Source organism: Talpa europaea, assembly GCF_964194135.1.
Source record: "Talpa europaea genome assembly, chromosome: 1".
In the NCBI taxonomy this organism is placed as follows: Eukaryota; Metazoa; Chordata; class Mammalia; order Eulipotyphla; family Talpidae; genus Talpa; species Talpa europaea.
The window spans coordinates 123,206,851-123,278,939 of NC_140073.1; the positions used below are offsets into that span (position 1 = coordinate 123,206,851).

The 72,089-nt window shown below is 38.2% G+C and overlaps 1 protein-coding gene across 3 annotated transcripts; it reads left to right on the forward strand.

Annotated features, from left to right (window-relative positions):
* Positions 1–11,575: 11,575 nt before the first annotated feature.
* On the forward strand, positions 11,576–48,690 carry NAB1 (NGFI-A binding protein 1; the record flags this gene model as incomplete). 3 transcript variants are annotated; one of them, XM_084253207.1, is made up of 7 exons in its annotated part: positions 11,576–12,406; positions 22,490–22,623; positions 25,018–25,069; positions 42,692–42,781; positions 44,377–44,539; positions 45,985–46,101; positions 48,422–48,690. In XM_084253207.1, 7 exons carry the CDS (start codon positions 11,591–11,593, stop codon positions 48,508–48,510), a joined length of 1,461 nt encoding a protein of 486 aa, XP_084109333.1. In that variant the 3' UTR covers positions 48,511–48,690. The 3 variants fall into 3 exon arrangements, with proteins under 3 accessions (XP_084109333.1, XP_084109334.1, XP_084109335.1); XM_084253208.1 differs by having other exon boundaries at positions 11,591–12,406; positions 44,380–44,539; XM_084253209.1 differs by lacking the exon at positions 42,692–42,781 and having other exon boundaries at positions 11,591–12,406.
* Positions 48,691–72,089: the final 23,399 nt, after the last annotated feature.

The window sequence follows — 72,089 nt, forward strand, 5'->3', positions numbered from 1 at the left end:
TTTACTCTCTAAATGTGACCAGAAACCGAGAGATTTCAGTATTTAACCCTGAAAATAAAGTTACAAGGAAAAAAAAAAAATCTGCCCAGAAACATTACCTTTCCAGCATCATGTTCAGTGCTGGCCAGACATATACAACTCAGAAAGAGCATCTGATGGCATTTCTTCCAACCCTGGAGACAATTTCACTGCAAGGCTCAATAGTTCAGGTGAGACACTCATTTTTGGACTGTGAATGAACTGTATGGAAGGAAATAATTTCCTCTAGCTGTTCAGAAGCAAGTGTTTACAAAACACATCAGGACTCCAGAGAGGTACCAAAAGAGAAAAAATTTGCAGACTTCATGGTCCAAAGATTTGCAAATCTCTCTTTGTAAGAAACTCTATTTTACTAGGGCAACTTAAGTAAACTTTGTCTTTAGCAGAAAACGGCCCACAACTGCAGAACCTTGAAGTTAGGTTAAGAGAAACTTTCTGCAGTGATTTCTTGAGTTGAAAAATTCCAGGAAGTAAGCATGTGTAGTCATGTAAAATATCACAGCTACTCCAGCTAGAACCTTTCACTGACATTGGAGAAAGAGATTTAATTATACATATTCCATCGCGGCATTACTCACCCCTATAACATGTATTTTGAAAAAGGAACAAAAAATGTTCAGTACTTTAATAAAGTCTTTTTCTTTCAATGTTATCATCCCATCCACTGCTGCAATATAAAGATCTGGAATAAAGAATTTCCCATCTGAAAGAATGCCTTGTATTCCCATCAGCAAAGTAGGCACACTCTGGGAAACCAGCCAGGGTGTGGGGATGGCCTCCTATAAAACTGCCTTTTTATATGCACATTAGAACGGGATTCTACCTGTACCTGCAGTTGTTATATATGTACCGAATCCTCCCTACCCTTCAAGAACACAACGCCAAAACGAGGGCATTCTTTCATTTCCCCCATTTTTTGCCAAGAAAGGAATAACAAACTCGAAAACAAATTCCCAATTTTTTGGCAACCATCTACATTTTTGGAGGTTTTTAAAATATTTTCTTTGGTTAGAAAGTTTGTGCAAACCAAAGTCTAAAATTCTATAGCTTGCCTTGGGAACTCTATTTTCAAACACACCCCAAGACAGCCCTGGCGCCGGCCGAGTTCTACAGCATGGAAATAGAAAAGATTAACCAGCACCACGACGGGCACAGGCTCGGGAGGCTGCAGAGGGCTGCGCTGAAGTCACCCGGCCGGCAAGCCCGTGGCTCCCGCCGCACTCGGGCCCGGTCGGTGCCCAGTCCCCCCGCCCCCCAAGTCTGCGGCGCAGAAGGGGCCAGGTGGGCGAGGCGGGGCTTCTCTTTGAACTCCCCGTTCCCCTTCCAGCGCCGCGCACCTGCCGCCCGCGCCCCCTCCAAGTTCCCGCTGGACGCCCCGCCGGGCGAGGGGCGCCCCTGGGCCGGCAGCCGCGAGCCGGGGGGGCGGTGGGGGCGAGCCGGGCGCGCTATTTTCTTTCCAAGTCAGCCTCCCTGAGGATGTTGGATTTGGCGGAGTCTGCTCTTTGAAATACTATCTTGGGCACCTCACACGTTTAAAAGAATTTTTTTTTTTTTTAATTGCAAGCCTCCCCGGAGCACCCGGCAGCTGGAGAGCAGGCCCGAGGCCGCGTCCCCTCCCTCCCGCCGCCCCCGCTTCCCGGCTCCCCGCCCCCGCCCCCCGCCCGGCGCGGACTCGCGGGCGCCGCCCCCTCCCGCGCGCCCACTTGGTTCCTCCCAGCTGCCGTGTGAATGGGCCGCCCTCCGGGTTCCGCGGAGGGGGCGGCGGGAAGAGGCCGAGCCCGGGCCCCGGCGATCGCCGCCCCCGCCCCCGCCCCGCGCGGCCCACGCCGGGATCTGCGTCACTCGGCCGCGCGTGGGCGGGAGCCGGAGCGGCGAATGTAGCAAGAGCGGAATCTCCCAATGTGACAGCGCGCGGGGGGTGGAGGCGGCGGAGGCGGGCGGCGGGCGGCGGGCGGGGGAGGGGGAGGGCGCGCGGGGCGGGCGGGGGCGGAGGCGGAGGGAGGACGCGGGGGGGACGCGCCGCCGCCGCTGCCCGCGCGCCGGAGCCCGAGGAGCCGCGGCGGCCACCGCGGCCGAGCGAGCGCCGTCGGGGCTGGCGGGCGGGAAGGAGCGGCGGGGCCCGGCTCGGGGGGGACCGGAGAGCGCGCGCCCACCACCTTCCCTTCCCCCCTCGATGGGCGCGGGGGCGTCCCGGCCGCCGCAGCCGCCTGAGGAGGGAGCGCCCGGGGCCGGCGTTCCGGAGTTGGGGCTGAGCCGTCCTCGAGGGAGAGCGCGCCAAGACCGCTGCCGCCGCGGGCCCGGTACGTACCGAGTCGCGGTCCGCCCGGCGCGGGGCGCGCGCGTGTCCCCGCGGCCGCGGGAGAACTTGGGGCGGCGGAGCGGCCGGGGCGCGGGCCCCGGGGCAGCGGGCCTCGGGCGGCCGCCGCCGGAAGGAGAAGGCGGCGCTGGGCGCGTGTGGGCGACTCCCGGAGAAACTGGGTGCGCGGGGCAGCGAGCCGAGGGCGAGCGCCGCAGCGGGCCGCCCTGGAGCGTTTCCCCGCCGGGGAGCGAGGGGGGGTGGGGTCCGGGGTCCCCGCTCCGGCCCGAGCCGGGGTCGGGGCGCGGTGGCGCGCGGTGCGGTGCGTCGGGGGTGCGCGCGCCGGCCCCGGAGTTTTGCAGCCGCCTTCCCCGGCGGCGGAATCTTTGTTTACTTTAGGAAAGTATTGCACTTAAAGGTTTAGTTCTTGTCCTGGGTATTTTTCACCTTCCGAGCCTAGTTTTTCTTTTTTGAAAGCGGAAGGAGAGTTTTGCTTGGAAGTAGCTTGCAGAAACTTGGCACCGAGGGGCAGGGGAGCAAGAGAGACTCATTGTGCTCGAGAAGGCCGAGTGTGGAATTTGCAAACACATGTGGGACATACAAGCCTGGGATGCAGAGGTGTGTGACCTTATTGGTGTAGAAACATCGCGAATGCTATCAAATGTTGGTGGGCTGCAGCCTCAGGGTTCACAAGGCTTAAGATGTGAAGCGACAGTTACAGTAAGTGCAAATGTTGTCAGAGCTTGGGAAAGGATAATTGCGTTGGAGTATGTACTTGCAGGTTCCGAAGACCAAATTTTGCAGCAGGTCATCAGGAGCAGCTCTTAAGTATGCACCACTCGGTGAGATCCAGGCTGCATGGAAAATTTGGGGGTAGCTGTCGATTTAAAATTTTATCCCTAAGAGTTCATTTGGTTTGCCAGTGACATGTCTGCAAACTTCGGAGTGCAAAGATCAGACGCAGAGGGAAAACCTCAAATCTTGTTTAAAAATATTTTGGCAGTTTTAATAGATATTGGATTGCGAGGAAGAGAGGAACAGAATTTAAAATAGATTAGTCACGTAGGAAATGCTTAGCTGTTTTGTTAGAAAAGTGTGCACGCAGTTACCTGCTTGGATTTTTTACCTTTTTGAAAAATTTCTCCTGTAAAACATACCAAATAAAGACATGTCATTTATGTGTGGATTTTAAGATGGAATGTTGGGGGAGAGAATGCACAGGATTTACTTTTTCTAGTCTGGGTGGAGGCTGGTATCTTCCTGAAGACTTAAAAGAGCTGCTTCTAATCTAAGTGCCACTAAAAGTGTCTCTTGGGTTTTCAAGGGTATCCAGGCTTCCTCCATTTTTTGATTTTTATCTGAGTCATTTAATACTGTCATATTCAGTTTTTGAAATCACGATGCCTTTAGAGGTATTGAAATTAAAATAAGGGTTCTTTTGAATTTATAGATGTGTGTGGCAAGGTCTGACTTTATTTCTGTTTGGATTTTAGATATTGGAAAATTAGATCTTGAGAGAATAATTTCAAGAAACCATTGGACGGTTTCTCATTTTAATTTTTATTATTTTTAGTATCTTGCACAAAAGTTAATATGCCATCCCAGTATTAGAAGAATTTTGTTTTTCTTGGCCCTGGTGATTTCCTGTTGCTTGTACATGTATTAATAATAAGAAAAACATTGAGACATTATAGATCTTTATTTTATTGCATCCTGCCTGCTGATTGTATATGTTATTAAAATAACATATTTTTAGGAATACTGTAGTTGACATAAGGAAATTTAGTGAGTTTAATAAATTGATATATCTAGTAACTAGTTGACATCTTACTTCAGAATTATTAATAAAGTAGACTAATCCTAGCTAAATAAATAAAAATTTTATTTTTTTGTGAGTAGTAAATAACATCCACTACTTTATAGGAAAGTTAATAGATTACCATTCTCTTTGTTATTTAGATAATCAGTTAAAGCATTAGATTTTTTTTTAATTACACTTTAAAATCTTAACTGGTTTATTAAATTTTGGAGGGGGATGAAGTAGAATTTTTGAAAGAAGAAATTAGATGTATTACACAGTGGGGGAGACTTGAAAAATTTATTGTATGAACTTTAAATTTTCATAGTAGAAAGATGATGGAAACAGAAATATGTCAGGATTTTTGGTTTGTTGATCTACACTCTGTTCAAAGATTTAGGCCTCATCTATTAGGTTATTACTAGGATAATTGTTTTTGTTTATGCTATTCCTGTGCATTATTGGAAATGAAAGCTCTATAAAATTTACCTTTCTATGTAAAATTGTGTTCTGGATACAATAGGACCATAATATATTTTACCTTACTTTAATGAAATGAACATTTTACAATGTTTTGAGCAGTTTAAGATTTTGCTAAATTATTGACCTGTGTATTCCTATTTCATTGTGGAGTCTGTTAAACATGCTAAGGAATAAATGATATACTCAGGCATAACACAAGGTTGTTACCCCTGTGCTTTGGATTTAGTTTATCTTACCTGCTTCTTTTATTCTTTGTAGTACAATGAAGTATAGTTCAGTTATTATATTAAATGCAAATTTCCTTTTTGATCTGACATTTTCAATAAGTAGTACAATAGTTGAATATACTCTCTTAAACTTAATAATGGAACAAGTGGGAAATTAGAGAAGTTGATGCTGGGAAAAAATAGTAATCCTCATCTTGTCAGAATTCGCACAGCTAAAACATACCATTAAGCTTTCAAATAGTTTGTCATTTCTCAAAACGTTGTGTTTGGAGTTTGCACATTAATATTCACATTATGTTAATTTGATAATTTTAAAAGAAATTTCTGAAAGAAGATAAGTTAAATTTATATATACTGCATGCTCAGAAGGCACTTACTGTTTGTTAAATGAGTTTGTTGGTTGATTGAAGGATTTCCAGCCATATAACATGAAATGCTGGTATTTAGCTCTTGGTATTATAGCTAGTGCATAGTTATTAATTAATTGCAAAATAAATCTGATTTACATTTTTCTGATTTTGATAAATTGAATAAACACATTAAATACTTTCATTAAATTTTTAAGGGATCTGAAATTTTTTTTCCAACTTCATTTTAGAATTCAGAAAAGCATCAATATAAGTTTCCCAAATTACCATTAATTCATTAGAAGCTAATGTTTAATTCATGCTATGACAGTAGTAAGATCCAAAAAAAAATTTTCACTTAAGATATAGCACTGAATGCTTATTAATAAAGGTGCTTAGATAAATTGTTTGATACTTCAAATGCATAAACAGGAATTAGTACCTAGGCCATTCCCTGCAATTTTAAGTAACCCATTGATGTAAGTGAAATTTAATAAGTTTCAGGAATAGGACAAAAGTGACAAAATTAATTTTCTAGGCTTATTAAGGCTTTTGCTATGCCAAATTATGGCTTTTTTATTAGTCTTTTTCCAGTTTTAATCTGTAGTATATCCATCATTCTCCCCTGGCCTCTGTACCTTAAAGCTATACTTTCCCAAAACTTGGCAGTACTTCAGAGGCTTTAAATGTAGTCTCTGCCCTCAGATTTCCTGTTTCCTTCCTTGTCATTTCCCATCCTTGTCTTTCATTCCTTTAGTATACACATGATCTCATACAGATAGCAGAAGGAAAATAATCTGGTGGAACTAATTCACCTTAATCTGTAAATGACTTTTGAGCTCTTATGCCCTTTCAAGTTTTTTCACATATCTTACAAGTATCTAAGAGGTTGCTGTTAATGTAGATAATTTTAAAAAGTAAAAATTTCAGGCTTTGTTGGGAGGAAGGAATTTATAGTCCTCTGCAATCATAAGTCAGATTTTATGGGGATTTTGCTCTTGGTTTCTCCCTACTTCTGAAAGTCTTCTCTTTGAGATGCCATGGACATAAAATATGTATATGCATATATAAATATATAGCTTAAGTATATATGTATGTGCATATGTAAGTTTATATTATGTATGTCATGTAAAGGAAAATTCAAAAGTAGTGATTATGAGTCCATTTGAGTGTAGTGATAATTTACAAGATTAATACTTGTTATTGGGAGATAACTGATAACTTTTATTAACACAGAAGAAAAGAGCTAGGATCTTTCAAGACTGAAATTGATTTCTTAAATACTAGTGTTGGGTCTGATGCTAACACATGATGTATGTTTTACTAATTATGTGTAGTTCCTATATTTGGGGGAGCATTTTTTTAATCTCTTGGAAAAATAGCATGTTGGGACTCCAACATAAAGCCTTATAAGTATTGAGAGTGAGAAAATAAAAAGGATTTGTAGGTAAAGTAGCAGGATGTGCTGTTATTAGGTTGGTAATTCACTGGGACACCAATTTATACAGTCTTCCATCTGGAATATGAAAGGAGGCTTCTGATAGATTTTGATTCAAATGATGGTTTTCATGCAGCTGTAGCCTTGATAGAGATGTTTCTATCTTGAACTCTGCTAGGAATAGAGAGGGACAAAAGATAAATGAGACTTAGTCTCTATCTTTACGGAGCTTATCACCTAGTGGTACCCTGTTCCACAGAACCAGGTGAGGCTGCTTCTCTGTTCCATTTATGTACACTTCACTTAGTTTCTGTCACAATTTAAGTGCTTACTTTTCTTTCTCTTCTTTCTTAACTGATTCTTCCTGAAAGACCCCCTTTCCTCTCTCTTCAGGACTAGCTCAGTAACTGACATATTTGAATAAATGAAGAAAAAAATGAGTGCGCAAGAAACAGAATTTTGGCCAGCTGAGAAGGGAGAAGACCCCTACTATATGGGGTGTGGAGAATGCTTTGTGGAAAACACTTGGAGGTTACCTGGAACAAGGGCAGGGAAGCAGGATGCACATTTGAGAAATGCTCAGTGTATCTATTTGCTATGAGCATAGGAGTGTATTAGGGACCAGAGAGAAGGCTCAAAAGGTAGTCTTGGGCCTGGGATACCTATTTGAGTATAGTATTGTGCAATGGGGAAATTTGCACAACTGAGTTAAGAGCTATCTCTGTACTTAAGGAAGATAAAGTTGGCATTGTAATGTGGGATATATTGAAGGCGAGGAAGCTGGAGCAAGAACAGTGAAAACTAGAGTTAGGTGTTTTTGAGGCAGAGTAAGAAAAGGGGCGGTAGTGTGACCCAAGGGCATGCTGATTTGAGGAAGAAAAATGGAATTCCTTATATTTATGAGCTCAGGGAACTGCAAGAATAGGGCGTGTAATTAACAGAAGCAAGAGTTGGGAATAGATTTGTTTCTGTAAAAGAAAGGAGGAAAATGAGATATATTACATATTTGCTTTTAGACTTAATGCATTTGAAGATTTTGACAGCCTGCAAGTGGTAGTTGAATGTGCATACCAGAAACTACTTGTGGTGATAGTTCTCAAACTTTGCAGGTATAACGATAATTTTTTTAATTAAAAAAAGAAGCAAATTTTCATTGATAATTTCATTTTTTGTATTTGTTAATTGAGACTGCATATGACAAATAACTATAATGAATCGAATTATACTTTGAAACGTTTAAATGAATTTTTGTTTTTTAAATCACAAAGTGTTTATTTACCTTTATTTGCAAAGTAAACGTGTGAGAGGCATCTTTTTTACTCAGTAGCCCATGAACCATCAAATCACTGGTTCAAGTTACAAGTAGAGCTGTCCCAACTGCTGTAAGTGATAATTGAAGTCTGGAAGTCGATGAGATTATTAAGGGAGAAAATGGAAAGTCAATAGAAAAAAGATCTAATAAACTTTGGAGAATTCTTCCACTTAAAATATACTTAGGGAAGACAATATCATAATGGCATACCAACATCAGATGAAGAGCATGTCAAGGTGTGATGTCAAGCTGCCAAGAGATTGGAAAGAGACAGTGACAAATCAGTTATTTATTAGTTGGGATGGAGTTGTGGGGCCAGAAGCAGACTGAAACTTCCTGGAATGGGTTGAGGCAGGTTTGAAGGAATGATTCTTTTAAAGCATTCCTGACCCTAAGTCCCCACATTCCCAACTTCGAGAATGTCAGGGAAATAGGTTTTTCATAGCCGTAATAAGTGCTTTCTGCAGTAGAAAGAGCAGGAGTTGACCATTAAAAGTTTTCCTGACCAACTAGCTCCTATTTCACTTAGCATATTTTGATCTGGAAGATGACTGATCCTATATCCCACTGAGAGTCAAAGCGAGGTTTTTGGGTTTTTTTTTTTTAAAAGTTTCTGACACAACTTATTACCATTTTATCAGTAAATAACAACAGATGGCCTTAAACTCATCCTTTAATTCCTTTTCCTCTTTAACTGACCAGACTGAGGAACATTTAAGTTGGTGCAAGTTGAGTTTGCTATACAAAAGCCTTTACTGTAGCTTTTGAATACAGTAAGAATGAGTAACTGGTTTTTCTTAACTGGAATTCATAAAAAGGTCAGACTCAGCGTGTTTGTTCCAGCATGTCTTGAAAAGGCCAGGTAACAGTTTTCAGTTGAGTAGATATACTGTACTATTAGCTGCCTGTGTATAATGTTGTGTAAGGGTCCTTGTTATATTTATTTCAGATTGAGAGAGGCAGATAGAAGCTTACTCTTGACTTATTTGACCTTCATGTTGAAGCATGAATGGGATTCAGAGTTAGTAAAAACAGAAAATCTCATCTTATAAAAATTTTCTTTTAAATCAAATCAAGTTAATATATGAAGTGGTGAGTGTTCAAATTATCACCCCAGGCTTTTGTAGAAAATGGAAACACTCTTAAAGCAAAAGCTTAGGGAGAAAACTCCTTTCCCAGCAGTAAGTGCCAGTCTTTAGAAAGCCCCCCGGGACTCTAAATAGTTCACTTATTTATCTTGCATCTGTTATCTTGGCTTTGAAAATGTACGGTCCTGTCATTCCTATGGAGATATTCATAACTACTTCTTTTTACTGGTACTGAAGGGCTTTCTCTTAGGAAGTAGGGGGTTTCCTTTCTTTTTGGGTAAAGATGAGGAAGGATAAAAGTTGAAATATTTTTCTAAAATCATTGCCTTATCTTGGAAGACTAAAACCTAAGTTTGTGTCTTTAGCTTTTTTTTTAAGGTTTTCCTTTTATATTTGTCTAGCATTTTTTAAAATTGCTCATGAAAAGATTAAGAGCTCTTCCATATTTTTTCTTGTGATCTTTCCTCTCTTCATAATTTGGGGAGTACGTATTGGTGAGATAATTGATAACATCATACATCTTGCAAAGTTAAAATTATTTATAAAAAGGATTGCGTGCATTCATATATGTATGGGAATTTTTTATTTTTTGGTTATACTCCAGTTGAAAGGCCGTATATCTATTATTGCATTAGGTGTATGATAGGAAAGTACATTTCTTTTCTTCACCTCAGACACTTTCTGGAAGCCCTTTTCCTTGGGATAATGTAGTCTAGTGCAGACCTGTATCTCCTGAGGGCTGTGTTTTTGGGGGTAGAGATCTGGATGGTGGTCTCTTTATGGAGAATCTCCTCTGGAGTGGCAGTACTAGCTAATCTTCGCTTGGGCTATTTAGAAGATGTAAGAATGTTTTTATCTCCAGAGGGTATACTAAATAGGTATCTTCTAGTGTGGTTTGCCAAAATTGCCAAATGATGGCAAACTTCTGAGATGTACCTCAGATGCCTGGGAAACTGTATTTTTAAAAAGCGCCCCAGATGATTTCCAGGGTGTTTGTAGAAACTGTTGGCCCCTGATTCAGTTTTTTGCGTGTCTCTTGAGAAAGTCAGTCAGGTCACTTGGCAATGCCTTTGTAAAATTTGAAGAGGTCATTGTTTGATCAAAGCAGATTGTGGTCAGTATAGAGGCGCCAGAAGATGGGGCTTCCCTTAAAGTTGTAGGGAGATGCATTCTCCTTGGATGCGATAACTGAGTCTAGACGTTTGTATAGTGTTTGGGTTAGTGGCATGACGGGAAAGTCCCAAATTTGGTGACCTCCTGGCCCTTAGGGATATTCCTAATATTCCTATGCTTGTTCATCTCCTGGTTAACTGTTGTGCTATACTGTTTTGATTTGAGAGTAGAGCTTCCATTTTCCTCTGATGTATGTTTTTGTTGTTTTTTTTTTTAACCTTCTGTAATTTTCTCCTTTTAATCCTGAGGGTGCATTGATTACAAGTTTGTTTCTCTTAAATGGAAGTACTTGGCCAACTTCTCTTTGTACGTGGGAGGTCTCCAGGCAACTGTGAATAACTTTTAGAGACTGCTAAGAGGTCAAGAATTGCTTTGCTGGGTCTTGTCCTGTCTCTTTAAAGGCAGGCTTCTTTGTCTTACTTAGGCCCTAAAAGTGTTTTTTTTTTTCTTTGTCCTGTCTCAGGGGCTTTCCTACTCTGGAGGGTTCTCCCACCCTCCCTGGTTTCATCCACTATCTCTACATAGTTAGACTCCAGTGTTATTTTGCAAGAAATACAGTTCTTCTACCCTGAATCACTTTCAAGTGTCATGTATTTGAGAGTCCCATCATCCCAATTTTTCTTTTTCCCCAATGCCTGTCACAATTCTAGACTCTTATGTATGTGAGCCCAGAGTCCTAATATGATTCTTCTGTTCTGGAACCACAGAGAGTGTCAGTAAATGATACACCCTACCTTGCTTTTGTGCTCTTGGTTCCTAAATAAACTGTCTTCCATCTCCTCCAATGCACAGTGGAATCTCTTCCTCTGCCTGCCAGACTAATCTTGCTAATTTTTCTTTCAATGGGAATGACTACTCCTATCTTGTAGGACTGTTGTGAGGATTAAGTGTAATGTAATATTAAGTATTTAGCATATTGTTTGACATAAAATAAGTATTCAGTGAATGGTAGTATAATATACTTCTTGCTTCCTTCTAAATTTATCCACACCATAGAAGCAGCAAAGTGAATAGTTAAAATATGTGAGCTATAGACCTCTGTGATGTGGCTCAGAGAACTGGGAGCCCTGGGAGCCTTAGTTTGAGTCCCCAGATGCTTGCTTCATCAGTTGTGCTATCTCAGGCAAATCTCTTACCTTCTTTGAGCCTTTGTATTTTTCTCTTTAAAATGAAAAGATTATGCTGACTATTAGGATTGTTTGGAGGAAAAAATGGCATAAAGTTCTAAGAATGCTTCCTTAATGTCAGTTGCTATGCATATACTTGTTTTTGTTCTTTCCAAACTGTGTTGTTAAATCCTATAGTGTCTAACAAATAGCTTTAAGAAGTTTGAAGCAAGTGTGATAATTTTTTCCTCTCTCCTTTCTGCAGGTTAAGCTCATCACAGTAATGGCTGCGGCCTTACCCAGGACCCTGGGGGAGTTGCAGCTGTATAGAATATTACAAAAAGCCAATCTGCTTTCTTATTTTGATGCCTTTATCCAGCAAGGTGGTGACGATGTCCAGCAACTCTGTGAAGCTGGAGAAGAGGAATTCTTGGAAATCATGGCCCTCGTGGGCATGGCTAGCAAGCCCCTTCATGTGAGAAGGCTTCAGAAAGCTTTGAGAGACTGGGTTACAAACCCTGGCCTTTTCAATCAGCCGCTGACTTCTCTGCCAGTCAGTAGCATTCCCATCTATAAATTACCAGAGGGATCACCAACCTGGCTGGGAATATCCTGCAGCAGTTATGAAAGAAATAGCAGTGCCCGGGAACCTCATTTAAAAATCCCCAAGTGTGCTGCCACCACCTGTGTGCAGAGTCTGGGACAGGGGAAATCAGATGTGGGGAGCTTAGCGCTACAGGGTATTGGTGAATCCAGACTCTGGCAAGGCCACCATGCCACTGAAAGTGAGCACAGCCTTTCCCCAGCAGACCTTGGCTCCCCAGCATCCCCAAAGGAAAGCAGTGAGGCACTGGATGCTGCCGCAGCACTCTCTGTAGCTGAGTGTGTGGAGCGAATGGCCCCCACACTTCCAAAAAGTGACTTGAATGAAGTGAAAGAGCTGCTAAAAACCAACAAGAAGTTGGCCAAAATGATAGGTCATATCTTTGAGATGAGCGATGATGACCCACACAAAGAGGAGGAAATTCGAAAATACAGTGCAATATATGGAAGATTTGACTCAAAAAGAAAGGATGGGAAACATCTCACGCTTCATGAGGTAATACAAGTTCTTTGTATGTTTTGTAGTGTGTTGTGTTCCTTACAGAAGTTTGGTAATAGTCTGTAGCAAAGGAGATAACACTTCCTGAAAGCAGTATTAAAAATATTTAGGTGTTAGCAGAATATAACTCTTTTAAGAGAGTAGATAGACCATATTTACTGGGTTAGGATTTTTATGTTGAACTCAAACAGGTTTAGCTTTGGAGCTAGTGTAGGGTGACTTTTAAAAGATGTTTAAGTAGTGCAAACAAGAAGTCTGCCTTTGCAAGGTGGGTTTGTTTTTTTTTTTTAAAGATTTATTTATGTATGCATACAAGAGCTGGGGTACAGGCCAGAGATGCGGGGGTGGGGTGGTGGTGGTGAGAGGATTCAACAGAGAGCGTGGAACAGAACAGGCAGATTGAGTGAAATACACTGCTGAGGGGAGCAACAGGCATGACTGGAGAGGTCTGCTTTGCCATGTGGGTTGCTCTCCGACCCGCCAGGCATTGAACTCATGCTGCACAGTCTGTGGATTGCTTCATAGTGCAGTGCTTAATTCCTTGCGCCACCAGGGAGGCCCCAGGTGGGGTGTTTTTTAATTATGAAATAAAATAGGATTTTAAATGTAACCATTTATTTTAAAAACCACTTTTTATACATGTTTTTTAGAAAAAGACATTTTGTACAGATACCATAATTTAAAGCAATTTTTAGCTAACAGAAAACAAAATTATATTAGAGGAATGTGGGAAGAATTACAGCTTTTAACATTGTTTTGGTTTAACATTGGCATTAAAAATTCTCATCACTTTATCTTTGTTGCATTCTATCCAGAAATACTCTGTGTAAGCATAAGAATGCATATATCATTTCTTTTGCATTTATTCCCTTTCTTTTTTTGTCCATTGGCAGCTCATCTTTAAGATTCAACCCAAGCACAAACTTAAATCTTTTCTGATATGTTCTCCCCCTCCACAAGTAGAATCCACCTTTCATTTATTACCTACATGCACTACATACACTATTGTCACAATAACTTTAGCACTTTATAGGGTTTTTTTTGTGTTTTTTTTTTGTATACTAAGCTGTCCTTTACAGTAACTTCTGAAAATACATTTGTTTTCCAAGCACTTGTAGGATGCATTATATTATACTTTGAGGATATAAAAATGAATGAGATACCTCTGCGTTGAAGAAACCTAATTTTTCTCTGGGGGGTGGGGAACAGCACCAATTCCTAATATTATTTGCAAGTGTGCCCCTTTTGCTATAGTCTTCTTAATATTGCATTTATCATTTCTTTATAATCTTTGCTAACCCAATAGAGGAAAAAATTTCATTGCTCAAATTTACCCTCCTTAGTAAGGATGAGTATCTTAAATGTTTAACAGACCAATTTTGTGTTTTAATGTTTGAGTTGTTTGTCTTACTTTAAAAAAGATTGAATGGTAAGAACTTTTTGTGTTTTAAGGTTATTAACATTTTGTCTTAAATAGTAGACATTTTCCCAGATTATCATTTGTCCTTTGATTTTTCAAATGCTTTGTCATGTGAAATTTTATTTTTATGAAATCATACTAATTGATCTGCCCTGTTTGATTTCGTTAGTCTGTTCCTTCACCAATATAGTTATTTTAATTTCTGCAGCTTTATATTTTGGTATCTGAATAGGCAGAGTGCCATTTCAGTAATATTGTTTTGCAGTTTGTCTCTCTCTTTTTTAAGGTAATCTTAAGTATATTTCCTTAGAAATAAAAATTGTAATACATTTATCAGGTTTTCTCCAAATTTCTGTTGGTGCCTTAAAAGTATAGGTTAATTTGGAAGGAAATGACATGTTTACAACAATGAGAGCTTTCACATAGTTATATAAAATGTGTAGAATTTAGATCTGTTACATTCTTCTGTAAGTACATAGTTCTTATTCATAGGTTTTGCACATTTCTTGTTAGGTCAGATTCTCTGTATTATATATGTGTGTTAAATATCTATAGGATATAAATTGATTTATATAAGAGAGACAGATATATAAGAAATGAAGAAGATTAAATTGTAAATTAATTTTTCCCACTTTTTAAAAATTGCTATCACTGACTGATTTTTTTAAGTTAATCTTGTTTTCAGCAATTTCCCCATCTTATCTTTTTAAATACATGAGTTTAGATATGAATAGATGCTGATGCTTAAGATCAAAATTTTGGGTAGCAAAATTAATTACAATAAATCTGTGATTTGATCTATTTCAGACATATCCTTTTACAGTTGCTATATATGACTTAGGCAATAACTGACTGAGAAGAATTTGTGAAGTAGGTCTAGAAAACATAGTTAGCATAATAGTTCACATACACTTTGGCACTTGCATAATCTATGAACCAATAGAGTGAATCTACTAAAAGGCTATTAGAGTTGCCATTATTAGAAAACAAAGGACAAAATAGGCTGGCAGTTTTAGTTTCATGCTTTAATCCAGTTTTCATATTATTTTAAAATCATAGTAGATGAAATGCAAAGTTGAATCAAAAGATCTATTTTTATCAAAGCAGAAGTATTTTAAAGAGATGACTTTAATAAACTCAGTCAACCTCACTTTTTAAAAGAAAAATCTTACCCTACTTAAAAAAAAATCCGAAACAAATTATTTCACACTTGGCTTTTGCTAAGGGGCTCTTTACATCTTTGGATAAATAGGTACAGATGGTATTTAAGTAATGAGACCATCGTGGGTTTCCCAAAATAAGGGAACACTCAAAATGAATGCCAGTAGGCTGAGATGTGGGGGTGGGGGTTTGGAAAATGTGGCTGTGTTTTTGAAACTTAACTTAGACCACTTGTTACTTGTAACTCAAGTTGTGAATATGATCCAATAATATAGTTTAGGATAGGAGTTTATGAATCAGAAAGCTGTCTTCAGAACTTGATGGAAATTACAAATCCTGAGGGAATTAAAGAAGGTACTCTTTAATGTACCTTTTAAATGTTACAGCAATAGGAGTGAAATAATTTTGTTTTCATAAATTCTTAAGATTAAAGAATGTTACCAGTTTGTCCTCAATTTCCAAATAAGGAAATATGACACATCCATAATTCACTGCCAGCAGTATTTCTGAGCATTTTCTTCATATAAACTCTATGGCTACTCATCTTTTAATTTTTTAAGCCATAGAATTGTATGTAGGTCACTAGTGGATGAAAATCAAGAAGTTATCTACACCTAAAAATGTTTTTTCAGCTCTCACAAGTACATAAGATTCTCTATTTTGTAGGCATTTTTATACTTGTTTCTAAATATATACTATAAGAATTCTGGAATGAATCATTGTTATAAAGACCTTTTTTTTTTTAGTTTAAAGAATCAGTAATAGTCTTCCAACTTGGTTTAGCATGACTTGCTTTATAGGAGTCAAGACTATAAAGGTAGTGTGAGGGGCTGAGGCTCAGAATCACTCTATTAGTATAGAGTATGTGCCAAGGGGCAAATCTGTAAGCACTTGTATTAGGAAAAAGCTCAAGCAGGCAGAATGTTCTCTTTCTCCAAAGGTATGTTAGCAGATGGTAAACTAGGCAAGCCATGCACATCAGATCTTAAATCAGTGAATGGATGAGGACAGATAAACTGAAAGTTGACCACAGCAAGACACTATATTATGTAAAAGCTTTTATATTTGTCAGCCAGTAGCAAATTTCTGACACCTCTATAACTCAAAGATGGGAAGGGGGAGAGAGGGAGATCTAGCATCAATGGGTAAGTTGTAGACCTACTCATAGAGTAAACAATGATGGCAAATTTAGGTCCTTTTCCATCCTGGTGTTGAGAATTCAAGGCTGGATGTTTCCAAGGCATCCAGCAATCTCATTTTTAAGTGAGGAAGAATGTTGAATCTGGGAAGCCCTTAGCCTTACTGGACACATTATTAGTAAGTTATGATGCTGTATAATACATAACAGTCAACTTAGAATGGATATATTTCAGCATTTCATACTTGAAAAGAAGTGCTGGACATTTTCTTCTGATGATTTTTAGAACTGTGTTATGGGACTAATTGTCCCTATAAACTAATAGGATTATTAGATTAGTCTCTTTCTTCTTGGGTCACTTTTGGTAATTTATATTTTTCTAAGAATGTTCATTTAATCTGATTTTTCAAACTTAGTGGCGTAAAGTTACTTATAGCTTTTAGGGCTTTTTTTGGGTCCATTTATCTCTTTCCTCTTCCCCCTCCCAATCTATCTTGCTCAGAGTTTGTCAGTTTTATTAATCGCTTTGAGAGATCTGCAAAGTAGAACCTGTGAAGCCACACCTGGCCTGCCTTCTCCTCATTTTGCAGTTAAACATTTATTGGGATACAGCCATACCTATTTGTTTGCTATTGTCTGTGGCTGCTTTTGAATTACAGTCTCAGAGTTGATTTGTTGTAACATAGACTGCTTGGCCTATAAAGCCTAAAATATTTACTACCTGACATTTTACAGAAAAAGTCTATTGATCTCTGATCTTTTTGAAGAAACAACTTTTGCCTTTTTAATTGAGTAATTCTGTGTGTGTGTGTGTGTGTGTGTGTGTATTTCTACTTTCTTACAGTTTATTTTATTATTTTCTAACGTGGGTGCTTAGTTTAAATATTTTTTTTCCTAATGCAAGCTGCCTGTAATTTCTAAGGCTATATTTTCTCAGTATATATGGAATTACTGTTATTCCCTGTGTTTTGATATGAAGGTGGTTTTTCAATTCTGATTACTTCTCTTTTTGTTTGTGATTTCTTTTCTGACCCATTAGTTATTTAAAGTATTATTTCTTTCGAAATATGAGGCTTTTTTCCCTTAGTGCTTTTTCATGATTTCTAATGGAATTACATTTTGGTCAGTCAACATGATTTGCATGATGCCAACCTTTAAAATTCACTGAAATTTTATTTATAGCCCAGTATGCTATCAGTGTTTTTAATGTGCCTGGGAATAGTCTCATCTTCATTTAATGTTAGTATTTCCTGTGTGTCTGTTTTAACAATCTTGTTAACTCTTTAAATTTTCTATAATATGTACGTGTGTGTGTGTGTATTCTGCTCTATTAGTAACTAAGAACTATATGTTTTTATTTATTTATTTAAGATTTATTTATTTATTTATTTTTAGATGTATTTATTTATTTATACATGCACTGGGTACAGTCAGAGGCGCGGGAGGGTGAGAGAATTCACCAGAGCCAGAGCAGGGAGCAGAACAGGCAGAAGGACTGAAGTACACTGCTGAGGGGAGCAGCGGGCGGCAGGAGAGGTCTGCGTGCCATGTGGGACCCTCCTCTGGTGGCCAGGGAGCAGCCGGGGATCAAACTGGCGCTGCAGAGGCTGCGGGCAGCTTCACAACCCAGCGCTCAACCGCTGCGCCACGGGGGAGGCCCACTAAGAACTATATGTTAAAGTCATCTGCTGTGATGGTGAAATTATGTTTCTCTGTATTATGTAGCAACTATTAATCTTTAATAATGCAGTTTGCTTTAAAAATCTTTCTTGTGTTGGGCATCCCCGGTGGTGCAGCGGTTGAGCACTGGGTTGCAAAGCTGCCCGCAGCCTCTGCAGTCTCTGCAGTGCAGTTTGATCCCCGGCTGCTCCCTGGCGACCGGAGGAGGGTCCCACATGGCGCGCAGACCTCTCCTGCTGCCCGCTGCTCCCCTCAGCAGTGTGCTTCGGTCCTTCTGCCTGCTCTGCTCCCGCTCTGGCTCTGGTGGGTTCTCTCACCCTCCCGCGCTTCTGACTGTACCCAGTGCTTGTATAAATAAATAAAATAAATAAATCTTAAATAAATAAAATAAAAATCTTTCTTGTCTGATATTAATGTAAGTACATGAGCTTTCTTTTTATTAGTAATATTACATGTTCTTTCCATTCTTTCACTTTTGGCCCTTTTGAATCCATGTTTTAGATACATTTTTTGTAAATACCAGTGATTGGATTTTTTAAACTCCAATCTTATATTCTTCTGTCTTTTAAGTGGAACATTTGGTCCATTTACATTTATTATGGTGGCTAATATTTTGAATTTATTTCCATTTTGCACTCTTTGTATCTCAGATTTACCTTCTGGAATTTGTTTTCTTTAACTTGAAGCAGATCATGTAGCATATGAAGACCTTTCCTTATGCAGACCTTCTTGTGGCAGACTCACTGTCCTTCCCCACCCCACTGGAAAATGTCTTTAATTTACCACATTCTTAATGGTTTATTTTGAGTATTCAGTTCTATAGTATCAGTTGTTTTCCTTTAGTAATTGAAGATACTATTTCATTGACTTGAATATTTCATTGCTGAGTCAGTGGTTATCTAATTTTTGTTTGCTTTTGAAATCTGTTTGCCTCTGCCCCAATTTCTTCTCTCCTTCTGATTTCTTAATTTTTCTTTGTCTTTTAGACTCTTTAGTCATATTTTCACCCTTCTTTAAAAGAAGTCTTTGAGCATTTGATTCTGCTATCCATTGTTTCATCTGGTTTTTACTTTTGTTATGATTTCTATCTACAAACTCGTGTTTTTGAGACCTAAGAGCAAAATGGATGCATCCAAAGATTATTTGCTTCTGCTTCCATCAGGTATCTACACTCTGCACACTACAACTCTGATGCCCTATGAAAATAATTCTCAGCCCATTTAGTTATGAATAAGGGCAGAAAGCCCATGTGAGGGCTGCTTTACACTTGTGAAATATCAAGGGTATCTTCTGTTCTCTCCCACTCAGTTACAAGGTTCATGACAGAATATACCTGGAGCTACAGATACATTCCTAATTCAGCCTTTCACTGGGATTGTAGTGCTTTCGGGTTTCAGCTTTATCTCCCTACAGAGAGTTAAAATCCTCATCTTTGGTGGATTTGGGGCTTTTCCGATTGTTCTCATACTCAGCAACCCCATGAGGCTATGAAGAGTGAAACTCAAGTTTATCTGGTTTAGCAACTATCTTCAGCTTACTCCTTTGAGATGTTGTTTTCATTCATTTTGCCAGGAATACAGGAATAGTTTTCTTTCTTTCCTTCTTTCTTTTTTTTTTTTTTTTTTGCTGACTCATGGATTCATTTAAAATAATATTTTCCCCTTGCTATTTAACCCAGCATTTTTAGTTGCTTTCTGTGAGAGGGGGCAGTGGTGGCACCTAGCCTTCCCTGTGCTGGAAATGAAAGTCTAGATTGTCATTTAGTCTCCCTGGCACACAGCATTCCATTGTATTTTTATGCTAACAATACTTAATCAGAAGTAACAATCATTTGATTTTTAAAAATTATAATTTTAACTACCAGTTAAAAATTTTTTGTCTAGTTGAAAATGATAGATAACTTTAAGAAATTGTTCACATGAAAATATAAATGGAATTTTGCTATTTTTAACCATGGAGAAGAGGAAGTAACTAAACCAGTAAGGGAGAGTATCTTGTTATTTTATGCTTTTGACAAAATTAGAAACTTATAATTTCTTAAAAACTGGCTTGGTGCTACAGTGAGCAATTACTGTTTTTGGAATACATACACTGTTTTTCTTTTTAAAATATAATTATAATAGCTATTGATTTAATTATTAACAGCTGGGGTAATGAAATCTGGATAACACTGAAAGAACATACATTTTTTAGGGGAAAGCTTCATGAATCGACTTATTATTACAACTTGGGGTGAACTGTAATAACTTCTGTAGCCTCAGTTTTTCTACATGATGTCCTAGAGACTGCTGGAACCTAAAATCAATAACAAGAATGTGTTATGTTTGTTTTTCTTGGTTTCTAGTAAGATGATGGAAGACTAGAACTTTGTTTCTAGTTTATATTGAAAAGTTATTTTCTATGGTTATACATAAACTGTACCTCTAAAATATCAATTAGAACATCTTACTGACAATCAGAAATTCTCTGTAGTAATTTAGATTTATGAGAACAAAAAGGAAGCAGCTACATAAAAAATAATTCAGATAGGGTCTTCAGTGTTATTGTAGCTACTTCTAAGCCAAAAATGAAGTTTATTTAGAAAATCATTCTTTCAAAGTATATTTCACTTTTAGTTCCAATAACATTGTACCATACCAAAAATACTTAGGGAAACTTTATTTTTTTTATGCCTCTTTAGAAGAAGAAGACTGAAAATAAATTATTTCTCCAATTACTCTTTTGTATTCAAGACTGGGTTTAAAAAAGGAGGGCTGGAAAAAAAAAAAAAAAGGGAGGGCTACTTTAAAGTAGCCAAATTGCTTATATCAAAATAAGCCGGTGTAAATTTCATAGGGGGAGGACGTTAGATATTTATATCTGCATTATATCTACATAATACCATAATTTTCTAGATGGGTTAAATACTTAAAAAGAAAAAACAAAACTGCTATATTATATAGGAGAACATTGTTACACATTTTTAGGATGAGAAGGGAGTTTCTGTGTGGTACTCAAGACAAAAATTGTAAGGCTCATGACAAACTATGGGTACCAAAACCAATAACAAGAAGCTCTACATATAATGAGTTACTGCTGTTAATACATAAACTCCTAAAGTCCCCAGGAAACAGGATTGTAATAGGAGAAACAACAGCCATGAGCAAGCTGTTTAAAAGTTAAAGACTTTTTTTTTTTTAAAAAGCTCAGTTTTACCGTAAAAAAAAAAAATGCAAAGTATAAGCCAATTGTCATTGAGGACAAATCAAATAGGTAAACCTTTCAAAAGATAATAATCACAATTGTTTAAGTTCTGGAAAATTGACTATAATTGTTGGTAGCATTTAGATTTGGAACAGCTTTTCTAGAGTGTAATTTGGTGTGAACTATGTAAACGTATAGGAATTTATTCCAAGGAAATAAATGAATATATGCACAACGATGCACATTTAAGAATATTCTTTGTAGTTTGCTTTATTTAGTACATGAAAAACTGGGTGTAGTTTAATGTCCAGAATGACACTGTGGTTGATTTAAAAAAAACCTGCTCTTTCCTACAATGGAATATTGATGTCTTAAGTAGCAAAACTGTTGCCTCTGAGAAAATTGAGGCTCTGAAATGTGTGTGTTTGCCTGTCCAAAGTCACAGAACTGGTAAGTGAAGGAGCAGGACTCATCACAGATATGTCTGTCATCAACTCCCATTCTCTTTGTCAACAATCATGTTGAATGAGTATGTTGAAAATATTTGATACACTATCTGCCAAATCCCTACATCTAATGTAAATTAAAATATATTAAGGGGCCTCCCTGGTGGCCTAAGTGTTGAGTATGTACACTGTGGCACAAAGACCTCTCCTATCTTGCCCACTGCTCCCCTCAACAGTGTGTTTCAGTAGATCTGCCTGTTTTGGTCCCCACTCTGTCCCCCAAGCCTCTGGCCTACACCCCAATTCTTCTCCAAAATAAATATTTTTACAAGTTATGTGAAAAAACATTTTCAGGTTTATTGAACAATTTCAGGTTTTGAGTTTAAGATAACATTTGCTATTTTAAATTTAGTACAAGGGTTTTGGCCAACTAGCAGTTCTTTATTGACATTATTTATCACTTAGATGAAAGAATAGATTTAGACATATCTTAGATTAATGACTCCATTTAATATTTTCCATTTTAATAATTTTCCATTATAATATTAATTTGTGATAATTATGTTTTTTACTAGTTGAATTAATGTTTAACTAAACTCATTTCATTTTTTTCTTTCCTAAGAATTTTCTTGTTCACATTGAAAAAAAAAATCTGTTAGACGATGTATACTAACATAACACATTGAGAAAAAAGGATGTCAACTTTGTATACTCCAAAATCACCTGGTTTTTCATTTAGAAGAATGAGATGCAGAGCAATTTTTCCTTTTTCATTTTATCTATCTTCCATAAACCCTCATACCTAGACAAAAATAAGTAAAGCTTATAAATAAAATCAAGGTGACTGTTGGTTTACGTTGTAAGAGATGGTTAAATGACTTGATTTTTTTCCCTAAAATTTAGCATCAGGCTAGGAATAAATTAGGAATAAAGATCAGCCTGATCTTTATAACTTATGGCTTTGTTATATAATGATGTGAAATTCTTATATTTTACATATTGATGAAATAAGAAATGTCTCTCATTGTTAAAACTGTATTTTGGATATGCAGCTCACTGTTAATGAAGCTGCCGCTCAACTCTGTGTGAAGGATAATGCCCTGCTGACAAGAAGAGATGAACTTTTTGCCCTGGCTAGGCAGATTTCTCGAGAAGTCACCTATAAATATACTTACAGAACCACCAAGTAAGTGTTTTGCATTGCTTGATAGAAATAGAGCTTGAAACACTATCCATTCATAGAATATAAGCTTTTCTGAAAAAGTAGAAGTGTGATTATAGTTCTTTAAAATTAAAACATGAAGTAACTTTTCAAAACTACTGCAAATGTGGTTTTTGTTGTTTTGTTTTATTCTCTTTTGTCTGTCTTTTAAAAAACATTGTTTCCTGGCATTATTACATTGTTCTGGTTGGTTTGGTTTGGTTTGGTTTGGTTTTGAGAATGGAGATGAGATTTTGTTAGTCAACACTTACAAACTTACTGTACACTAGGTATATGAACTTGTTGAACTCTCTGAAGAAGCAAAGTGGTTCCCTTTGAAAGGTGTTTTTACACTCTAGTGAGGTTAGCTGAAAGGTAAAAAAAAAGATACACTGACTTGACTACTAGCAAGCGAGCATGAAACATGCTTTTGAAATAAAAACAATATTGAAAAGCAATGATGATTTTAAAATTTACTGTAAACACACCATATTTTTTTTAAGATTTATTTTTATTTATGCATACAAGAACTGGGGTGTGGGGGAGGGGGGTGTGGTGAGAGGATTTACCAGAGACAGAAAAACACACAATTTATTGTTCATTTTATTCTCATTTGAACCCTAAACCTGTGAGTACAGAACTATTTTGATTTTGTTCATTGGTTGCACGTGGACCCCAGTTTCCTGCACACCATGAGTTGTGCTTGTCACAGCTGAGTGGGTGCAGATTGACCATTTGCCTTAAAGTAACTGAGTGTTGTTGAAAATCCACCTCCTAAGCACCCTCCCCAGCCCTAATAAATCACATCCTCTGGGGATGGAGTCTTGGAATCCAAACTTTCACAAGCACCCCAGGTGATTCTTGTGCATATTCAAGTTTGAAAACCACCATAAAGGCATTTGCTGTTATCACCATTATTTTCCTAACTTAAAGTGCCTTGTTTTCTATCATATTTAGAGCCTCTGTATTTAGAAACTGACGAGTAAAATTACAGCCACTGAATGAAAAGTAAGAATATATAGCAACATTGTAAGATTATTTGCAAGAAAAGGAGTTGGGTAATCAAGAACTAATTTAGTAATTTTTCATTTTCTTCACCGTATTATACAACATTTTCTTTCCGAGTGCTTTATTTCAATAATTTTCTTCAAACAAAGTAATACAGGTACATGAATTAAGAGTCCCTAAAGGACACAAACCTTATAATGAAACTCAGCAGTTTCCTTGCCCTATTCCCTCCCCATTCTGAATTTCATGCCCTAGAGGCAGTTGCTTTCAACATATTTTAGCATTTCCTCTAATATTTAGATTCATATTGATTTTTAAATTTTAATATATTTTTAAATACATGACACTTTTACATAATGTAGATGCCAAAATAATGTAAACAGATAATACAAAAATGTCCTTTTTTTATCCTGTTCTTCTCCACTTTAGACAGTTTTATTTGTTTAGTGATTATAGTTTTCCTTCAGAATTTTTTTATACACATGCAATTATAAACATATTTTCTCATTTTCTTCAAAAATATGTAAGAAGCACATTTTTTCTGTATTTTGCTTTTATTTTAACATGTCTTAGAGATCTCACTATATTAGTCAGTATACAGCTTTCTTATTCTTTTATTTTTTAGTAGCTGCATGATACTCCATTATATGGATATACCATGATTCATTTAACCAGTCCCCTATTGATGGGCTACTGAAGTTTTTCCTAGTCTTTTGTCATTATATACCACCTTAATAATAACATCATACATATCACACTTTTTTTCGTTCTGAGATGTATTTTCACATTTTAACATCTTCTATGTTAAGTTATATGTAACTTAAAATTGATGGCTTTTCATAATTTAATTGGCAGTTGTATTTCATATATGTGTAGATTCCACTGTTGGATAGTTTTTCAGCAAAGGGATCACTATGTAAAGAGAAAATGCATCTGTAGTTTCAATATACAAACAAATATATTTTAATCTAATGTGACCTTAAGCATTTATATGGTCATTTTTGTCATTTTATCCTGATGCGCCTACTGATCCATAAAGATGTGTCGGACTAAATCCTCTTGACTTTTTTCCTTTTCTATTAAGTGATAATCATTACCTATTTTCTGAGAAATTCTGTATGGAGATTCCTTAGGTAGTGACTTTTAGGTAGTGACTTAAAATATATAGTATAATTGTGTCTGCGTATTTCCCTAATGTTAATTTAGAAATAATGAAAAGTTTCATTTTTATTGTTCACATTCATTGTGAATTTCTTGTTTCTGGTGTCAGGATTTCAGGATGTTGTATTTGGTGGAAGTTTATAGATTGAAATGCCTTTTGTATAAAATTTGTTACCTTCTCAGAGGTTATTACGCTCTTATTCCCCTCAGGTCAAAATGTGGAGAAAGAGATGAATTATCCCCAAAGAGAATTAAAGTGGAGGTAAGAATAAATATCATATTTTCTTTTGCTGATACTTGCTTATTAATTGAATCTAAAATAAAAGTGTGATCCATAAACTTTGTAAAAAAAAAGTGAATTATAAGAGGGGCGGAGCAACATGGCGGCGAGGAGACGCTGCGAGTAAGATCTCCCATTAAAAAAAGTTAATAGGGAGGAAAAGCGGCAGGTCCCAGTGAGAACTGGGACACGGAAGATAAACGGACGACTCCAGCAAACTGCCCGAAGAAGAAAGTTGCCATAAAAGAGGACGAGAAGGGAGGGAAGCGCAGAACCCTGCTCCCCTCCCCCGCCCACAAAGTCGGCACTCTCCGACCGGCAGAAAGGAGGGAAACAACAAACCAAAACGGCCAACAAGAAAAACGGACGCAGCAAGTGGGACTGTGAGTGGAAAGGAACTATTGCAGCCACCACACCCCGTGAACGGGAGAGGCGAACCCTGCAGGATCCGCCGCGGAGGTGAGCTCCAGGCGCCATTAAAGAGAGCCACGCCCCCCAGGAGGAGACCAGCACCAGCACACAGCCCCGGCCGCCCGGTAAGGTTGCGTGCGGAAAGCGGCGCGGATCCGGACCGGATCGCAGCTGCCCAGGTCCCCGCGCCTGCGACCTAGGCTTGCGGGGAGACGGCGGAGGCCCTCCCTGAGTGAGCAGGAACAAGGCGCCCAGGCAGGGGAGCGGGATTCAAAAGGCGCCATTCCCGCGCCACTGATCTGGGCTACAGCCTGCGTCCTGGAACTGAGGGCTTTGGAACTGAGACCCGGGGCACGAAATTAGGGGGAGACTGCGGAGGCCCTCCCTGAGTGAGCAGGAACAAGGCGCCCAGGCAAGGGAGCTGGATTCAAAAGGCGCCATTCCCGCGCCACTGATCTGGGCTACAGCCCGCGTCCTGGAACTGAGGGCTTTGGAACTGAGACCCGGGGCACGAAATTAGGGGGAGACTGCGGAGGCCCTCCCTGAGTGAGCAGGAACAAGGCGCCCAGGCAGGGGAGCGGGATTCAAAAGGCGCCATTCCCGCGCCACTGATCTGGGCTACAGCCCGCGTCCTGGAACTGAGGGCTTTGGAACTGAGACCCGGGGCACGAAATTAGGGGGAGACTGCGGAGGCCCTCCCTGAGTGAGCAGGAACAAGGCGCCCAGGCAAGGGAGCTGGATTCAAAAGGCGCCATTCCCGCGCCACTGATCTGGGCTACAGCCTGCGTCCTGGAACTGAGGGCTTTGGAACTGAGACCCGGGCACGAAATTAGGGGGAGACGGCGGAGGCCCATCCTGAGTGAGCAGGAACAAGGCGCCCAGGCAGGGGAGCAGGATTCAAAAGGCGCCATTCCCGCCCCACTGATCTGGGCTACAGCCCGCGTCCTGGAACTGAGGGCTTTGGAACAGAGACCCGGGGCACGAAATTAGGGGCGTGGGTTCCCCACGACGGTGGGGCACAAGGCAGACACAGCACCCCAAAGCCGTTGAGGTGTACCCTACCATCCCCGCTCTGCTCCCTGTCCCACGGGGTGGAAAATCAGCTCCCCAAGGGCTCTAGGAGAGATCTCTGGCACCACCTAGCGACTTGAAGCCAGCAGAGGCTCCTGAAGGAGCTAGTGGCCAGCTGGGGAGTTTGCCCACACCGGGCCCCTTCAGAACAAGTAGTCTGAGCCCACAGGGAGAGCGAGCACCCACAGCCGGGGCAGACCAGATGCGCAGAAGAGTGTGCCTGAGACCAGACACGCAGGGAGTGTGTCCCACATCACCATTTTAGAACAGGGACATTTCTTCAGTAAAGACTACCTGCAGAAGGCTTCCTCAGGAGCCAGAGGTGAGCGGGGGAAGTTCGCCCACGCCAGACCCCCTCTGGCCTGCAGTCCAAGCCCAGAGGGGAGCAGGAACCCACCGCCGGGGCAGACCAGGCGCACAGGGGAGTGTGTCCCCACATCGGCATTTTAGAACAGGGACCTTTCTCCAGTAAAGACTGCTTGAAACTGACAGATGACTCCTGGAAGAACCAGAGGGGAACAGAGAAGCCCACCCAAGATGCCGGCCAGTCCCAACTACACAGTGTCCCAACGCATACGGCAAATAAGAAAACAGACAGTAGGGAAGAGAAGAACCACACGCAACCTAGCAACTCTCCAGAGAAAAAGCACACCACAAAAAGAAAGCCAGCCCCCAGATTGCAAAGACAATAACTTGGAAGAATTTCTGAGCCTTCCAGAAAGAGAATTTAAAATTGCCGTGATTAAAAAACTAACAGAAGTCATAAAGGAAAACAATGATAAGGGAAAAATAATCAACGATCAGAAGAATGCAATTGAGTCCCTAGAGAGGGAAAACAATGGTCAGAAGAAAGAAATTGAGTCCCTAAAGAGGGAAGTAAAAGAAATGCAGGAGATCAAAGAATTAATGGAAGAACTAAAGAATTCTGGGAAAAGCAATGAAAGCAGAATAGATGAAATGGAAGAACGAATAAGTAATCTTGAAGACATAGAAATAAAAAGAACCAAAACAGAAAAGGAAAGAGAAGTACGAAGGAAAAAGAACGAAGAAAGACTTCGGGAACTATCTGACTCCATGAGGAAAGGAAATATAAGAGTTATAGGAATACCAGAAGGAGAGGAGAGAGATGTAGGAACAGAGAAAATATTCAAAGAGATAATTGAAGAGAACTTCCCAAATGTGAAGAAGGAGCTGAAAATTGATATACAAGAAGCAAGAAGAACACCAAACTTCCACGACGAAAGGAAAAATACAGCAAGACACATAATAGTAAAGCTCCCAAGAATCCAGGACAAGGAAAAAATAATGAAGCTGGCAAGAGGGAAGAAACAGATAACATTCAAAGGAAAACCAATCAGGCTGCCATCAGACTTCTCCGAAGAAACACTACGGGCAAGGAGAGAGTGGAGGGACATAGTCAACAGACTCCAAGAAAACAGATGCCAACCAAGAATACTCTATCCCGCAAAGCTCTCCTTCCTCTTTGAAGAAAGAATATGGACCTTTCCAGACAAACAGAAACTCCGGAATTTCATTACAACTAAACCCCCACTCCAAAAAATACTACAAGGAGTCCTAAAGCCAGAACCTCAGAGGGACGAATAACAATGAAAGAAGGCCAAAAAAAAAAGTTATTAAAAGAATAAATAAATAAAATCAAAGGAAAGACAAACACAATGGCAAATACAGATGTTAACATATCAATAATAACTCTGAATGTAAATGGACTAAACTCTTCAATAAAAAGACACAGAGTTGCAGCCTGGATTAAGAAACAAAACCCAACCTTTTGCTGTCTCCAGGAAACACATTTAGCTACAAAAGATAAAAATAGGCTCAAAGTTAAAGGATGGAAAACAATCCTACAAGCAAATGGACCAAAAAAGAAAGCAGGAACAGCTATACTTATATCAGATAAAACAGATTTCAAACTCAAAAAGATAAAAAGAGACCCCAAGGGTCACTACATTATGATCAAGGGGACAATACTTCAAGAAGAAATAACACTCATTAACATATACTCACCAAACGAAGGAGCACCAAAATATATCAGACAACTGTTGTCCTCTCTGAAAACAGACATCAGAGAAAACACATACGTAGTGGGAGACTTCAACACACCACTATCAACAATGGATAGATCAACAAGACAAAAAATAAGTAAAGAAACTAAAGCTCTAAATAAGGACCTAGAGCAATTGGGCTTAACAGACATCTATAGAACACTAAACCCCAAAAAAACGGAGTACACATTTTTCTCAAGCGCACATGGATCATTCTCCAGGATCGATCACATACTGGGGCACAAGACAAACATCAACAGATACACCAAGATTGAAATCATATCAACCATCTTTTCTGACCATGAAGGCATCAAACTAGAAATAAACCATAAAAAGAAGGCAAGGAACTTTCCTACCTCATGGAGATTAAAAACCACACTACTGGAAGACCATTGGACTAATGAGGAGATCAAAGAAGAAATTAAAAAATTTTTTGAATTGAACGACAAGGAGGACACCAATATCATAAATGTATGGGATGCAGCAAAAGCAGTAATAAGAGGAAAATATATAGCAATAGAAGCTCACATCAAGAAACAAGAAAGAACGCAAAGAAACAACCTAATCTCGAAGCTCAAAGATCTAGAAAAAGAACAACAAAAAAACCCCAAAACCAGTAGAAGAAAAGAAATAATAAAAACCAAAGCAGAAATAAATGAAATTGAAACTAAAAAAACAATCCAAAAGATCAATGAAACCAAGAGCTGGTTCTTTGAAAAAATCAATAAAATAGACAAACCCCTAGCCAGGCTCACAAAGGAAAAAAGGGAGAAAGCACAAATAAACAGGATCATCAATGAAAGAGGAGAAATCACAACGGACACAGCAGAAATCAAAAGAATAATCAGTAACTACTATGAACAGTTATATGGAAACAAGTTCAACAATCTAGAGGAGATGGACAAATTCCTACAACTCTACAATCACCCAAAGCTAGATAAAGAAGAAATAGAACACCTAAACAGACCAATTACAATTAGCGAAATTGAAATGGTAATCAAAAACCTCCCCAAAAACAAAAGCCCAGGACCTGATGGATTTACAAATGAATTCTACCAAACATTCAGAGACGAATTAGTGCCTATCCTTCACAAACTCTTCCAAAAAATTGAGAAGGAAGGGACAATACCAAACACGTTTTATGAAGCCAACATTACACTAATACCAAAACCGAACAAGGACAACACAAAAAAGGAAAACTACAGGCCAATCTCCCTAATGAACACTGATGCAAAAATCCTCAATAAAATTTTAGCCATCAGAATCCAACAATGTATCCATAAGATAATTCACCACGACCAAGTTGGATTCATTCCAGGGGCACAAGGATGGTTTAACATCCGAAAATCAATCAACGTTATCCAACACATCAACAAAAAGAAATATAAAAACCATATGATAATATCAATAGATGCTGAGAAAGCTTTTGACAAAGTGCAACACCCATTCATGATAAAAGCCCTTGAAATTCTTGGGATACAAGGAACATACCTCAACATCATAAAGGCCATCTATGACAAGCCAACAGCCAGTATCATTCTCAATGGTGAAAAGCTGAAAGCAATTCCATTAAGATCTGGAACAAGACAAGGATGTCCACTCTCACCATTGCTTTTCAATATAATACTGGAAGTCCTAGCCAGGGCAATAAGACAAGAGAAAGACATCCAAGGAATCCAAATAGGAAAAGAAGAAGTCAAACTATCACTATTTGCAGACGATATGATATTGTATATAGAGAACCCCAAAAACTCCACAGAAAAGCTAATTCAACTCATCAATCAGTTCAGTAAAGTGGCAGGATACAAAATCAACACGCAAAAGTCAGTAGCCTTCCTATACACAAACAATAAATCTGAAGAAGAAGAAATCAAAAAGACCATCCCTTTTGTTATTGAAACAAAAAAAATCAAATATTTGGGAATAAATCTAACAAAAGAGGTAAAGGACCTATACAAAGAAAACTATAAAACACTGTTAAAAGAAATAGAAGAAGACACAAAGAAATGGAGAGACATCCCCTGCTCATGGATTGGAAGAATAAACATTATTAAAATGGCCATCCTTCCAAAAGCAATATACAGATTCAATGCTATTCCAATCAAAATTTCAATGTCATTCTTCAAAGAAATAGAACAATTATTGATGAAATTCATATGGAATCACAAAAAACCCCGAATAGCCAAAGCTCTCCTGAAAAAAAAAGAAGGGAATGGAGGCATCAGACTCCCAGACTTCAAACTATACTACAAAGCCATAATCATCAAAACTGCATGGTATTGGAACAAGAACAGACATACAGACCAATGGAATCGAATAGAAAATCCAGAAATAAACCCACAGATTTATGGTCAACTAATCTTTGACAAAGGAGCAAAGACTATGCATTGGAGCAAAGAAAGTTTGTTCAATAAATGGTGCTGGGAAAACTGGGTCGCTACATGCAAAAGAATGAAGCTTGACCACCACCTCACACCATACACAAAAATCAACTCAAAATGGATTAAAGAACTAGACATAAGACCTGAAACCATAAAATATATAGAAGGAAATATAGGCGAAACACTACGTGATTTGCACATCAAAGACATCTTTACAGACACATCACCCAAAGCAGTGATAGTGAAGGCAAAGATAAACAGCTGGGACTACATCAAATTAAAGAGCTTTTGCACAGCAAAAGAGACAATAACAAAAACAAAGAGAAACCCCACCAACTGGGAGAACATTTTTGCACCCAACACTAATGATAAAGGACTGATCACAAAAATCTGCAAAGAGCTGATGAGACTCAACAACAACAAAGAAAATAATCCAGTCAAAAAATGGGCAGAAGAGCTTAAAAGAAACTTCTCTGAAGAGGAAATGCAAATGGCCAACAGGCATATGAAAAAATGTTCAACATCACTTGTCATCAGGGAAATGCAAATCAAAACTACCATGAGATACCATCTTACACCAGTGAGAATGGCACATGTTAAAAAAACTAGCAACAACAAATGTTGGCGAGGGTGTGGAGAAAAAGGAACTCTTCTGCACTGTTGGTGGGAGTGCAAACTGGTCCAACCACTGTGGAAAGCTGTGTGGAGATTTCTGGACCTACTAAACATAGAGCTTCCATATGATCCAGCAATTCCACTCCTAGGTATTTACCCAAAGGACACAGAAACATCAATTCCAAAGAACACCTGCACCCCTATGTTTATAGCAGCACTGTTTACAATAGCTAAGCTTTGGAAACAACCCAAATGCCCAAAAATAGATGACTGGATCAAGAAGATGTGGTACATATATACCATGGAATATTACTCAGCATTCAAAAAAGATAAACACATGCAATTTGCAGCAACATGGATGGCGCTGGAAGGGATCATGCTCAGCGAAATAAGCCAAAAAGAAAAAGAAAAATACCGGATGGTCTCACTCATAGCAGGAATCTAGAAAACTTAAATAAGGGACCAGGAAAATGAATAACTATAAGATAGTGAAAATCAAAATCAACAAAAAACTATGAACCAGAGACACTTTTAGGGGGGCGGGAGGGGAGGGATTGGGGTCAGAATGGGGGGGCTGCAATTGTATGGGGAATATAACAATAAAATTTATTTAAAAAAAAAAAAATAAAAAATAAAAACACTTTTAGAAAGGTCAAAAAAAAAAAAAAAGTGAATTATAGAATTTTTAAATACATAGAATTTGTTGCTTTGACCTATTTATAGTAATTTGAACTGAGGATACTAAGAATGTTTTTAATAGAATGATGAGATTAATGTCCAATCACTTTATCAAAAGTTTATTTGTAAATTCTGTTTTACAGTTTTAATGTTCTAGTGATTAAAATATATCTCTTATAATCTTATTTAAGTCATTGGTCACCTTCTCAAATACATTCAGAGGAGCTAAAATTTAATTAACTTTATATTAAATATAAGAGAGAAATGATAATTTAGCTTGAAATTACAGAGACCTTACTGTAATTAAAATCTATTTTAGAGGATTATGGTTGAGATACTCTTGATTTGAGGCCTATAGGTGGTAAGTGGAATTAAGCAAGGAAAATGTGCTTTTTATTAGCGCTCCCAGAACTATAGAATGGCTTCAGAACTACTACTGTTGCTTTGTTTGGATTGAACACATTTTTAAAGGCTAGTCTGCCAGTGGAGAAATTTGAAATTCTACTGATCCATGTTCCTCCTTTCTTTGTTCTGTTTTGTTTGTTTGTTTGTTTGTTTGTTTGGATGGGGGTGTGTGGATTGGTACTCTCTTAGCCACCCATTATTTAATTTCATAATGCTTTCAGTTAAAGCCAGTAAACTATGTTTGACTGCCCTAAATTTCCATTATCAAATTATTCTTAGCACCTGTGCTATCTATATGAAATAATCTTTCATATCAAAGCTGAAGTTACAAATACATAAATCCCTTTCTTGGCTAAATCTTTCCAATAGCTTTCTACTGTACATGGTTAAAATCTACACTTTTTCCTGAGGCATCTAAGACACTACATAATCTAACTATGGCTTGCATCTCTAACATTGTCTGCTAGTATATTTCCCATTCTTACTGTGACTCAGCTTCGCTCACCAACTTTCTCTTCCTGGAAAAAGCCAGACTCATTTGTGCCTTTGTACTCACTCTTTCCCTATCTAGAGCTTTTTCTTTCTTTTTTTCTTTCTTTTTTTTCTTTTTTGAAGATTTATTTATTTCTACATACAAGAACTGGGGTATAGGCTAGAGGCATGGGGGGGTGAGAGGATTCACCAGAGACAGAGTGGGGAGCAAAACAGGCAGATCTACTGAAATACACTGCTGAGGGGAGCAGCGGGCGAGACAGGAGAGGTCTGCTGTGCCATGTGGGTCAGCTCCCCAAATGTACCCATTTGCTTTATATTCAGTTTTGCACTTAAAGTGTGTTTGATGAAATAATGAATGATTATAGATAAGCATCTTTAACATTTCAAAACTTCAGCCTAAAGCAATGGTTCTCAAAGAAGAGAAGAATTTTGTTCAAAAAAAGGGGCACAAATTTAAAAAGTATGTTTATATATGCTTAGATTTACCTCTGTTAGCTGTGGATTAATGTTTAAGATGGGTTAAACTCAGATACCACTCAAAAATTTTGTTGGAATTATCTAAAAGAACATTGAAAAATGTTTTATAGATAGCTATTAGTGATTCTGCCACTGAAAGGGATGGAGATAATCATAGAAACTGCTCAGAAGACATTTGCCATTGGAGGATTTAAAGGAAAGAGGGTTACAAACCTACCCACTGGCCAGGAAAAATAGTTACTAGGCTAGAATTGACATCCTTATTTCTTTCTCATTGTTGCCCTCCATGTGATTATGATCACAGTGCTCTCTCATTTAAGTCCAGTTTTCCTTTTTGTGTTTAGCTTCAGTGGTCACTATTCAACAATGAAATTTGAGATTATGAATCTTCTGGACTGAGGAGCTGCTTTCCCTAAAGGTTTCATTCCAAGAGATGGGTTTTTCCAAAAGCCTCCCCAAATGATCAGGTGTCTTTTTTTTAATCTCATATATTCTAAGAATTAAAGATATAAAGTTTAATATCGCTGTTGTTTTCATGTCTAATATGCCCTATAGAAAGGAGTGCTATTTAAGGACAACACACAAAAAAGCTGTAGTTTTTATTTTTATTAGACTCTATTGGCAAGTCTTTTTTGACCTTTCAGTGACCCTAATATGAAATTTAAGCAAATTTGCTTTTTATATCCAACTACAGTATTCTTATTTTCTTTTCAGTAGCTCAGAGTGTTGGATGATAGCTTTAGATGTGACCCTTCTAGTCCATTAAATGTATTTCTCTAGAAATAATTGAATTGTAGCTCTATATCGTTAGTTTATTGTTTTATTAGATTTCACAAAACTATTTGAGCACTTCTGGATTTAAAATTAAGATAATTAGTGTTTCCTTTTTCTGTGAATAACAGCCCTAATCCTTCCTAAATGAAACTAAATGACTAATCAACCCCAAGCTTTTTTAAATAATTTTATAAACTCTATACTCCTGATTTTGTTTCCCAAAAGTAAATAGGACAGTAGTTTAATAATTTTTGTTGGTTTGCTATTAAATTTGTTTTGGTTTCACATAGTTTTTGAAGCACTTATGTATTGCAGGCATCTTTTCAAAGCATGCATGTGTTTGCTATGCGTGCATGTATACCTACCCACACACGTGTAATACTTTGCAAAATATGCAATACTGTATATGTGGGCAATTTTGGCATAAATCCTTGTATAAATTCTAAGTGAAAGTTGAGATACAGGAGCTGAATGTTTGGTTTTGGAAGCTTATGTTGAGGTAGTTAATATTGGCTGTACAAGGTTACTACTCCTGTATGAAAACTTTTCATTAAGTATTAGTCTTCTATTTATATCTGTCTCCTTTGTGACTGTGAGGAGGGCGAGAGTTTCTGGCATTAGATAAGATTAGGGGAAACTATCGAAGAATTACCATTTGAATTGGATTTTAAAAGAAAGGTAGAATTTCAGAAGGTAGGGAATTGTGGTGGTGGGCAGGGAGATATTACAAAGATAGATTAGCTTGGGCAAGAAAAAAGTGGGCATGTTTAGAGAACAGTGAGACCAGTTTGTCCAGAATATGTGACTGAAACAAAGAACTTTATAAGTAATACTAGAAAGATTTTAGAATTTTTTTGAACATGCTGTTTCTCTTATTTCATTTAAATCATTTATTTTGTGATTCTTAATTCTCTATTAGAATTAATATAATGATAAATTTGAGTTTAGCACATTGTAAATTCCTAATTGCTAGACCCAAATTAATGAGATCATTTATTCTTCTCCTTTTCATCTTTATTTTCCTCAACTCTTTGATAACACCAATGAGGAATCATGCCAAGTTACTTTTTTTATCTTAATAATTTTACATTAAATGAAATATAATGTCCAGTATGTAAAATAGAAATGGCATGAAAATAATTAGACATGTAAGGGAAAGAAACATTTTCTTGTGTGCCATTATCAGTTCATTAGGATTCTCTAATAAAACCTAGTACTTTTTTAAAGCTTTTTAAAAACTTTTTTACTCAACGCTGTATTTTCCTGGTGTGTGTGGGAAAGGTGAACCCTTATCTGATTTTTTTAACCTGCAGTGCTCTTACTCAGCAATAGTTGTTCCCCCTTAAGACTCATTAGCTATTTTTTTAGTTATTTTTTGTTTGAGTCAGGATACACATTATATTGAAGTACTCAGGAGAATCTGTTGTCCTTAAATAGCACTCCTTTCTATAGGGCATATTAAACATGAAAACAACAGCGACATTAAACTTTATTTCTTTAATTCTTAGAATATATGAGATTAAAAAAAGACATCCGATCATTTGGGGAGGCTTTTGGGAAAACCCATTTATTGGAATGAAACCTTTAGGGAAAGCAGCTCATCAGTCCTGTATGATAGTAAATGAGGTCTGGAAAATATTTCCCAATCTAGGTGAATATTTGTACACCAAGAATATAAAGACTTAACTAAAATGAAAATGGATTATGTTTATTTTCACTTTTGCTTTTTATCAGAGACACCCCCCCCCCAAATCTAGCTTTATGGCATTTGTAAGAACTCCTTATTATTGCATCTATAATGTGCCTATCCCTCCTATATATTTGAAATTCATTATTATAAACTTTCTTGTTTATTCTTTATGTAGGCTTTATGATTTTACAGCCAAGGAGAAACCCAGCCAGACTCAGTAAACTTGTCCAAGTTGCCACATTGCTATCTATTAACAAAGCTGGGGCCTAAGGTCTATGTCTGACTCCTAAACGTAAAGCAATACTCCCATCCTGGTGCTAATGAGCATTCACAAAACTCCTTAGGTATGGAAAACACTACTGGGATTATACCTTTCCTCCTACTTGTATAGTATGAAGTCTTCCTCAGGACTGGGTGTCTTTGTAGAAGGGGGAAGAGAGGGGCAGTTGTCATTTTCTAATCTACTGAAGTTTAGCCAGTAAGTTTTGAATGGCAAATTACAAAATGTTTAAATATAAGACATTATTATTCGATATACTAATAGCTTAGAATGAGGAAAATCTGTTGGGGAGATAAAGAGTAAGTTTTAAAAATAAGCCTGACTTTCTTGTACTCTACCTGTGAGAAAGTTTTCGAGACAGTTTGACAGCTAGGTAAAGGAAATGAACAATCAAGAGCCAAAGTCGCTGTCACTCTTGTCATCCCCTCAATTTTTTTAAACATTAGTTTTAACTGGATTCAACTGATATGCTTTCATTTTGATTAAGAACATTATCATGTTCCAAAACAAACCCTGCCATTACCTCTAGTGTTATATTTTAATAGAGAGGAAGGCTAGGTGAAACAGCCACCACAACTGTGATGGTAACTTTGTGGACTGTTACCTATTCATGTCTCATCTGTAAGTTTTCTTTGTTCACTTAAATGGCTGGAGACTAGCAAAGAGATGGGAGGTGACAGCATTCTTGATCCTGTGTGGGCTGGGAGTGCAAAGCAATCAGAAATAACTGGATGAAAGAAATGAAGTTTGTTAATAGAGACCAGAACGTCAGAGAATTGGGGCTTGAAGAAGAAAAGACTTACAAGGAAACATCTGCTAGCAGTTCCAACAGGGTGGGAGTGAGAGATTGAGGAGCGGGGAGGGAAGAGGGTCAGAATATCCTCCCACGCTGTTACTAAGCTTGTTGAAAAGAAAGCTGGTTTAATTTGATGTAGACTTTTCCCCTTGGATCAGAAAAACAGAAGCTTTACAATCTGCTATTCATATAGAAAGTGTGAGTAGAGAAAAGGAAAATGCACATGTGCAGCTGACAACATCTGCTGGAGCAAACCATTTTAAAGGGCTAAGCTGTGGCTTGAAGCAGCTAGCTGATACTTGGCAGAAAGGATGAAGAGTTACTGGGGTGGATACCAATGGGAGAAGAGTAATTAGGTCATGAATAGCATTCTACCCTAAATCTTTTATTTTCTTAGTGCTCAGATCCAGAGTCAAACCAGTTAGGAAACACTGTGATTAATGACAGCAGCCAAGAATATGACATGAAGATAAATTGCTCATAGCATGGTACAGCTGGTTCCTAGGAAAAAACCTTGAGAGACATATACAAAGGTCCTGCACCAAACATAATGTGGAAGAAAGCAGCTTCTTGGGAATGTTCTCACTCTTATTTCTCAGTCACATATTTTGGGTACCTCGAACCCACTTTCTATGTCACGAAGTGATAGCTGCCCAGTCCTGCAGCTTTTCATCCAGGGTGAGCTGTCAAAGACTATGAGAGAAAATCATAATGACTAGTATAACCAGATGCAGAGACCACTGGTTACTTAGATATTGTGATTTATTACTTATTGTGTGCTTTTATTTCTCATTAATGATGAAGCAGTGTCCATATTCCAGAAACTTTCACATGCAGAGTTTGAAACTTTACCTTCCAGCTTTTCAATATTTTCATAGTTAAGTAATCCTGACAATGGTGGCACCATTTATTTGTATAGCAAAGTGTTTTTTCCCCAAGATTTATCATTTGCGTTCCTTCATTTAACACTCAGAGATCTCCATTAGGACAGGTAAAGGAAATGGTTTCATCGCCCTTAAAAATTGGCAACTCTAGAAATAATGAGGTTAACTTTCCTGTCTGAGACCTCACATCTACTTCTGAAAATGAGAATATTAGATCCCCACTTTCTCCTTTGGTAATCCCCTTCAAAAACTATATTGAGATACTGGAGGTTCCAGATGGGCACACTGGATTCAAGGCTTGTTGATGAATTGGAACTCTCCAGTCTGGTTCTTCAGCCCTGATCTTGCCCTAGGCTCCAGAATCTGAGTACCTGTGTACTGAGCTTATCAACACGGACATCTCACCACCAGGTCTGTCTGGAAATGTCTCCAACTAAATTCATCAGCTTTCTACTCCCTCCTCAGACCTCTTGGTCCTGATTCCTTGTTTTAGTGACTGTTATCACCAAATTCCCTGTTGCCAAAGCCATAGCTCAAGAATTCATGTATTTCTTTGGTATCTGCTGCTGTCCAGGGCCAGGCCACTGTTTTCTGCCTTCACCATAGCTTTCTAACCATGTCACTGAGACCAACTTTGAACCTTGCCCCCCAACATATTATCTCCATTGCATTCAGACTGGGCTTTCTGTAAAATGCAGATCTGATTTATTAGCCTCTTCCCTAAAACCTTCAGTGGCTTCTCTTTGTATTTAAGATAAAATCTTAAATTCTTAATCTGATTTCTAAGTCCTCACAGGATCTGGTCCTGTGTATTCTTTTCTTAACACTCCTCTTTCTCAATAAATTTCCTATGTTAGCTACATTACTTTCCAACCTCTCAAGTATATCTTATTTTTGCCTCTAGGCCTTTATATAAGCTCCTCTCTTTCCATGGAGAACCCTTATTTCAAGTCTCAGTGTACTCTTTGGGAAGTTTTCTTAATGTCATGTTCTCTGCTGTGCTCTGGATCTCTTTGTCCATTTACCTCTCTAGACTGCATTTGTTAGGAAGGCAGGATACTCATTGTTTCCTTAATTATGTATTGGCTATAAAGTGTAGTACCTGTTAGGCGAACAAGGTATTTTTGTTTCCCGATTTCCATTGTTCTTCATTTCCCCACCACTATAGTCAGTATTCTCTTGCTGGTTTTAATCTAAATGTCTAGTTTACTCGTTTGCTAAGATACTTTGTAAATATCTGTAAGGTTTATTTTATTCTTCCAATCATAGAAATAAGTAAGTCACCTACAGCATTTATCTGTTTTACTCTGATTAAATCTAGTGGCTTTTGGGCAAGCTTAATAATGAACATTTATTGGGGAATTTCTGTGTGCCAAGCACTGTGTTTAGTGTTTCTCATGAATTTCTTGCTTCCTTGGAATGGTTCTAAAGTTAGCTGGGAACTGTTGTCATGCCTGTTTTACAGAGTAGGAAAAAGAGAGATAAAATAGTCTGTCCAGTATCACAGCAAATTAATAGTAGAAGTGAATTGTGAACTTAGCTCAAATCACAGAGTTGAAGTCAGATCAGCTTAAGAAAAACAGAGCTGGGGGCCACCCTGGTGGCGCAAGGGGTTAGGATACAACCTGTGAAGCTATCAGCAGCCACTGCAGCACGAGTTCTATCCCCAGCCAGAGAAGAGACCCACATGGCACAGCAGACCTCTCCTGACTTGCCCACTGCTCTCTTCAGCAGTGTATTCAGTCAATCTGACTGTTCTGTTCCCTACTCTGTCTCTGATGAATCCTCTCACCCTTCACACCTCTGGCCTATACCCCAGTTCTTGTATGCATAAGTAAATAAATCTTCATGAAAAAGAAAAACAGAGCTATAAGAAAAATGCTTCTATTTTCTGTTGAATTGTATTAAGGTAGCAGTAATGCTAGGGTTTTATGGTTTGAGCATAGACTTAGAGGCCAGTGTCTGTAGTTATAAAATGAGGGAAAATCAGGGTGGTTTGTTATGGGAATTAAATGAGGTAATTTACATAAACTATCAAGCATTGTCAGGAACTGGTATATTGTAGATACCTGCAAAATGATAGCTGCTTATACTGTTGTTTTCTAAGTCATCTACTAGCTTACCTCATTGAACTAGAACTTAAAAGGAGAGTTTGCTAAAGAGAACATTGGGCTTTTTGGGCTAAACACTTAAAAGAAAAATGGAAAGACTAAGAAAAATAACACTTTATTCAGATTTAGATTGTATATGCTTGTATAAAACTCATTGTAGTTCCCTTAATGGTTATATTCCATGCATTTCTCTAAGCCCAGGGTCCTCAGTCTTGTAAGAACCTAGGAAGGTGGTCAGTTTCACTACTTTAAAAGTGCCCATTGTATATTAACTCACCATAAAGCTACATAAGACTAAGTTGTCAATTTTGTTTGCTCTTTACTAATTATTTCATGTCTTTGAATTTAAAAAATAGCAAATTATTTAGGAAATGAATTTTGGTAGGTGAAGCATTTGAAAACATGCCATCTAAAGTAGAGAAGTAATTTTTTTTAAAGATTTGTTTGTTTATGCATACAAGAACTGGGTACTGGCCAGAGGTATGGGGGGTGGTGAGAGGATTCACCAGAGACAGAGTGGGGAACAGATTAGGTGGATTAACTGAAATACACTGCTGAGGGGAGCAGTGGGTGAGACAGGAGAGGTCTGTTGCACCTTGTGGGTTAGCTCCCTGGCCAGCCAGGGATCGAACTTGTGCAGTGCTGCAGTGGCTGTGGATAGCTTCATAGTGCTATGACTTAACCCCTTGCATGACCAGGGAGGCCCTGAGAAATAATTTTTTTTAAAGATACTGATGGAGAAAAATTTTTAAACCAGTTTTTTCAAACACAGTAGTAGAATACATTGTTATTACATCTTTCTTCTGCTGTGCTGTTGTAAGAACATTGATTTTTAATGATGCACCCTGTGCTACAGATACAGAGCTTATCAACAAGGGGAGAAATGTTTGGAGGGTAATGACAGTTTCTGCAAGGAATCCACTAGTAGTTTAGTAAAGTAACTCCACTAGTAAAGTTACCAAAACCATACCATCATGGTTATCTAACATATTTGTCGATGTCAACTTCATGTGGAGTAATAAATGGTGGAAAAAATAAACCTTGAAAAAAAGTAATAGGTGGATAGGCACTAATATATCTATTTTTAAAGATTTATTTATTTATACAAGAACTGGGATACAGGTCAGAGGCACGGGAGGGTGAGAGAATTCATCAGAGACAAAGTGGGGAGCAGAACAGGCAGACGGACCAAAGACACTGCTGAGGGGAGCAGCGGGCGAGGCAGGAGACGTCTGCTGTGCCATATGGGTTGCTCCCTGGCCGGCTGAGAATAGAAGCCGCACTGCAGAGACTGCAGATAGCTTCACAGCGGGGCGCTCAACCCGCTGAGCCACCAGGGAGGCCCAACACTAATATATCTAAATTATAAAATGGGAATAATTTAAGTTGAAGTGTTCTCCAGGAAGTAGAGTATCCCAAATAGTCTCTCTTTAATTTAAAAATTTAGCAGATATAGATGTTATTATTTAGCAGTTATTAGATGCTAAAGGCACCTCTTTATCTCATTTGGTCTTCACAACTACCCTAATAGATGAATTCTCTTACTTTTATTTTTTATGTAAGGAATCACAAGTCAGCTGGGATTATTAGGTAGCACTTTAAAGAAAATTAACTTTGGATCTTGACCTCATTACATACAACAATTCATAAATTCTAGATGGGTTAGAGAGTAAAATTTGAAGAACAAATAGCAAAATAAAACCTTTAGAAAATCTAGAGGGTAGTTTTGAGTTCTTACCAAATATCTCTAATATCTTTCTAAACCTTATGGTCATAGACGATATTGCAAAATTAAAGTATAAGTATATACAGCTACCATATGCAAAATTTGAAATCTGTTTGAATATTAATACAAAAATATAAATTGATGAAATTAAGAAAACAAGATCATGCAGTTTCGGCAAGGTAACTGTCATGTTGCTTACTTACGCGTTATCGCTAAACCAGTAAAGGCCCTTGGGGAAAATATGTGAAAGACACAAACGTGTTCATCCCTTTGCAATTATTTTATTTCTGGGATTCTGTGTATTGGATAACCCACACTGTGGGAAATGGTATTTCCACTAAAATATTTTGTAATGTTTTTTCTTAATACCAAAAATAAGGAAAAGAATTAAATATCCAGTAAAAAGATAGTGGTTAAATAGTTGAACCACTAGATAAAATGTTACATGAAATGTTAGATAACTGTTATCAATGATCATGAAGTCTGCATTCCAATGTAAAACACTGGAAGTATGATCTTTTAATTCTGCATTAGCCTTTTTACTGAGGCTTCAACCATAGAAATAAGGTAATTGTACCATAAAAGGCAATAATGAAAGACATAAAAGACAATTATTTCCATAACAGGAAATAATGCACATTAAAATCTTAATTGTAATTAAGGTGTTTGACTTTATTTTCTAATTTTTTGGTAGTGTGATTATTTAATTTATAAACTCTAAGTAAAAGCGTATTCTTTGACCAACAGGATGGGTTTCCAGATTTTCAGGACTCTGTGCAAACTCTCTTCCAGCAGGCTAAAGCTAAGAGTGAAGAACTCGCTGCTCTTAGTGCTCAGGTAACCAGTTAGTATTTCATAATGTCTGTAGGTTTAAAAATAAATGGCTGCTTCAACTGGCATCAGTTTTTAAATATTCAAGAACTAAATTTATCTCTGGTTGTTTTAAAAATATCTGAACCACAGATATATCAATAAGATAGCAATAACAACTTGGTTTGATTTGGTTTATTTATGAGAAGAGTCTGATATAGTACAGCTTCTTTCTTCTTTATAGTTTTATAGGAAGTAAGCAGATTCTGTAATTATGAAAACTCAAACAAGTAATTTGTTAGCAGAAAAACAGCCATGTTGATTATAACTGTGTAATACAACTCTGAGATAAAACTGTCCTGGTTCTCAATAAAATATTAATTGTCAGCATTGTGACTGTTGTTAAATCATTTCAGTTCATGTATAATGAAAAATAAATTATGTAGCTTCATTCAGGTACTTTTGCTATCAAGGTAATTGTGTACACTGAAATTAACATTTTTAAAAATCATTTTTGCAAGCATCACCTTTAAGAAAGCACCGTAAGTTTTATGTTGTTGATTGTCTCCTTAGCGATTGCTTGTGGTCAAATTTAGTAGTGTCAACTTTTGTTTCATCGTGTTCAGAGAATACAGACTACATTTACTCTTCAAAAATCTTTCTGAAATGGTAACAATTAATTAGTAACAAGTTAAGTGAATTGACGTGATGGTTCCTTTGTTCTGGTGTAGTTTATTCAGAAAATTAAGCTTATATTCTATTCTATGAGTTAATTTCACATATTGATATTTACTATTGTGAATCAGAATTTCTTGTAATGAATTTCTTATACTACTCTTTTATATAGCATGGTAGTGATTCATATCTGCATTCTGACTATTATCTCCTTGGCAAAATAACACAAATACACTGCTTTGAATATCCATATAAGTAATGTAGAGCAGTGCATAAAGATGGGATTTAAAAACACATGCAGTGATAAATGAATATGTCAGCCAACTAATTGTGTATTTTAAAACATGTCTTTTTATGATTGGTTGGCAAATACTGCAGTTTCATTTCGTGATGAAGGTGAAGATCCTCCTTGGCACTGATGTTTTTCTGCATAATTTGCATTGTTTAGTTTTAGTGGGAGGTGTGTTTGTCTTGTTCTTCTAGACAGCCGTTTTACACCTTTTCTCCCCCAAACATACTGTCATCATATCAGAGTCTGTGTAGTGCCAAATCCTAAAATAAAAATGCCAAGATTTCACCCTATGTGCTAGAAGCACTTTATAGCAGATGTTGCTGTTGCTCTGAGGTTCCTTTTTTAAAAAAAAAAAGTCTTTTAAAGCACTCAGTACCTTGGAAAACAAAGGTTATTTTGCTTTTGAGCTGAAATTAAATACTCTTCATAGGATGAAACAGAATGGTTTTTTCTTTTGTATAAAATCCAGCATTTTTTGTTTTAACATGATGATATAGACATCTATGCATATTTATGGAACGTGTATAACACATGAAGTGTGAACTAATTTTAATGAATACTAAATATATTGCTGGAGTCTGAAATTGGCATCTTTAAACCATTAAAAAATCTAGAATATTTTAGTTACTGATTTTATTTTTGCTTTACTTACTAGCAGCCTGAAAAGGTGATGGCAAAGCAGATGGAGTTCCTTTGCACCCAAACTGGTTATGAGAGACTGCAGCATGCTGAAAGAAGACTGTCTGCAGGACTTTACAGGCAGAGCTCGGAAGAGCACAGCCCTAATGGCTTGACTTCTGATAACTCTGATGGTCAAGGTACATATCTTTACAATGACTGCATCTTCTCAGCCTACTACTATGTGTACTTCAAAGAGAAAAAAAAAAACTGATTTTTAAATCTCATATTTTGTAGAGATTATTTCATAAGTTCCCTATCAAAATTAATTTTCAAATTATACTTTTTTTCTAAGGAAAGAATTCATCCTGCAGATTTAATTTGAGAAACTTTTCTTTTAACCTTGTTACTCCTAAACAGTAGCTGGTGCCTGTTATTGGCATGCCTTCTGTAAAGGCTCGCTAGGAATGGGAGATGGAAATAGTACAGGTCATTTTCCCCAAAGGAATGGATTCCATGGGAAATACTGTTTTACATCCTTGCTAGTGTTTTGACAGTCTAGGATTTCCCCCCTACATTGTAGTCACCATAGCACTCCCACCACTGAAATGCCAGTGGTCTTCCACCAAAGTCCATTGTAGTGACCCTCACCCCAACAGCTTTCCTTCTCCATACCCCCCTCCTCCACTGAAAGCTACAGATCAACATTGCATATTTTTTTAGACTTCAAAAACAGATTTGTATGTGAAATTTGTAACATTTGGTTCCTAAGAGAATATGGTAACTGCTTCTGAAGTATTATGACAGAATAGCGATTTGAGGAGACAATTTAAGAATGGAGAGACTCAAAAAAGTTTTGACTTCTTTCAGGGTTTACATTGGCCTACAGTCTCTATGAAAACATTTTGTGATGTATACTTAGAAATTTTTTCTCTTAAACTTTTTAAAATTTTAAAAGAAACAACATCTCTTTTTTCTAAAATATTTATAGACACTTTCTAATTGAGGTCTTGTTTAACTCCTCCACTCATGCTTAACAGTTCAGACTCAATCAAAGGCATTAACGAAAGATTTGATGAGTCTCTAAGTTTTGACACCAGAATAATTTAGTGTGGGGCAGCAGTCTACTAAGTGAGGTGGATTTATGTCTATGGCAGAATATAGTTTGGTATATAAAGCAGTTTTTCCCCATATCTGTGCTAACTCTATTTTTCCATGGAATTGTCAGAGGATTTTTTTGCTTGTTGTTTTTAAATAATAGGCATTTGACTTGAAGCCATCTTTGTCTCTCTAGTGTTTGTTATTATGTGGTTAATGACATGCCTTGGGGAAATGGTTGCACTAGTAAGAAAGCCTTACAGAGGGGCCTGTATTATATGCCAAAGTTGGAGAGCTTACTGGAAACTCCGTCTTTTGTTTAATTCATGTTTAGCTCTTTAAAAAATGTCCTGGAAGAATTTCCTCCTAAATTAAAATAATAAAAAAAAAAATATTTTCCAACCATCATTTAAATTATTCAATGTGTATTTATCCTCATCACTCCTTTGTAAGGAATGATTAGACAGTGTATGAAAATTTATTTTGAGAGAAAACATGGGTGTTTTTAATGTTGTTCATATTTGGTTTTATTTTTCCTTTTCATTAGGAGAAAGACCTTTGAATCTCCGAATGTCTAACTTACAGAACAGACAACCCCATCATTTTGTGGTAGATGGGGAGCTGAATAGACTGTACTCCAGTGAGGCAAAGTCCCACTCATCAGGTGAGGATGTAGGATAGGATAAGAGAGTGACACTTGAATAAAGTATCTTTAAATTTTCTTCTCTTGCCTCCCCACAGCCCCTCTGCCCCCAAGAAAAAGAAAATTCTGTACCAACAATGTTACTAGTCAGTTTTTCTCCCCTTGGAAATGCTAGATTGGTCTAATAATAACCAGGCATTTTGAGAACATGATATTCCAGAGAACTGACAGGAAAAACTTGTGAAGGTTGAGATTATTTCGATTAACTTGCCCAAAATGGTGGCTTTTACAAAAAATTTTAAACAAAATTATCTAGTTTGACTTGTATAATTGCTTTTTTCTGGCCTTCATAATTTGAAATTGATGGGTTACATGTTTGCCCTCATGCTATGAAAATGTCACATACCAAAATCTAAACTCTTTATGCGTGTGCATTTTGAGGATGGTACTAATATTTCGCAAATAAACTGAACTCCACAAAAGGAGAAGCTGTCCCTTATTATAGTTAGATGTTTATGTTTTTACTCAAGTAAAATGAATTAGACAAACTATGAGATAAGCACCATTACATGACTAAGAAAGTCACTAAAACAGAGCCTGGTGATTCTCCCCTGGAAATGGCATCATATTTAAGGATAATGCTCCACAGCAACAATAGTCTTAGTATCTTTTAGTCTTTGATTTGAAGAAACTCTGGTAATCACTTGACCAAGTCACTAATTTTATAGATGAGAAAACTGAGACCAGAAATATTCTAAGTCTGTGAGAAAAGTAGTTTTACAAGTATTAGAATTAAATCTGATTTTATACTTTTTATTTATAAAGAGTGAATTACAAAGAGTTATCAAGACAGTTTGTGTCTTTCAGTTTCATGCTTCTACTAGAAGATGCTAAAAAGGCCAAAGTCCGAAATATGCTGTGCCTTGACTTAGTATGCTATTGTATACATAATTCTAGCCACTTTAAAAATACCAAAGAGAGGCTGGGAAATTGTACTAAAGATCACATCCTGGTCACATTTTCTACAACATGAAAAAGGGTTTTGGTGTTTGGTTGTTTTTTTTTTTTTTTTTTTAAACTATTTTGATAATAAACCCAGCATTTTCTATCAGTTCACAGAATTGATAGTCCTTTGAAAAGCTCTATAAATGAAGTACATTGGTCATTTGTGTTCCATCATGGGACCACACTTTGTAGCTCAGTTACATAGTAGTGTAGTTGAAGTAGGATTGTATGTAGAACAGAGGAAATCCTGAGAGTCCCTTTTTTCTTTTCTTTTTCTAAATTGCATAGAAATAATATAGATTCCATGCAGCACAAAATTGGGCCCAGATCTCAGCACTGAAATTTGACTGAGTTACTTAACTGCCTCAATGCTCATTTGCTTCATCTTCATCTGTAAAATAGAAATTTCTAAATTATATAGTAGTTGGTAGTTATGAAGATTAAACAAGTTGACATGTGTGAATGTAGGACAACTGATAAACGAAAATAAATAGTAGTTATTAATTTTCCTAAGCAGAATTTAAAATCCCACTTCTATATAAAGAGGGTGAATTCATAGATTGAACTGCCTAATTTTAGACAAGTAGTATCAATTACCTTTCTAAAATCCTTTTCAAAGTGTGTGTGTGTGTGCACCTGCAAACAAATGCACGTGTTGTGTGTGTGTCCTCCAGTACTAGTATTTCATATAATCATTGCATTTTCTTGTCATTCTGCAGTGTTTGTGAGGTTAAAATAACTACACATGTAATTCCAAGGGATGATTTCCAATGAAAGTAAAGTCTTCATTTTTTCATACCTGTTTCTCCCACATTAATATTTAATGACTGGAGAAACCTTTAAAATAGTTCCATGTTTTACCTGGAAAAACATGGAAGATGTTTTTCTATTTCTTTATTGATAGTATTTTAGGCAGTAATTCTGTGTAGATAAAGCTCCAGTTTTGTTTCATATTTTGTATATATTTTATATTTTATATTTTGTTGGACCAAACATTAAACACTACTTTATATGCAAAGTAGTTCACATGCATTTCATGATTTAACTTTCACCCCATATGTGATACTATGTCCACTTTAGTTGAAGACACTAAAGGTTTTGAGAGGGCTGTAACTTACCCGCAGATGAATACAGGTGGTAACTGGCAGAGATGGAATTTAAATCCATAATCCAGGCTCTTAATCATAACTTGAATATAAAATCTTTATATGGAATTATAGAATTGTGAGTAATTAGTACTGTTAGTTGTGGAGTATGGGAGTTTTATAAGTGAGTTTCTTTTTTTGTAAATCATTGATTTAAATAGTAATACAATTTGTGTTTCCATTTTATGCAGAGAGCCTTGGCATTTTAAAAGACTACCCTCACTCAGCTTTTACTTTGGAAAAGAAAGTCATCAAAACAGAGCCTGAAGATTCAAGATAGCTGTTATTCGCCCACTATTCTCTGGAAATGGCATCAGATTTAAGGATAATGCTCCATCATAGATATAAGCCTTAATAACCAATGTTGCCTCATTCAGCTCAAACAGATTTCATAGCCAAAGCGTAAGGACTGATAAAATAATCTGTGGAAACCAGGAAAACAAAACAGCAGCCACAAAATAGAAGAGTGAGAGATTGTTGCAATCTATAACAGAAATATTGATCCATTCACATTCCTGTGTAAATCGTTCCATGTGGAAAGGCTTACAAATTAATATTGTAAGCATTCATTATTTAAGAATGTACAATGTATTTGTGTAATTTATAGAAGTTAAAAGCTCGATGTTGAGACCTGTTTGGTCCAGACGCAGATACAATTTATTTTACTTGAAATTTTGTTGTCTACTTTCCTGTATTTAGCGTGAATATACGTCAGCGTTTAGAATCTTTGCAGTCATAAAAAAGAAAGTTTAAGTAATGTAGTTATCGGCAAGGTTGCAATGACTGGAAAAATGAATAGCAAATAACTCAATTTATACCAAGGAAAATGTGGATTTGATATTTGATAAAACTGAATTTATAGGAAATGTGTCTTTTTTAATAGTAAAATGTTTTTACTGACTTAATCAGTGAAGACATTTACACAATTAAATAGTGGAGTAAAGTTAAAAAGATGAGCAATAGAGCAGAAGATCTCTGCTGCTGTTGATATGGGTTGTTGTAGGATAGCTCCGCAAAAGTAACAAAACAAGGAAAATATTACGTGGACAGAGAACTTGAAACAAATGGATTGATGTGTAAAAGTTTTGACTTTAACATTGCTACTTCAGAATGTGTTAAATAGGTTAAGACATAGTAAGTTAACCCTAAATGTGATAAGGATGGTGACTGTTAAAAAAGGCTATAATATTTAATAGAGTAAGAACCATTTTATATCCAGAAATTCCTCTCCACGTACTGGAGTCAGAGAACTAAATAGTTCTCCCTGGGGAATATCTTCCCACCTGAACCATCGCAAGTGTGGACAATCACTACATCCACATTTGTAGGCATATTTCTGTGGCGGTTTAGTTCACACCTGTAGTCATTATTTATTTTACAATTTAATTTTTGTACACCTTCCAGATTTGTGAATGCAGGTTTTTTTTTTTTTTTTTTTGGAATTCATGTTAACTTGAAAGTATGTTTTTAATTCCCCCTATTTAATCATAGCCTGCGTGCATATAAATGAGGGTGTGCTTAAATGTTAGAAATGTACTTGTTTACAAGAATTTTACATGGGAATTCACAGTGGAGAAAAAAAAGCAAATACTACTTCTGTCAACATACATTTTTGCTGTTGGAGAAGATATTTGAGACCTTTACCTACTTTTCTCCAGATTAATTTAAACCCAGATATTGCCAGGAACAGCATATTGACTTGGAAAATGAGGGGGGTTTTTTGTTTGTGTTCAGTTCTGCTCTAGTTTATAACTGTAAAAATATTAAGTCAAACCTATTATACTACAATTCATCAGCCAAATACTAGATGAAATGTCTGCACTGTAGTCTCTGATCACTGTCACTTATATAATTGCTTTTTCATTTTGATTTGTAGAATAGCTTTACAGTAGAAACATCAGTAAACAACTTTTATACTATTAAAAGGCTTTTCCCCTTCCTAAATTAAATGTTTTAATTGTATTATAGTGTTTTGCCCACTGAAGAAGCTTTTTATGGACCTTGCAACGTTGTTGCTTGTTTGAGGTTGTTTATTGTGGTTGTTTTGTTCACTGTGTGTAGAAATAGTATGAGTACGATTTAAATAGATTGTTCAGTTTTTAATATTAGCCATAGAACTGGTTAGTATATCAGTAGTTTCATGAAACGTTTCTTGTATTCTAATCTATTTTGAGAAATTTTGTGGGTTTTTTTAAATTGTGTCTTACAGTTCAAGTTTGTAGATTTTAAGAAGCAACAGTTTTTAAAGATATGGTAATCTGCCAATTAATATTTATCCATCTTTCATGACCCCACAAACTGCATCTTTAAATCCATAAATAAGTTTCCTTAGGTATCATACTTTTCTGGTCTTTCAAACTTAGTGATGGGGGAAAGAAAGCACAAGAAAAATTTCAGTAGAATACAGTTTTTATTTTGTAAACACTAATGTATTAAACTTGCTATACATTGAAGCAAATAATATATATTTTTATTTGAATTGTATATATGATTGGATGTTATAACTAGTTGATTTTTTTCATTGTGTTAGAGGTATTTTCACTGAACAAGGTCAATTGGTTACCTCAGTATTACAGCCAATATAGTCCAAGGGACCATTCTCCCCAAGTCTGTGTTGTACTTTATTATGTGAAGTCTGCGTTTCTGTGATTCTTTAAGCTGTTGGTGAGGTGGGACGAGTACACTTGCTTTCTGTGGCAATAAAAGATTTTCTGTGCCTCACACATTTATGTTTATAGAACTTTCTGCATAACACTTTCCACAGTAGGTAACACTAGCCTACTCTGCCTCCCCTCTGTGTCTGAATTGGACTTGGGTGTCAGGGTCCAGAGTCTTATGTCAAAACTTAACACTACCATCAGCTACCTTCATTTCTAGAAAGTTATTTGGCAGGCAGATAAGGTGCTCAGTTGATTTTGTTTTGTCTGAGAAGAAGTTTGGGTTACATTATTTTTCTTATGAAAAGTTTCAAGATGTTTAAAATCTACCCACCATATCTAACCAACTAAATTAAGAAGGAGGGGGGCATTAGGGTTTTATGAAACACTAGTAATTGTAAAGTTAATGTGACTTGTTCTAAGTATTACAAGCTAATTATCTGAAATTGTGTTAATGTATGGTAAAAATCAATGAAGCTTTGTGGGCGAAGTTTGAATTGATGAAGAGCTTTACCTTGCACAGCTCTGTGCTGGGTGCTGGGGTGAAGACCACAGAAGAAATAGGAACTGTAATCTTGCCCTTTGGGAACTCAGAACCCAACTGACTGGAAACTGATATCACTCAGATAAAATACAAAGTTTAGTGTGTTACTGGGAATGAGTTGTGTGTTCAGTACCATTATGTTAGTAAGCAGTTTATGCATGAAAGAAAGCCATTTGATGCGTTTTAGATCAACCAGAACTGGAACAGTTAACAGATGCGATGTGATATAAAGCTATAGTGATGAGGCCACTTTTTTTTTAATTGCAATTTTATTCTGAAGCTGAGTATCAGATCTACTTGCCAGCATTATAATTCATTTAATAGTTCCATTGAACCTTTGGGTGGGGGGAGGTACGTTGGGGGATGTGATTTTTGCTGTTACTAAAATCACTTGGGTAAGAAAGCTTTAGGATTTGGTGATTCTGAGATTTCCAGCACCTTGTATACAAGTATAGATGACCATACTTAAGACTTCAACTTAAATAAGCATGGGAGGAATTTCCTAACATGGTCTGCTCAGTTGGCTACTCAAAAAATTGAATGTATTATTGGCACAATACCCATTTTGCTTGTTACTTCACGTAATACTACACTCAATCTTCACAAGAAAAATAACCAAAGTTTAATGAAACTAGGTCTTTTACAGAAAATGAATTCAGTTAGTAAATAGCTGAAGTTAAAGTTGAGGAAACTTTTGTGTTTGTAGCAACTCGAAGCATATGACTGAAGTTGCTGTTTAAAATCATCTTATGGTCCAACTGTGCATGGGTGGTGATTCAGGGAATCTAAGCTTTTTTATTGTTTATAATCTGTGGGTGTCTTCATAAGTGAGATTCCCAAGTGGATCTCCAAAGTTAATAAAAGAATGATCCAATGTCTGGAAATGTATTTTTATTGCAAATATGTTTAATCTCAAAAACCTTACCATTAACTTTCCCTACTGACCCTCTAAGGTGATCCTAATTTTTATAGAAGTGATCAAAAGTTAAGCATTTGGGCTAGGGTTTTTCTTTTTGAGTATGCAATAAAGTGTTAACACCTCTGGCCAGCTTCGGTTTGTACTAACCTATGAAAAAAATTTTGAACACTGAAGATTTTTTTTTTTGCCAAAAAAAGCTATTCAGAACTTTTTCAAGTTCATGATTTATTAAAGTTATAATCCAGAAATACACCATATTTAAATTAAAAATATTAAGTTTAGCAAATTTTAATAACCACCTTTAAGGAATTATGAGTAAATGATAGGTTCCATTTACAAAAATGGTTAATTACACTCCTTTATTCTTTCACATTCTTCCTGTCTTTTAGGGCCACAGAAATTCTTAAATATTAATATGCTATGGAATTCTGGGTCTCCTGATCATGTTTACATGGTTACCATTCCCAAGGTTATTCTTCTGACAAATCATTTACTTTAAAATAATCCAATAATTAAAGGGTTAGTCTTTACCAGTTAATCTTCAATTAAAGAAATTTCTTAGGACATTTTTGTAGCAACTGGAACAAGGAACATTGGAAATGAATCACGTAAAATACTAGTTTGATTTCAACATCCATATGAAATATTTGGTTATCCGTTTTCCACTTTATTCTTAATTGCCTGATTACAGAAACTTCAGTGAGAAATTGCCTTTGTTTAATTTTTACTTTGTTACACAGTTGCCATCTCTTTTAAAGTTTTTCACTGTGACTTAAAAGCATTGACTTCTTCACAGACTAAGAGAAATAAGAGTTAATTTGAATGTTACCATCAAACAATGTTGCAAAGTATAACTTAATTATGCAGTAACCCTGGTTCAAGATGGTAGTACCACACAAACACAAAAATCAGCCCAAGATTTCTTCTCATCAATTTAATAAGAGTGGCAAATTTTGCAAATTTCCAGGTAGTTCAAACAATTTGGTAATCAACCCAGGCTAGTTTTGCTGTGGGTGAGCACCAATGACGGTATAAGTTAGATTGTGCTTCATGTTTACACATTCTGAAACCTTGTGAGTCATCTTTGCATTAAAAGTTTGCACCTCATAAATTTATGTTTAAAGTGCCATGTTCAACACCCACGCACAGGTCTAAGCAAGTAAGGCCATTTTCTTATAACTGTCACAGACACCCTCTGCTGACAGGTCACTTAGGCTCAAGTATGTAGGAAGATACTTAAGTAGTGCATATGTAGGTGGAATCTTACTGTAACTAGCTCAGCAGAGGCATTTTATAATTTTCTGAGATGACCTACCATCCTCAACTGAACTGTTAAACCAAACATCTGTGGTCTAGCCCCAAACTCTGCTACTTAAGATTCTTCCCAGAAGACAGAATGATTTTTTGATAGCATGTTCTCATACTGTAGGCCCTCCAAAGTGTCATTTTTCTTATGTTTCAAAAAGTACATGCTTTTTCTCCCTGAGGTACCCGATAATAGAGTGTAAAGATATTTTCCATAGTTAAAATGGAATATGTCATCCTTTTCCCTTTTGAATTCGGCTACTTATTTTGTCATTAGAGTGCATGCATATATAGTGATTGAATTTCTTTGCATGCATCAGCTAACTCTCAAATTGGAACAGAGCTTTGTGATTTTTATTGATGAGAGAAACATAAGACAGCTTGTATAATGAGTCAGTGCAGATGTAGTCAGGTACTTAACTCCACTTCTTAGGATACTAGAAAGCAATTTCCACTTAAAAAAATAATATTTAAGGTGAAATAAACTTGAAGTTACCTAATTTATTCAAAGGGAAGGAAAAATGTAGTTAAAAGTGAAAAGAATTTCATTTCCTAAGACTTGGAAGACTATATAGGATAGTTGATTTATAGGAGAAATAAGTCTCTTTTGTACAAAAACTAGGTCTGTTTTGTAAAGCAAAAGACCTCAAATTGAGGTTTATACTCTTAATCTAGTAGTAATTATAATAGCACCATATATCAAATTTACCATTTCCTACCCCTGAGCCAACTGCTTGACATGAATCCTCTTTGCAACACTATGAGGTAATTATTATCACCCCTATTTTGCAGATGAGAAAATGGCGGTCTCACGATATTAGGTAATTAGTTCCACATGGATAGTAAAAGGGATTTGGACCAGTCCACTTTATCATGTATCCTAAACTGTCAAATTTTTAAGTGCAGATAAAGTTTAACACACAGAAACGTCTATGAGTACTGATCAGCTGATTAGTTGTTACTGTTTCTAGATGCCAGGAAAGTACATATCCAGTCATTCTGGAGACAGGTATTTACTCAGAGACAGAGCGTAAACAGTACATACAAAAGGTCCAGGTATGGGAGAAGAGGAGTCACATTTAGTTACCATGGGGAAAATTTAATGGACTAAAACAGAATTTTTTCAAATTTAATTAGCGATGAAACATCTGGAAAAGAGAAAACCCACTTAATGAAATCTTTTGCAACTCAAAGTTCTCATTTAATTTGGGAAGAAACTATAAGTTTCTGAGGAGGGGTGTGAAATAGTCTGAAAAATGTGTGAAATATAATGGCAAAGTAATAAAAAGTGCATCTTAATGTAAGGTGTCCCAAGCAGCCCCCAAAGAACTTGATTGACTGATGCGTGGAAGGAGAGTGGCAGGAGCTACTCAGTGTCCAACCTTCAGTGTCAATGTGAACTCAAGCTTAGCAGTGAGAATAAGGATGTTGGGGAACAAGAAAGATTATCCAATCATTCAATCATTCGTTTATTCAGCAAACATTTGTTAAGCCAAGACCTGTCCCTGCTCCTGAGGGACACTCATTGACTAGTAGTGAAAAACAGATTATTGAAGTGGCAGGACTTGGCAATAGACTAAAATGTCTGGCTTACACAAAAGGAACATATTAACTACTTGGATGAAAATTATCCATGCTTCTAGTCTGGGGAAAAGGAGGAAATAGGAGCACTTTCAAAAAGAGAATTTAAGATGGAAAAAGAATTTGGTGTTCAATGATACTTTGTTCCAGACAGGTTATCTTGCAGTTGTTGGTATGTGTGAGTAGGGCTACGTTTCAGACAAGAGACACTGAACCAAAGATAATGTAGAAGCTCCAAAATGGACTTGAGGATTTTTGAGAATGTGAGGTCATTTTCCTAGTGAGATCTACTGATAATAAAGTGAGTTACAGATAAACTAATAATCCAGAAATAAACCTTGAAGAACACCATGATCAAAAGTAGAGGTGTGCTTTGTTTAGAGAGAGGAGAGAAAGGAGGCATGTGATGAAGGAAACAAATTAGATTTCAAATCCTGGCTCATTTAACTTTATTTGCATCTCCAAATTTTACCCACAAATTACTTATTAATTACCAAGGGAAAATACTTTGTTATTGTGAAATCTGGTATTTATTTCCTGAACTGAATGGCGAAATTCTAGAAATAGCACCTTTACTTAAAGCTTGCAAGGCAATTATTATCATTACAATTGTGACCTAATTAATCCTTTTCACAAACCAGCAAATTTGGCATTATTATTCGTTTTTGGAGAGGGAAAAACCACTGAGTGATTTAGGAACTCATTGATTCCTAGAGAAGGAACTAGTTTGATGGTGCTAATTGCTTTTACTTTGGTTTCTGTCCTTAATCAGGAAACAAAAACAAACTGTGCATTTAAAAATATATAGGCTGCCTCCAGTTCCTTTGTGTGGGCCAGTGTGGGGGCTCCAGTGAGATAATTATGGAAGGTTGAGGCAGAAACAGCATAAGTACTAATGGCTTGACATAATTCAAAATCAAATACAAATATTCAGCTGAGGGTTTTTTAAAAGATAGATAGTTGTTTGTTGTTTTGTTAAAACATTTTTTAGGGGCCTCCCCTGGTGGCACAGGTGGTTGAGCGCAGCATTGTGAAGCTGTCCGCAGCCTCTGCAGCGCCTGTTCGATCCCGGCCGGCCTGCGAGAACCCCACATGGCGCGGCAGACCTCTCCTGTCTCGCCCGCTGCTCCCCTCAGCAGTGTATTTCAGTCAATCTGCCTGTTCTGCTCCCCGCCCTGTCTCTGGTGAATCCTCTCACCCTTCTGCGCATCTGGCCTGTACCCCGGTTCTTGTATGCATGAATAAATAAATCTTTAAAAAAAATTTTTTTAAACGCGAGAACTTTCTAAATACAACAAAAAAATGATATTAGCACTTTTTTCTGCACACCTAAGGACAAAGTGGCTATCAAAACAAATTAAGATACAATTCCTGAACTTGAAACATTCATAATCTAAAACAGTCAACATTGTCCTGAACAAATTAAAATAAGGAAAATATGTTCAATATATGCCCACCACCCAGACCTGTTCTTTGCCTTCTCCCAAGGACGTGAATACCATAGCGGCAGGCCACTGGAGTCTGTCTCCCACAATGAGGGGTAGCTTTTTGGCATGTTGTCTTTGAGAAGCCTTCCTTTCATCTTAGAGACATAATTCTGGAGGTCAGGAAAGTGTGGACTCAGTCAGGACTTGTGTCATAGATTTGGGAGTTATTAGTGTCTCATACATTGTAGCTGAAGCCAAGGAAGTGAGTAAAAGGATTAAAAGTAAAAGAAGATTGTTAAGGGTAGAAATCCCTTGGGAAATATTAACTCATGTGGAGCAGGTGGAATAATAAGTGAATCAAGATACCAAGAAGGAGCAGTTAGAGAGGTAGGAGCACTGAATGGCACCCTGGAAGCAAAGGCTGGAAGCCACAGAATAGGGGTTGTCAGCCATGTCAAATTAGGTAAGAATCAAGTGGTATGAGAACAGCTGTTTGGACTTGATTATTAAGAAGTGATTGTTAACCTTTAGGACAGTATTACCCAAAGGTAATTGGAAGAATCATTCATTGTGATCATTTATGCAATTTACTAAAAATGAAACAGGACATAAAAGCAAATGGAAAGACTATGGAAATTAATAACAGACTTGATATAAGGTATCTTTTTATTGAGATAAAATTAGTTTATAATATTTTATGTTTCAGGTGCACAGCATTATAATTTGACTCCTTTTATTCAATTGAAGGGTTGTCTGTTCCTTGATAAACACCACATTATTCCACCACAGAAGGTTAGAAAGACTTACTTGGAGCAATTTGACACACCCAGTCTTGCTGTACAAGCCAGCACTCTGTGCACCTGGAACCCTTAAGCTCCTCTTTCTACCTCCTGTCCCACTTTGCATCTCAGAGCATCTGCATCCTGGAGTGACTGACAGGAAAAACCAGACTTTATAGCAGAACAGATTAGTGTAAAAGAAAACATTTTTTTTCTGGTTTCCTTCCTTACTCTATACACACCAGTAAATGTCCCTTTAACTGCAACAATACTAATAACTCAACCAGTGGTGCCAGGCCACCATCATAAGCATGTGGTAAAAAAAAAACAAAAACCCTTTTTTGTGTGTTTTAAAACACTCCATTTATTTTTATCACTGCTTATCTGCCATTTTTATGACTTCGAACATAAGTAGTAAAAATCAAGAATGAAGTGTTTATAAGAAATCAGTAACAAATCACCAATGAACATATTTTTTCAAAGATTTGAAATATGCTTGAACTCCTAGAATGTACTCATTTTCTTATGTGAAGGGCAGTTTTGAGTTATGATTAGAGCACACTACTAGCTGGCTCAGCCTAAACATACTGACCCTGATGAATTCTGATGACTTTAATTCCATGAAAGTAAACTTGATATCTCTGCTCTTTGCTTCTGCCTCCAAAGGGAGAGAATGTGTACAGACGAGAAACTAAAATGGAATATGTGCCCAACCACATCCTGGCAGTTTGGAAAGATAGGGCCTGCCCAGATTCAAAGAACTCTGGAATTGGCAGTAAAGAACTATAAAAATTTTAGTAGCCCTCAACCCGCTATTCTTGAGCTGAAATACAAGGTAATTAACTTTCATAAAAACTTCTGAGTTAAGGAAATTACTCCAATTAGCTCTACTCTTTGTAATTTTTAATTTAATTTAATTTTACATTTTATTTCTCTCAAAATCCTTCAGAAGGTGTCCATTTACGTCTGTTTGCAGATGGATACCAGTATTCTAATGAAGTTAGATATTATCACATGGGCTGTGATAAACACACACAGATGGGGATTTTAAGGAAAATGTTCTATTGAAGAGTATCGGATCTTGAGATCACCTGCCCGATTCCCCAAGTGAACTGAGGCCTGAGGATTAAGTGGCTTGTTAGGTCTCATAGCTGACAGGTGACAGAGCCACGGTGCGAATCCAGGTCCCTGTTTCTCTCACCCAGTGCATCCTCTTGCACCACTCTGCCTCTCCACTAGGTGAAATTTTTATTACTCCCATCCCCCAAAAAACAACAAAAATCTTCTGCACTATTAGTGGTTAGAGAAAATTCGTGAAACATGAATTTGAGTCCTGACTCATGTCCATTTGTTTAATTGCCAACCACTCACTTTGTATTTCTGTACCCATATTTGCATTTCCCTTGTCCAGAGAACTACACTTCGGTAGTTCAAAGCCATGAGCTACAGATCAAGGGACTAGGGGAGAAAAAGCCTCTGTTTTGTACCTTATTTTATTTAGACTTTTAATCAAGTTCAAACCTTTTGACCTTCCGTTTTCCCATTTGTAACATGTGAACCATAGAGAAGCTGCCCGGATCCCCAGATTAAGGTGGGATTACCACTGTCACCCTTAATTCAGTCCTTCCTATTATCACCTCACACAATTTCAACTACTGTTGCTTCTATTCTACACTCCAGTCTATATATTCTTTCCAGAATAAATCCCCTCAACACTACTTTTCTCGTCCATTGTTAACAACTACTCGGCTAATAGTTCTCATTTGTGGCAACATGGATGGAATTGAAGGGGATTATGCTAAGTGAAATAAATCAGGAGAAAAACAAATAATAAATGATCTTACTTGTATGTGGAATATGAAGAAACAAAGCAAAGGAACAGACAAAAACAAACCCTTGAAATCTGACTATAGAACTGAGGCTACAAGATAAGGAGGAAGAAGTTGGGGACCAGAGGGGAAAGAGATCCCAGTGTCCAGGGTGGAGTATTATTGGTGCTTTGGTGGTGGATGCGGGTGGTAACATACTTCTGAAGAAGTGTAAACCTATACTTCTGACTGTTACCATATGTAAGGGCAGGAATGGACGCGGTGCAGGTTTTCTGATCCCATGCAGACCGGGTAAAGGAGGAGTCAGAGTCTTCAGCAGTTTTGCAGGTTTTTTATTGGGGTTCAGCGGGTACATGGCAGGCAGGGGTGCTGGCTGGGGGGCTGGGAGGCTGGCAGGCCTCCCAGCCCCCAGCAAGTCTTCACTCTATCTGGGCTCTCTAGCGTTCGTTCTGCTGCTTCTCGGCTTCTCTTCGGCTGCTGCTGCTGCTGCTGCTGGCTGGGGCTGCTGGCGTCCCCCCGTGACGCCGCCCTTAAAAGCAGTCTTAACTCAGCTGAATCCCATCTACCTATGCCCACACCCTATTCCAGGTGCCCGCCATCAGGCATGCATTCAGGCCAAGGATCCATCATCTATCCTGATGGCAGAAGGGCAGAAAAGCCCGACATTCTCTTTACCCTACACCATAATAAATAATAAAAAGAAGAAGTATTTGTATCAGGAAAATGAATTGGATAAGTCACTGACACAGAAAAAAAGCAAAATAAAAATAATACATAACTTCAAGGAATATAGCTAATAGAATAAAACCCAGCTCTACATAATGAAGCCAATGATGTCTTCTGACAACTCTGCTCTGCAATACCCCAGCACTCACCACTGGGAAAAGGTGAGTGTTCGTCAGTATGGCCTCTGCATACATTTTTTTGTTTTCTCTCTGTAGGGTAAGGAAAAATGTCATCATCAGGATAGATGATGGATCCTTGCAGTCCTGAATGCATGCCTGATGGCGGGCACCTGGAGTAGGGTGTGGGCTTAGGTAGATGGGATTCACCTAAGGGCTTTTAAGGGCAGCATCATGGGGATGCCAGTACAAGCTGAAAGAGAAGCCGAGAAGCCGATAGAGAAGCAGGAGGGGGGAGAGAGAGAGGGAGAGAGGGAGAGAGGGAGAGAGGGAGAGAGGGAGAGAGGGAGAGAGGGAGAGAGGGAGAGAGGGAGAGAGGGAGAGAGGGAGAGAGGGAGAGAGGGAGAGAGGGAGAGAGGGAGAGAGGAGAAGGAGAAGGAGAAGGGAGAGAGACCAGCCTCCCGGCCCCCTAGTACCCCTGCCTGCTATGTATCTGGCAATCCAAATAAAACCCTGCAAAACCACTGAGGACTCTGACTCCTCCTTTACCAGGTCTGCTGGATTGTAGAAAACCTGCACCGTGTCCCTTCCTGACCTTACACTCTCCTATATGCAAATGGTTTATTTCACCTGAGTTCACCTAGTATACCCTAAATTTCTACCCACCCAATGCGAAGCCCTCGACTTGAGACACAAAGCAAAATTTCTCTCCTAGAATCCCTAATACTCATTAGCAGAGAACGATGAAGCTACTCCTGTTTGGTTGTCAGGGTGTTCTTTGCCAGTAGGTGAATGCAGCCTGGGTCTCCAATGTGGCCACCTCCATCCTCATCAGTTTCTGTTTCTGTAGATGGAGGGTCTCCTCTGCCTGCCGTCAACAAGGTACAGCCATACCTAGTCATCCAACTGGGGGCAAATTTCCCTCCAGCTCTGTCTCTAAGAACAATCACACCTCACCAATGCAGACGTTACTTTTTATTTAAGACAACACAGTCCAAATTCACATTGAAGAAAGGTTGTTTCACCCTTGGTTTCCACGTGTTTTCCTTTATCCACTTCAAAATAAAAGGAACCCTTCCCTTTTTTGGTTTTGTTTTGTTTGCCGTGCAGAACTTTTAGAAACACTTGTTTCTTCACTGGACTCAGCTTGAAGACTTGAGCCACCATTCCAGCTGTCAAACAGGGGTGACAGAGGCTGTGATCAGATTTTTTTAGATTCCAAGTCTTCCCTTGATAGGAATGGGACAAGGAGGGGGATATTCTAATCTAGCTCAACTTTCCATATAGGGATTATAATGTCATCATATAACCTCGCCATCATAATTTATGTTTAGGAGTGGACTTTAAGGAATATACAAGTGAGACCATCTGAATTTTAGGAGTATAGAAGCTAATGGGTGATATAAGCATGTCAGCAGCTAGTCATGGAATGCAAAATAAGATAACTACTTAGTAGGTTGCAAGTAAGGATGTAAGGGTGTTGATTTTAATTGGAGACAGTTGATTTTAAGAAGAAAGCATTTCATTGAATATGCTTCAGAGTGAGTAGGTTTTGAGAATTCTACCATTTGAACCACCTATCTGTGATGTGAGTATGGATTTGTTAGGGGAACAACAACATTAGGGTCAGATGAATCCCATACCTATAGTGCTAAACGGTATGACATTGTTGGGGGTATGGGTAAATAATCAAACTATGAATTTCTAACTTAATTCTATAAGCAACAAAAATGCATTTCCAATTGTTGAGAAGAATATTTTCATTCAACTTTTGGTTCAGAAACAACTATATCAATGAGAAGACTGGATTGGAAAGAGATATATTAGAGACTTGATTGGGTTGGTGAACTTTGCTTAGACACATCATGACTCTTTTAGGCCATCTGTTGCAAGAAGATATTCTTTTTACCATGTCTTATGCCTTGGAGGGTCTTCTCGGTTGTTTGAGGCCTGCGTCTCCCTGGATTACTCCTAGTAATCCAGAGAAGATCCAAGTCCGAGCATTGTATTATACTAGAATTATCCTTGAAAGTACATAATTGAAATAGAGGTAACTTTATGGAAAGAAAAGGAAAACCATGAAAGCAAATGAAAAATGAGCTTATAGCACTTTAATATTTAACTTTATTATTCATGATGGTTATTATGTATGTTTGAAGATCCATAAAATTGATTTTCTACCCACTGGGGAATAAATGGGCTATTTAAAACCATAGGCCCACAAACAAATCCCCTGAGGTGCATGAGAGCACATTTGCCTCCTGATAATGGCCCACAATTAGAGCAGATTCTTTCAGATACATAAATTAAAGCCATAAAATGAGATAACCATAAATAGCACTGCTTGTTCACATTGAAGGAATTGAGCTGTAAACTACAAATTCTTGCTCAAAATACCTTGACTCTGTAGCCTGAGCATAGGTTATGGAATCTCCAGATGAGAAGAAATCTTAGTCTTTTCTTCCAAGCTAGACTGGATCAACTCTCCTAGAGGGATACAAATCTGTCTTGCTGTGATCCTTCCAGTGCTATCTATAGATTAGGTTGAACAAGAAATGAGACTGCTTGTGGCTGTCCTTTATTTCCTGGTCACTTATGCAATATCCCTCCCTGAGGAGGTGAGGACTTGGCAGCATGTACAGATCTCATATGTTGTGAGCAATCTCAGGGATAAGGAATCTCTTTATCTGTGTTTGGGGTGATGGAGGTCTGGTGGTCATACCTGACTCCTCTATTTTGAATTAGTTTCTGAGATTCTACGTCTGAAATTAGGATGCTAATTTGAGGGTCTTGGGGCAAACTAAGGGCCAAGGTATGGAACCTAAATAGGGCAGTGTCCAAATCAGACGGTCTGGGTTCCTTTCCAAGATTTAGAATGAGGTGGACCATATCTCCACCTAAAGGTATTAAATACAGACACTTCCTTGTCAGAGCAAGTTTTCTTCATAGGAATCACTTGAAAGACAATTGACTAATTAGGGAACATGTTTTGCATAACACATATTTCTTTTAATTATAATAATTACAGTCAAGAACTAGCACTAAAATAAGAAAAATTAAAATTCTGAGTCTCAAACAGGCTAGGAATTCATTGCTATTTTGTGTGGTTGGCTGCTCATTTAACTCTGCCTTTTTCTGTTTATCTCTTTGGCCAACTTTGTGTTTTGTTTATAATAACAATGAAGGTGATAAAAAAATTGTGCATGAAAGACACTCTAGATCCTAACTCCATCTCCTATGGGAACAATTACATTTATAACAATGTTTTATGATAACATGAGTTTTTCATAAAAGAACAGTTTTTGTGCCATGGCAGAATAGACATTTCCATTTCTTTGCTTTAAATTTAATGCTGTTGGGCCTCCCTGGTGGCGCAAGTGGTTAAGACACAACCAATGAAGCTAGCTGGAGCCTCTGCAGCATGAGTTTGAGCCCCGGCCAGGGAGCTACCCACATGGCGCAGCAGACCTCTCCTGACTCTCCCGCTGCTCCCCTCAGCAGTGTATTTCAGTCAGTCTGCCTGTTCTGTTCCCCACTCTGTCTCTGGTGAATCCTCTCACCCTCCGTGCCTCTGACCTGTACCCCAGTTCTTGTATGCATTAATAAATAAATCTTTTTAAAAAATCAGCCAGCTGTAAGATATAAATGGGAGATACTGGGAGATACTGAGACAACAGAAATACTGAATTTCAATTTACAGGGAATGATTAGATTCATTTACCGGGTTTCATTTTGAGGATCCTAAAGAAAATGTGGAAGAATTTAAGAAATAAATAAATAAAAAGATGTTCTCGTAAGACCTATTTCAGATTGACTGAAATACACTGCTGAGGGTGTTGTAGAGCAACCCCGATACAAAACGGGGTGCCTGACTGTGGGTCCTGACCCACGCGCTTAAAAGGACTTATCAATGCTCTACTGCAGGCACACACGAAAGGTTCATAAAAGGTTTATTTACAAGGGAAGGGAAAATGGGGAAATGTACAGCTCAGGGAGAAAAGAGGGAGACAAAGTTTTAAATGAGTCCTACCCAATCCGCCGATCAGGAATCCCAAAATGGCGCTCTGAGAGCTGGCCGCCAGCCAGGAGCCGTGAAGCCAGGAGGCGAGCAATAGCCAGTGCCCCAAGGCCCACGTGTTTGGTTTTTATATCCAACCTGGCTGCCCAACTCCACCCTCAGGTCCCAGCCACCTTCCCTTTGGTGGTGATGGGATTTGTCTTTCCCAATGTCTTGATGGCTTTAGTCTGGAGTGGGGGTGGGGTCCACAAAGCCTGTATGGGATTATCTCAGGACATCCTTTCCCCCTAACAAGGGGAACAGCAGGCAAGACAGGTGAGGTCCGCTGCACCATGTGGGCAGCTCCCTGGCCAGCTAGGGATCGAACTCATGCTGCAGAGGCTGCAGATAGCCTCAGAGTGCTGTGCTCAACCCCTTGTGCCACCAGGGAGGTCCAGCTGTCTGATTTTGAGTCTAGTGAGAAGACACTTCCTGGGTGGCAGACTGCCACCTTTCCATTGTGTTTGTGCCCACAAACATGTTTCCTTGAAACATGCACAAGGAAAGAGAACTCTCTTCCTCCCTTATATCAGGGTACTAGTCTTACCATGAGTGCTTTATCCTCATAACATCACCTAAACCTAATTGGCTTTCAAAGGCCCCATCTCCAAATACCCTCAGTTAGGAATTAGGGCTTCAAGATAGCCACAAACAACACATAAACCATCATTAAACACAGAGTCAATCTCCTCCAGTATCCTCTAAGCAGAATCCCAAATGTTCAGTCATGTAAAATGGTGGTGCAAGGGGTTAAGCACAGCACTGTGAAGCTGTTTGCAGCCTCAGCAGCACAAGTTCAATCCCTGGCCGGCCAGGGAGCTACCCACATGGCACAGCAGACCTCTCCTGCTGCGTCCCCTGCTCCCTTCACCAGCATATTTCAGCCAATCTGCCTTTTCTGTTCCCCACTCTGTCTCTGGTGAATCCTCTCAGCCCCTACACCTCTGGCTTGTACCCCAGTTTTTGTATGCATAAATAAATAAATCTTTAAAAAAATAAAATAAAATGAGGGCAAGTATCATTGCAAGGTTAGTAAGTGACGTGGTGATAGAAGGCAGTCACTAGTCACATCACATCCAAACTTGAGCTGTCACAAGGCATCTTCTATCTCTATTTGATGGGGCCTTTTATAAGGATGTTGTGAGAATCAGATCTGAGCTGGTAAGGACAACACCGCTCAGCTTCCTTTGTTGGATATTATTACAGTCATTTTCACTGAGACTTTAAGACGAACAGGTTTAATTTTCAAAGCCAGTTCTAACTGATTAGTAGTGGCCACCTGGAACAGTGTACTGAGAATGCAGAAGATAAATCTTGACTTGGGTATCCACAGAGTGATTGTTTATTACTGTCTGAAGTGATTGTGGGAAGGAAGTATGGAGGTGTGAATACTGCCCCAAGTTTTAGGGATGTTCATTTTATTACTAATAAACAGTCGTGGAGACTCTTCCAGAGAATCAAAGGAAGAAAGTTGCCTAAAATCATCACAAAAGAGAATCGGAGAGTGAACACAGCTGGTGTTCTGAGTCAGGAGGAACTTTATTATGGGCTTAGAGTAAGCCAATCACTGATGCCCAGAAAATTAATGAGAACTAGGTTCTCTCTCCAACAGAAAATTAGTAGGTAGTTCAAGAAGGGGTTGAAACAGAATGCCTGCTGTCCACCGTGGTGATTGATAAGAATAGACAAGCTTAGGGGCGGAGCAACATGGCGGCGAGGAGACGCTGCGAGTAAGATCTCCCATTAAAAAAAGTTAATAGGGAGGAAAAGCGGCAGGTCCCAGTGAGAACTGGGACACGGAAGATAAACGGACGACTCCAGCAAACTGCCGGAAGAAGAAAGTTGCCATAAAAGAGGACGAGAAGGGAGGGAAGCGCAGAACCCTGCTCCCCTCCCCCGCCCACAGAGGCGGCACTCTCCCACCGGCAGAGACGAGGGAAACAACAAACCAAAACGCCCAACAAGAAAAACGGATGCAGCAAGTGGGACTGTGAGTGGAAAGGAACTATTGCAGCCACCACACCCCGTGAACGGGAGCTGAGGCGAACCCTGCAGGATTCGCCGCGGCGGTGAGCGAACGGCTCCGGGCGCCATTAGAGAAGAACAAAGACCCCGGGAGACGCGCACACAGCCCGGGCTGCTGGTAAGCTTGCGTGGAAAAGCGGCGCGCTGGGCGCGCTTGAAAAGCAAACGCGGACCGGGATCCCGGCTGCCCAGGTCCCCGCGCCTGCGACCTAGGCTTGTGGGGAGATGTGCGGAGGCCCTCACGGGGGGGGGGGGGGGGGGGGGGGGGGGGGGGGTGTGAAAGTCCCTCACTGAGTAAGCAAGAACCAGGCGCCCAGGCACGGGAGCGGTGCAAAAGGCGCCATTCCCGCGCCACTGAACTGGGCTACAGCCCGCGTCCTGGACCTGAGGGCTTTGAACTGAGACCCGGGGCATGAAATTCTGGGCGTGGGTTCTCCACGACGGTGGGGCACAAGGCAGACACAGCACCCCAAAGCCGTTGAGGTTTACCCTACCATTCTCGCTCCCTGTTCCCTGTCCCACGGGGGTGGGGGGGTTGAAAAACAGCCCCCCAAGGACAATAGGAGAGATCTCTGGCGCCACCTAGCGACCAGAAAAAAAGTCACTAACACCCCATAGAACAGGGAAATTTCTTAAGACTTCTTGAAAAGGGCGGAAGGCTTCTGGAGGACCCAGTGGCCAGCTGGGAAGTTAGCCCACGCCAGGCCCCTTCCAACCAGCAGTCTGAGCCCACAGAGGGAGCAGGCACCCACGTCCGGGGCAGACCGGGCACGCAGAAGAGTGTGCCTGAGACCGGATGCGGAGGGACTGCGTCCCGCTTCGCCAGCTTAGAAAAGGGACATTTCTTCAGTAAAGACTGCCTAAAACCAGCAGAAAGCTCTCCCAGAAGCCAGAGATGGTTCCTGGAGGTGCCAGAGGGGAGCGGAGAAGTTCACCCAAGATGACGGCCAGTCCGAGCAACACAGTGTCCCAATGCATACGACAAATTAGAAAACAGACAGTAGGGAGTAGAAGAACCACACGCAACCTAACAACACCTCAGGAAAGAAGCACACCACAAAAAGAAAACCACCCTCCAGATTGCAACGACAGTAACTTGGAAGTACTTCTGAGCCTTCCAGAAAGAGAATTTAAAATTGCCCTGATTAAAAAAGTGGCAGAAGTCATAAAGGAAAACAACGATCAGAAGAAGGAAATTGAGTCCCTAAAGAGGGAAAACAATGGTCAGAAGAATGAAATTGAGTCCCTAAAGAGGGAAGTAAAAGAAATGCAAGAGATCAAAGAATTAATGGAGGAACTAAAGAACTCTGGGAAAAGCAATGAAAGCAGAATAGATGAAATGGAAGAACGAATAAGTACTCTTGAAGACACAGAAATAAAAAGAACCAAAACAGAAAAGGAAAGAGAAGTACGAAGGAAAAAGAACGAAGAAAGACTTCGGGAACTATCTGACTCCATGAGGAAAGGAAATATAAGAGTTATAGGAATTCCAGAAGGAGAGGAGAGAGATGTAGGAACAGAGAAAATATTCCAGGAGATAATTGAAGAGAACTTCCCAAATGCGAAGAAGGAGCTGAAAATTGATATACAAGAAGCAAGAAGAACACCAAACTTCCACGACGAAAGGAAAAATACAGCAAGACACATAATAGTAAAGCTCCCAAGAATCCAGGACAAGGAAAAAATAATGAAGCTGGCAAGAGGGAAGAAACAGATAACATTCAAAGGAAAGCCAATCAGGCTGACATCAGACTTCTCCGAAGAAACACTACGGGCAAGGAGAGAGTGGAGGGACATAGTCAACAGACTCCAAGAAAACAGATGCCAACCAAGAATACTCTATCCCGCAAAGCTCTCCTTCCTCTTTGAAGAAAGAATATGGACCTTCCCAGACAAACAGAAACTCCGGAATTTCATTGCAACTAAAGCCCCACTCCAAAAAATACTACAAGGAGTCCTAAAGCCAGAACCTCAGAGGGACGAATAACAATGAAAGAAGGCCAAAAAAAAAAAGTTATTAAAAGAATAAATAAATAAAATCAAAGGAAAGACAAATACAATGGCAAATACAGATGCTAACATATCAATATTAACTCTAAATGTAAATGGACTAAACTCTTCAATAAAAAGACACAGAGTTGCAGCCTGGATTAAGAAACAAAACCCAACTTTTTGCTGTCTCCAGGACACATTTAGCTACAAAAGATAAAAATAGGCTCAAAGTTAAAGGATGGAAAACAATCCTACAAGCAAATGGACCAAAAAAGAAAGCAGGAACAGCTATACTTATATCAGATAAAACAGATTTCAAACTCAAAAAGATAAAAAGAGACCCCAATGGTCACTACATTATGATCAAGGGGACAATACTTCAAGAAGAAATAACACTCATTAACATATACTCACCAAACGAAGGAGCACCAAAATATATCAGACAACTGTTGTCCTCTCTGAAAACAGACATCAGAGAAAACACATACGTAGTGGGAGACTTCAACACACCACTATCAACAATGGATAGATCAACAAGACAAAAAATAAGTAAAGAAACCAAAGCTCTAAATAAGGACCTAGAGCAATTGGGCTTAACAGACATCTATAGAACACTAAACCCCCAAAAAATGGAGTACACATTTTTCTCAAGCGCACACGGATCATTCTCCAGGATCGATCACATACTGGGGCACAAGACAAACATCAACAGATACACCAAGATTGAAATCATATCAACCATCTTTTCTGACCATGAAGGCATCAAACTAGAAATAAACCATAAAAAGAAGGCAAGGAACTTTCCTACCTCATGGAGATTAAAAACCACACTACTGGAAGACCATTGGACTAATGAGGAGATCAAAGAAGAAATTAAAAAATTTTTTGAATTGAACGACAAGGAGGACACCAATATCCTAAATGTATGGGATGCAGCAAAAGCAGTAATAAGAGGAAAATATATAGCAATAGAAGCTCACATCAAGAAACAAGAAAGAACTCAAAAAAACAACCTAATCTCGAAGCTCAAAGATCTAGAAAAAGAACAACAAAAAAACCCCAAAACCAGTAGAAGAAAAGAAATAATAAAAACCAAAGCAGAAATAAATGAAATTGAAACTAAAAAAACAATCCAAAAGATCAATGAAACCAAGAGCTGGTTCTTTGAAAAAATCAATAAAATAGACAAACCCCTAGCCAGGCTCACAAAGGAAAAAAGGGAGAAAGCACAAATAAACAGGATCATCAATGAAAGAGGAGAAATCACAACGGACACAGCAGAAATCAAAAGAATAATCAGTAACTACTATGAACAGTTATATGGAAACAAGTTCAACAATCTAGAGGAGATGGACAAATTCCTACAACTCTACAATCACCCAAAGCTAGATAAAGAAGAAATAGAACACCTAAACAAACCAATTACAAGCAGCAAAATTGAAATGGTAATCAAAAACCTCCCCAAAAACAAAAGCCCAGGACCTGATGGATTTACAAATGAATTCTACCAAACATTCAGAGACGAATTAGTGCCCATGCTTCACAAACTCATCCAAAAAATTGAGAAGGAAGGGACAATACCAAACACGTTCTATGAAGCCAACATTACACTAATACCAAAGCCGAACAAGGACAACACAAAAAAGGAAAACTACAGGCCAATCTCCCTAATGAACACTGATGCAAAAATCCTCAATAAAATTTTAGCTATCAGAATCCAACAATGTATCCATAAGATAATTCACCACAACCAAGTAGGATTCATTCCAGGGACACAAGGATGGTTTAACATCAGAAAATCAATCAACGTTATCCAACACATCAACAAAAAGAAATATAAAAACCATATGATAATATCAATAGATGCTGAGAAAGCTTTTGACAAAGTGCAACACCCATTCATGATAAAAGCCCTTGAAATTCTTGGGATACTAGGAACATACCTCAACATCATAAAGGCCATCTATGACAAGCCAACAGCCAGTATCATTCTCAATGGTGAAAAGCTGAAAGCAATTCCATTAAGATCTGGAACAAGACAAGATGTCCACTCTCACCACTGCTTTTCAATATAATACTGGAAGTCCTAGCCAGAGCAATAAGACAAGAGAAAGACATACAAGGAATCCAAATAGGAAAAGAAGAAGTCAAACTATCACTATTTGCAGATGATATGATAATATACGTAGAGAACCCCAAAAACTCCACAGAAAAACTAATTCAACTTATCAATCAATTCAGTAAAGTGGCAGGATACAAAATCAACACGCAAAAGTCAGTAGCCTTCCTATACACAAACAATAAATCTGAAGAAGAAGAAATAAAAAAAACCATCCCTTTTATTATCAAAACAAAAAAAATCAAATATTTGGGAATAAATCTAACAAAAGAGGTAAAGGACCTATACAAGGAAAATTATAAAACACTGTTAAAAGAAATAGAAGAAGACACAAAGAAATGGAAAGACGTCCCCTGCTCATGGATTGGAAGAATAAACATTATTAAAATGGCCATCCTACCAAAAGCAATATACCGATTCAATGCTATTCCAATCAAAATTTCAATGTCATTCTTCAAAGAAATAGAACAATTGTTGATGAAATTCCTATGGAATCACCAAAAACCCCGAAAGCCAAAGCTCTTCTGAAAAAAAAAAGAAGGAAATGGAGGCATCACACTCCCAGACTTCAAACTATACTACAAAGCCATAATCATCAAAACTGCATGGTATTGGAACAAGAACAGACATACAGACCAATGGAATCGAATAGAAAATCCAGAAATAAACCCACAGATTTATGGTCAACTAATCTTTGACAAAGGAGCAAAGACTATGCATTGGAGCAAAGAAAGTTTGTTCAATAAATGGTGCTGGGAAAACTGGGTCGCTACATGCAAAAGAATGAAGCTTGACCACTACATCACACCATACACAAAAATCAACTCAAAATGGATTAAAGAACTAGACGTAAGACCTGAAGCCATAAAATACATAGAAGGAAATATAGGTGAAACACTACGTGATTTGCATATCAAAGACATCTTTACAGACACATCACCCAAAGCAGTGATAGTGAAGGCAAAGATAAACAGCTGGGACTACATCAAATTAAAGAGCTTCTGCACAGCAAAAGAGACAATAACAAAAACAAAGAGAAACCCCACCAACTGGGAGAACATTTTTGCACCCAATACTAATGATAAAGGACTGATCACAAAAATCTGCAAAGAGCTGATGAGACTCAACAACAACAAAGGATATAACCCAGTCAAAAAATGGGCAGAAGAGCTAAAAAGAAACTTCTCTGAAGAGGAAATGCAAATGGCCAACAGACATATGAAAAAATGTTCAACATCACTTGTAATCAGGGAAATGCAAATCAAAACTACCATGAGATACCATCTTACACCAATGAGAATGGCACATATTAAAAAAACTAGCAACAACAAATGTTGGCGCGGTTGTGGAGAAAAAGGAACTCTCCTGCACTGTTGGTGGGAGTGCAAACTGGTCCAACCACTATGGAGAGCTGTGTGGAGATTTCTGGACCTGCTAAACATAGAGCTTCCATATGATCCAGCAATTCCACTCCTAGGTATTTACCCAAAGGACACAGAAACATCAATTCCAAAGAACACCTGCACCCCTATGTTTATAGCAGCACTATTTACAATAGCTAAGCTTTGGAAACAGCCCAAATGCCCAAAAATAGATGACTGGATCAAGAAGATGTGGTACATATATACCATGGAATATTACTCAGCATTCAAAAAAGATAAACACATGCAATTTGCAGCAACATGGATGGCGCTGGAAGGGATCATGCTCAGCGAAATAAGCCAAAAAGAAAAAGAAAAATACCGGATGGTCTCACTCATAGCAGGAATCTAGAAAACTTAAA